The 72,089-nt window shown below is 39.7% G+C and overlaps 1 protein-coding gene across 3 annotated transcripts; it reads left to right on the top strand.

Annotated features, from left to right (window-relative positions):
• The first annotated feature begins 2,860 nt into the window (after positions 1-2,860).
• On the top strand, positions 2,861-19,779 carry MACIR (macrophage immunometabolism regulator). 3 transcript variants are annotated; one of them, XM_060091833.1, is made up of 4 exons: positions 2,861-3,047; positions 10,261-10,350; positions 16,604-16,653; positions 18,676-19,779. In XM_060091833.1, the coding sequence occupies exon 4, from the start codon at positions 18,699-18,701 to the stop codon at positions 19,320-19,322; it is 624 nt and encodes a 207-aa protein (XP_059947816.1). In that variant the 5' UTR covers positions 2,861-3,047; positions 10,261-10,350; positions 16,604-16,653; positions 18,676-18,698; the 3' UTR covers positions 19,323-19,779. The 3 variants fall into 3 exon arrangements, with proteins under 3 accessions (XP_059947816.1, XP_059947817.1, XP_059947818.1); XM_060091835.1 differs by lacking the exon at positions 2,861-3,047 and adding an exon at positions 3,629-4,465; XM_060091834.1 differs by lacking the exon at positions 16,604-16,653.
• The last annotated feature ends 52,310 nt before the right edge of the window (positions 19,780-72,089 follow it).

Raw genomic sequence — 72,089 nt, forward strand, 5'->3', positions numbered from 1 at the left:
GTTCTCTTCCTGGCTATGCTTCTAAATATGTTCTAGATATGTTCTAAATATGCAGATGTGTTGCTTTTAAACTCCTTCAGTTTTTAAGAACATGTTATTGTATGTTCACATGCTGTTATAGGAAGTAGTACAGAGAGATCCATATACCCTTTACCCAGATTTCCCCATTGGTAATTTACAGTAGAATACTATATAGTATTCTATACTATACAACTATATATAGTTCAATATATTATACTATATTCAATATTATGCTATAGTTCAATAGCACAACTAGGATACAGGGCATTTACATAACCAAGGCTTCCTTGGCAGTAGCTGCCTCTCCCTCTGTGGCTACAGCTTCCATCAGGGTGACCTCTGGGCTCCAGTAACCCTGGCTCTTCCCTTTGTTTCTCCAGTTAGGAGCTGCACTTGCTAATTTCTGGATTACCTCGTCAACCCCTGCTTAGCTTCTGAGTTCTTCCGTGGCCTGTGTTATCAATTCCTTGCATCTTTGTAAATATTTGAAATGATCTCTATTTTCCCTGTTAGCCCCTGCCTGAAACAAGTGGATTTAAAGAAAAGTGGTGATGTGGCATTTCTTGCACACCTGGCTTTGTAGTTTCTGTTTTATACCCACTATGTTGTTATCAAATCTACCTATCCTGTTCTCTCAAACTGACTATTTGCTAGGCGATGCTCTTTTAAATCAATGTATAATCTTTCCCAGACAACCATCATTTTTTTTTTTTTTTTTTTTTTTTTTGGCTGCGTCCTGCGCTTTGTGGGATCTTAGTTCCCCGACTAGGGATCGAATCCGCGGAGTCCTGACCACTGGACCGGTAGGGAATTCCAGACAACCATCATTTTTAAGTGATTTTTCTGGAAAGGAGGCTTGAGGCAAAGATGTAACTTACAAAAGAGGCATTGAGATGGAGTGTCTTGACTCCCCAGGTTCAGAAGGCCTTTCAGATCACAAGGTCTATCTATGGTACATTTGTGCCTAATTCTTTATAAGCATGCCATTTTTCTTTATAGACTGAAAGATCTTCACAGAACATGGAAAAGCTCTGTTCTGGGCTTCTGCATTACCCCCACCCCAATTCCCCTCTTCAGCCACGTCCTTGCAAGCCACAACTGATCTGAATTAAGACAGTACCCAGGCAGAGTCTTTAGGTGGCATAGACACATCAGGAGGGGCCACACATAAAGCTATTATCAGCCATTAACTACCTGGTGAATTGGTGTATTGGGTGTTTGTGACACTCAAGAACTGACTGAAGTTTTGATTGGGTGGTGAGTCAGGGGTAGGATGGGAGAACAAAGCACCACCCAGGGAGGGAGGCAATTTGGACACAATGCCCCTCAAGAGAGCTAGCCTTGAGCCTCATAAATTTAAAAGCAAATCAGAACTTTACTGCTTTTGGCCAAAGAACATTGACAACCTTTCAGAGCAAAGGGCAAGTACAAGGCATTCTTCTGAAAAGGTTACAAGATTTCAGACAGAACAGAATGAAAGTGAGTTTCTGAATATAAAATATACCATGTTTTGGAGGTGGTTTTATGAGAACTGATCATCAGAACAGTATACTACTGTGTCAAACAGATTATAGTCTGAAATAACTTTCAGTGTTCTCCTAAAGTACTGACGAAAAAGAAGTCCATTCATTTATTCATTTAACACATACTACATCGTGCCAGGTTCTATATTTGAGAAGTTACACATATCTGTTAGAAATAATTTATGTTTTCCTAAAATTGTTCTATAATCTTCCCATACATATTTTAGGGCACATAAAGTAGTATAAAATGTCTTCTAGCTGAGGAGTCTCCAGACATCGCTGTTGAAATAAGGGTGTTCAGATTTGTCTTTATAGTTTCAGGGGCATATATAGATTTTGGAACAAGTGTGAATCAATATTTGTTTACATTTGTATTAATTTACACCAAGATTATGCCTTTTCTGTTCAGATAAAGCATTTTCTTAAAAAAAAAAAGCAAGAAGGAAGAATAACGAACTCTCTTGGATTGAGACTGGAACACAAATTATCATCACTTATAAACAACTCTGGGGTTCCAATGCCTGGGTTCAAACCCACCTCAGCCACTAACTCCGTGTGTGTGACCGCGAGGAAATTACTTAAATTTTCTGCATCTTTAAAACGCGAATCATAATTGGTCACTCTCTTACAGAATTGTTGAGGAGTGTAAATTAGAAAATGCATGGAAAAAGGCCTGACACACAGTGAGGGCTAAATAAATGTCCATAATTATTCTTATCTCTGAGTTTGATAACCGGTTTGGCAGAGGAGATGTACATGAATCGAGAATAGGAAAGAATGATCAAAGGAAAGAATTTCTTACAAGAATGGAAAAGATCAAGTCTGAGGATTCAAAAAGGGGCTAATCAAATCAGAATCTGAATTTTACCCTCCTCCCCACATTCACTAGATATTTAGCATTTTTCTAAGATTGACCCTATCATTTGTAATTTCATGGGCTTCTAGTCTTCTCTGCTTCAGCTCAGTGCTGCGTCCTTAAAGCGGAGACTCACCAATGACAAACATCGCCACAACACATAACTGGAGCAACTTGAGGGTTGCCAGGCCTGCGAGTGGGAGCACTTGAATTGTTAGGCGCGGGTTTGGACTGGGCAGGGGGGTTTACGACTCCTCCTCCCCCTCAACCACCGCAGCCGTCAGCTCCACCCTCCTCTCCCCAGCCCCCTTCTTCCAGCTCCCGAGCGCCTTTCTCTCTCGGGTCCGCCCTTTCTCAGGGTGTGTGAGCTGGGCGCAGGAGGCGGGCTCAGCGCTGACGGGCTGCGCCTCTGCAGCCAGAGGGAGGAGGGCGGGAAGGCGTGCGGCGGCGGCGGAGGAGGAGAAGGAGGCGGGGACTACGCCGGGCCGTAGCTGGCGCCGAGCGCGGTGGGAGCGGAGAGGGTACCCGGCTGGCTCGGCTGGCGGCCTCAGCCCGGATCTCGACGCCGCAGCCCTGCGCCTCCCGAGCCCTCGTCTCAGTCTCCGCGGCCCCAAGCACGGCGGAGGCGGCGGAGCTGTGGGCCACTGGTAGGTAGCACGGGGACGGCGGTTCCTTCTGCAACCTTTTGTGCTGCAGAAAAGGTGGTGGTGGTGGTGGTGGTGGTGGTGATGATGATGATGATGGGTGGGTGGGTGCGTGGGTTAGGGGGGTTGCCCCAGTCATCGATCCTCGGTGCCAGCCCCAGTCGTGGCGCCGCCCCTTCCTCCCTGCCTCGTCTCGGGGCCGGGTGCGCGGTGCCCGCGCGGTGCTGAGGAACCCTGACCAGGCGGGCCTTCGGGATGGACGGCGGGCGGCCTCAGCGGCCCTTGGCCTCGGCGGTCTGGTCCCCCCGGCGCCCGAGCAGGGGGGTAGAGTCTGGTGGACTGGGTGGGGCCCTGGCGGGGTGCCGGGAGCCCCCAGTTTCTTGGCCCAGGGTGGGGTCGGAGATGCCGTGAGTGTGCAGCGCGTGTGAGTGAGGGTGTAGGGGCGTGCGCCCCCGTGTGCGCGCGGCGTGCGCTCGCCGGGGAGGTGCGGGACTCGACGACCCATTGCGCGTCTCCCGCGGTGCGGCGGTGCGGAAGTCGGCGCGCGTTGGCGCGCACGCTGGCTCCTCCGCCACCGTGGCCGCAACGCGGGGCAGCGGGCCTGGCGGCCCCATTGAGAAGTAGGTCCTTCCCGGGCCTGCTGCGCCTCTGGCTGCCTGCCCGGGCCGCGCGCCGGGTGCGACTGCCCGGGCCAGATAGCACCTCGGGGCAATCCTGGCAGCCTTATCTCGCCTGCCCTCCTCGTCCGCGCAGCAGTCTGTGGGGGGCGAGGCCGTCCGGGAACCCGCAGCCAGCGCCCGCTGCGCGTCTGCCGGTTTGGCGGGGGCGGGCAGACCGGCGGTGGCCGGGGGCGCGCGTGTGGATTGGGGCCGGGTGCTGGCCAGAAGCGAAAGCGGCAGATGTCCTTGGGCATCGCCGCCCTCGCCCCACCTGTCGCGGGTGAACTTTGGGCCAGGTGGGAAGCGGAGGAAAGGGGTTTCCGGGCGGGCGGCAGTCAGACCTTGAGAAGGCGGCCCCATTGTGAAGCTGCCAAACTCTAGTGGTGGAATCTGCAAATCTCTGCCAGAAAGGAGATGGGAACACGAAGGGAATGATGGCCCTGTCCCTTTCTCCTTGTAAATGTTCCACATCCTTAGGGTGTCTCTGCTTCTCCAGCCACGCCAGTTTGCACTCGGGTTGATTACTGATTTGTGTCGAGCCAAGATGCTGAGTCTGTATGTGTATGACTGTGGCGCACAGGTTAACACTGGGACTGGGAACTTTTTAATCATTCGAGGAAAGAGGAAGAATGGAGGCAATAGCATTTTATAGTGTGCTCGCTACTCCTAGCCAAAAGAACAGCTCTTGCACAACATTTCCGACGTTTCTAGACTCTTCATTTCACATTGTTTTTCTCGGATAAGCCACACTACAGTTCACTTGTAAGTTGCTTTATTTTTTTTAACCCTGTGGAGCAGATTAGACACTAAGGAGATAGAAATGACCTCTTCCCAAAGTTTATTTTCCCAGTCATTTCAAAATACAGTATTGGTTATTATTGTGAAGCTTTTGGTACTTTCTTAATTCAAGACCATGATTTATGCTTACACAATTATACTTAATGAATGTTTCACAGATTTTTCAGTGTTTTTATTATGTAACTGTGTATGCATTATAAACGTAATAAAATGACCAGCATGAAATACAAGGATTAATGAGCCCAGAGACCTCTTGGTTTGATAAGAACTGGTGTTGAGAATATGCTTCTGCCAACATTTTAGGTTATTATTTAATTGTAAATTAGACTGTTTAGTAGTATCTCTTCCAGGGTATAAGACAGAGGGTATTTATTGACCTTACATAATGGTCAGTGACTTTGTTTACTTTCTCTGTATAATTTTGTATAATTTGGAGAGCTAGTGGGCACATTAACCCTTAAAAGTATTTAGTGTGGTGGGAGTAATAAAACCTTATATACAGGATTACTTTTTTTTTTTTTTTTTTTTTTGCTGATTTATATCCTCTGGGGGAAAATCAGCTCGTTTCCTCCAGAGAGAGCTCTGATTTCGTCACCAGCATATCAAAATAAGTTATTGGTTTTAAGCTTTCATCTGGAACGTTAGACGATTCCACTGTGTACACCTGTCCCATTTCAGTTATGTTTCCTAAAGGGCAAATTTCTTGTAAAGACTGCATGTAGATGTGCAGTTCCAGTTACTGTCAGTCATATTTGTAGTGAAACTGAATTTTTTTCTAAAAGTAGAAGGATGATTTCACATAATGATAAGTCATTGGTAATTTATTTAATTTCTACTAGTAGAAGTAGAAAGAAAATGAATGCTACCCTTTAAGGAATTTACTATTAAAAGAACTGATATTAGAAAGAGAAACACATTTTTTTCTTCTGAACCAATTATGGGTTGTCTTTCCAGGTTGGTGTGGTTAATGATTTGTTTGTAAGGTCAAGGATGGTTTCAGAAAAGTCACACCCTACTTAACTCTTCTTAAAAATTATTGATGATTTAGTTTTTATGAGTTGCAAGTGGAAAAGTAAGATGATTTTAAAGTAACCTTTAATACGAGCACATAAGTATAGCTAAGCATTTTACTTTCATTGTGAATGTTGTACTTTGGCAGTTAAACCATTTTATTTCTGCTCAGTGTTCTCTTACTTGAGAGATGTTTTAGTCCTCTTTTTATTATTAGAGTAATCTCTGAAACTATTGGTAGCAAAATATTTTCATTAGTCTGAATGGAACTTTTAAAAATTGCTGTTTTTTGCCAAGTCTTTTTTCACTATGTGTCTCTCCTCAAATACCCACTCGGAGGAAACTACCTGCTTCCATTTTTTTTTTTTCCCTTCCTGTTTTGGGAACTAGAATTAGAACCTGTAACTTCTCTACCAATTTTCTTTGCCTGAAGTTTATCTTGCTTTTTGTAATATAACCTTTAATGATTTGTGAGATTTATTTACCAAAATTCTTGAGGGCTATATGCTCGCCTTCATATTTATAACCTTACGATTTTTGGAAGTGATATTTTGTTAATTTTTTTCATATTGCTATTTTGTTAATGGATCTGTGATGAAGCCAGAGATTTGTGGCTTTTTTGTGTGTAGGGATTTTGTGTGGGCTTGAAAATTTCTATATGGAGCTTCTATATTTTGGGGAAAATCACTCCCGTTAGGTTCCCAATGCCATTCAAGTTTACTGTTATATGTGTTAGATTTATGTTATTTCCATGTCTGTCTGTCTTCCCCTCTTGTCTGGTCTCAGGCTTCACTTTTTATATTTGCACCAGTACCTGTACAATGCTGGGACACAGTAAGACCCAAGAAATATTGTTGAATGAGTAAATGAATAATTAAATGGCTGAGTGGATACACCCAAAGAAATACTACTCAGAACTGTAAAGAAAGCCACTATGCAAGCAGAAGGGTCTTTCTTCCTTTCTTTTTAAATTCATTGCCTTTCCACTGTTATTTATTACTTTTGAGTAGGATGATAATACAATTAGCAAACTGGGACAGGTTTGAGAGATAAAGGGGGTGCTGTAAATAATTATGCCAGGGCACTCCCTGGCTATAAACTGAGACATATGGTCACTGACTTTTGAAGGACATTCTTCTTTATTTTCCTGTGATGGTATCTATCACCTTGCCTGAGAAAATTTGACACACTTGCTAGTTAATGTTTGCAGACTTTTCTGTTTGTAGAAGCTTCATTTACAGTCAGATGTTGGGTGTCTTTTGCTTAGTCACCCATGGCTTCCCTGTCCACAGGCCTATGGGTAGCTCTTGACAGGCTTAATTTTTCCTATTTTCATTGCTTTCAGAATTATGTCACAGGACTTTCTGCTTGTTTCAGCTGCTTATAGCTGGGAGCGTTATGTACTCTAGCCTTTGCTCTGTTTACTTCCCTTTGGATTTTTTGCTTTTTGTTTTTAATTAATTTTTATTGGAGTATAGTTGCTTTACATTGTTGTGTTAGTTTTACTTCCTTTTGTTTTTTATGCAGTATTTAGTCCATCTTGTAAGAATTTCACATGAGCTCTTTTCCCTTTGGCTGTTTTTGAGAGAAGATCCATTGATACTTTGCCAAAGCTTCATGTTCAAAACATTGGCCAAAATGAATTGCAAGTGCTAGAGATTTATAGATTTTAAAGTATCCTAAAGGTGTTATGTGGAGGGTATATATTTTGGGGACTTCTGAATTACAGTCTTTTAGTTCTTTCTAATGGGAGATGAGAATAAAATCCTTATTATAATTTTTACTAGGTTCCTTTATAGGAAGTCTTTTAAGCTATATTCTTATACTAGTTTCTGACCTCGTTCTTTTTATTTAAATTTTTTTTGTCTTTTTCACCGTCTTTATCTTCATCATCCTCTTAGCACCTGTGCATGGATAACGTGCAATTACACACCAAACAGTAAGCTGAGTCAGAAATGAGTAAGAAATGGAACAGAGTTCCTACACCTTGGTTTCGCCCTGTGTTACTCCCTTGGACTCTGTTTGTATTTCTGTTTTTGGCTTGGCACTGGCATAGGGATAATTAGTTACTACACTTTGTTTACTATGAAATTACAACCATTTCCTAGACTTCCACATCAGCTCTAGTGCAAGAGTTGGATAATTACTTTAAAGCTCCTCTGCTTTCAAATCCAGAGTGAAGTTTTAGGTTGATTTTCCTTTTAGTTTTGAAAAAGTATTGGAAAAGGTATTTGTCCAATGCATTTAAAAGCTTGAAAAGAAGAACGTATCACCAGAAACATGGTGCAAATTATATGAAAGTTTGAGATTTTAGACTGCTTTATAAAACTATTATTTATTTAAAATCAAACAGTTTTTAATTTTTCTAATGTTCCTATTTCTGGGTTTTCAGTCTAGATTTCTAAAAGTCTAAATGAAATCTATCTCACTTTGTGATAGATGTAGCCCTGAAAAATCAAGTGGAGATACCTTTCTGTATCTGGCATCCAACCATATAACCAGCAAATATTGGCTGATACATTTTTTCCTGGCTTAGAATTTTTGATTAAAAAAATCTTATAAGGTCTGAGGAGAAAGGGTCTATGATTTAGAATGATTTTGTATAAGACTCTCCTGTATGTGCCTTAGAATTCTGACATTTTTCATGCTGGAAATAGCCCTAGAGTTAGTAATTAAAACTACCTTCCTCCAGCCGTTTCACTCATGAGGCAATAGAGCTTTTAAATAAAATAACCCTCCACACATTTAAGATAGGATCCCACTTACAGAAATGAATATACATTTTTCAGGAACATGATTATTGTGTAAAAAGCTACAAACCTGGGCTTATCACTAAACAGAACCATGTGTGTATAAAGTGATGTCAGTGGGCTTTGGAACCAGACAAATTGGGGTTTGGATTTTTGCTCTGACTTTCAAATAGTATTACTTGATTAAATACTTTAAAACGGGGGTAATATTTTCCTGGTGGGACTATATAGTTGTTAAGATTAAATGATATAAACTGCATATAGCTTTTGGCTTGTAAAAGGTGCTAAAAATAAAAAAAAATGGTTTTAAAAATTTCCCTTCCCCATTAAAAATCCATTTACTTGAATAAGAAATCAATTTGAACTTTTATAACATTATGATTGGGGAGATTCTTTGGGAGTAATTATGTTAAATAAAAATTATTGTTAGGTAACAATTTTTGTTACACTGTAATTCATTTTATGTTAAAACCAGAGGCTTCATTGGTGGAACAGACTTAATTATCTTGGTTTCTTGGTTACCCAATTTGAAAATAGTTTGTGATAAAAAATGAAAGGAAAGGTGTCTAAACTAAATCTAAAGAAGTTTCAAAGGTCGATAATCATGTTGGAATATAATCATTTCTCGGAATGATAGCTCTGGGTGTGTTAGCTCCTTCCAGGGTCCCAAGCGGAGGAAGCACATACCTTTAGTAATTCAGTAATAATCCATTTCCTTTGGATAAAACTCTTATATGCTGGTTAGAAAAATAATGAATAACAAACCTTTTGGGGAATGAGTTGAACTGTTGCCACTTCAGGCTTTGTGCACTTACATAGGTAAAATGAATCTATTCAACTCATTTGAGCCACCATCTGCCCCCAACAAGTTAAGCACAACAGAAAACCTACCAACCAAAGAAACCTTCACAGGTGGAAGAAACTTTGAGTTTTCTTGGTCTCAAGAAATTAACCCAGTTAATTGGGGAGGTACAAGATAAAGATAGATTTTCTTATACATTTCTCCCCAAGTAAGAGGTGAAAGGCACAGAAGAGATGTTAGAAACCATAGTAATGTAATAACTATAAAGAAGTGTTTTTGAGTTGTTCTCTTTTATTTTTATTTTTATTTTTTTTCCGGTACGCGGGCCTCTCACTGTTGTGGCCTCTCCCGTTGCGGAGCACAGGCTCCGGACGCGCAGGCTCAGCGGCCATGGCTCACGGGCCCAGCCACTCCGCGGCATGTGGGATCCTCCCGGATCGGGGCACGAACCCGTGTCCCCTGCATCGGCAGGCGGACTCTCAACCACTGCGCCACCAGGGAAGCCCTGAGTTGTTCTCTTTTAAAAAAATGTTTTTCCATGAGCCTTTCAGTCATTTGCCTCAGAGCAATCTTAGGGAGGATTGTTGCTATTTTATGGCTAAAAAGAGTAGACATCAAAAATTAATTGCATAATAATAACATCACACATTCATAAAGGGGTTTGCAGCATGCAAAGCACGTTCACCTACTTCTCATTTGATCCACATAACAACTTTATGAGGGAGGAAGGATGGAATTGTCCTCATTTTAAAAATTGCTACTTATGCCAGGTCAAGAGGCAGAGTTCTTAGCAAGGCAAGGTCTAGGACCTTTTCTTTTGACCCCAGTCTCAGCATTATATTTTCCATAGGATACTGCAAATCTGTGGAACACATGAAGAGGATTTGGATGGTGGAACCAACCTTTAAACGCCTAAGTTTTCTTGGCTCTTCATTTAGCCCTGGTAGCTACTCTTAGTCTCCAGGTAGAGTTTAAGCAACAGAACAGAGAGAAACAAGCATGATAAAATGCTTGAGGTTGCATTTAGCTGAACAAACTCAAAATTACTTTAATTAATTAATATTGTATCCTATGTAACCTGTACCTGTTGTTAGTATCTCCTGCTTCATCACGCTTTGCAGTTAGAATTGATATAACTACTTTATAAGTTGTGTTACTTGTTAAATTAAAGGTTTATTTTTATATTTCATGTTTAGTGTCTGGAGCAGAGCAGAAACATTATTATGCCTGTGTTCCCTTGGGACTCATTGGAAACTGTACAGTGACGTCTTCTGGGATTTAGGCTGGTGAGTTATATTTTGCTTTTTCTGTTTGTTAACCAGTTGTATGAACATAATACTATAATGTGTTTTAAGTACTGTATAAATCAGATGAATATGAAATGTCAGTATATTATTATAAATATATATAGTATAATTACGAAATTTTTCATAGTGAGAACTGAAATTATTATTACAGAATGCTAACATTATAATTGAAGTGTTTGACTTTTTGAGTAGATTTTCCTTTTTTTATTCTTGTAAGATAAAGGAGGCCTTATGGAATAATATTTTAAATATAGTAAAGAGGTAGTTGCTCTAATTTCAGGGAAATTTTAGTAACAATGTTAATCTCCAAAGATTGGTGAAGTAATTTGCAGAAGGTTTGGTCGTGTATTATACATATAGAAAGGCAAACAGGTAACTGAAAGGAATATCCTTTTCACTTAGTCGTTTCTCAGTTTACTGCAAGTGTGACATTCCTTTGATCACACCATGAATTTGAACTGTTAAAAATGGGCAATGCTGCTGTTGTCTTTTTCCAGTGTGTCTGGGTACCTGGGCTGACACAGTTGTCCATGTGGCTCCAAGTCTTTGAAGGGGAAAAAATTTCATAGTGACCTTTTTTAGCATTTAAAAAATTATATTAGTGTGAGTTCATGCTTTGGTATGTTATTCTGCTTGCTCAATATCTTTGTAGGTCCTGGCTTTGAACCACGTAGCGTGGTTATAATCTTTTGAAAAAGCAGTTTCATAGTAAGTGATCTCCAAATTAGCAGTCAGCAGTAGAATGATTCAAAAGAATGATGGGGGGAAAAACAGACAATGTTGTTTCATTTAATAGATATAACCTGTCAAATTTATGGAATGTAATTTAAGACATTGAAAAATGGAAGCATAACTAAAGTTTTCAGTTTTGAGGAAAAGAGCAAGAAGTTTGAGAACTATAGTTAGAAAGTACTTTTAGAGGCTATTAAATAAGAAATGATGTGGCTGGGTCATTAACTCATTCAATTGAAATAAAGCACAAAACAAGGAACAATGAGTAGAAGCTACAGAAATGTGTGTGTATGTATCTCTCTCTCCATACAGTATACATATATGTGTACATATGTATGTATGCATAGTTATAGATGTACTTATATGTGTAAATAAAAAGACATTCTAGCAAAGCTGCAAAAGGGGAAATGAACCAACTTGAGAGGTGGTGAGTTACCTGTCATTGAAGGTGTTCAAACATAGATTGGACAATCATTAAGATTCCTTTGGATTCTGGGATTAAACAATATCAGAAGGATTTTTTTTTTTTTTTTGGCCACACTGTACGGTACGTGGGATCGTAGTTCCCTGACCAGGGATTGAACTCGTGCCCCCCTGCCTTGGAAGCATGGAGTCTTAACCACTGGACTGCCAAGGAAGTCCACGGAAGTATTTTAAAGAATTTTAAAATTTGGAGGACCATCAAAAACTTGGTGTGACAGGCTTATTTTTAAAGTCAGGTTTATTGAAGTATAATTTATATACAATAAAATTCACCCTTCTAAGATGTATAGTTTGATGACTTTTGACAAATGTAGCCATTTGTGTAGTGTCAATGTATAGAATATTTTCATGCCCCCCCCAAAACTCCCTTGTGCCCCTTTGTAGTATGCCCTCTCCTCCCAGCCTCAGCCCTTGGCAGCCATCGATTGATTTCTGTCCCAGCAGTTTTACCTTTTCCAGAATGTCATATAAATGGAATCACAGAGTATATAACATTTTCTGTCTTCTTCTTTCACTTAGTGTAATCCTGGTTTGTTCCTTTTCATTGCTGAGTGGTATTCCATTTTATACATGAGCCACAGTCTCTTTGTCCGTTACCCTGTTGGTGGATGTTTGGATTGTTTCCAGTTTTTTTTGTGGTTGTGAATGAAACTGTCATAAACATTCATGTTCAGGTCTTTGTATGAACATATATTTTCATGTTTCTTAGGTAAATACCTACAGGTAAGGTGGGTGGGTTGTTTAATAAGCATTTATTTAACTTTATAAGAAATTGCCCAACTGTGATCCAAAGCGGCTGTACCTGACAGAGGCTTCTAAGCAGCTAAAATAACTGTAACTATACCAAAGTATGTGCAGATGAAGAAGCCCAATTCTAACTCAGTGCATAAATTTATTTATATTTTATATCCAGTTTTAACAAGTTTGATTAGCAGATGTTTTTAAAGCACAGCAGTGGATTAGAAACAGTAAATTAGAAGGCCTTAGGAATAGGTTGTTAGCAGTTGGAAGCAGCCAAAAAATGATATTCACTAATGTGACTATAACTACTGATTAAGGAAAAGAAGGCAGGAACTTACAGGAGTGAAATTCTTCTGTTAAGTTCTATGTCTATAAGACAAGTTCCCAAACATGTCTGCATATTAGAATCACCTGCGGTATCTTTTAAAAATGTCAGAGCCCAGGCTACGCCCCAGATGATTTAAATCACAGATCTGGGATAGAGCACAGACATCAGTATTCATTTATTTTTATTTTTATTTTTATTTTTTTTGCGGTACGCGGGCCTCTCACTGCTGTGGCCTCTCCCGTTGCGGAGCACAGGCTCAGGATGCGCAGGCTCAGCGGCCATGGCTCACGGGCCCAGCCGCTCCGCGGCATGTGGGATCCTCCCAGACCGGGGCACGAACCCGTGTCCCCTGCATCGGCAGGCGGACTCTCAACCACTGCGCCACCAGGAAAGCCCAGACATCAGTATTTATTGAAGCTCCTCGGATGTGTCAGTGTGTAGACAGCTTTGGGAACCATGTGCTAGAGGCACAGCATGATGACATTGAAGGAGAACTGGACTTGAAGCCAGGAGACCTGGAACTGCACACCTGGCTCTGGGTAGGCCCTTGCCTTCATGGCTTACATGTCCTCTTCTCTGTAATCGGAGGTTCCGGGAAAGTGAACTCCTAGATGACTCTGGCACTAAAACTAGATGGTTCTAGATATCACTGGACTGATAATGGTCATGCTTAGGAAGGACTCCATTTCCCAAGGAATGACTCTGTTCTGAATGGTTCGTTTCGGGTACCTCTTGAAAAGCATTTTGTTCACATGATATTTTCGTTCTGTATATTTAGACAGTTACGTTACATCTGTTTTGTCTTAAATTTTGTTGCTATGTGTTGCTAAAAACAGTTCAAGCATACTGAAGCAGTTTTTTGATTACTGAGGGTGACTTTTTTTGATAAGCCTGAGTAAAAAAAAACACTCCCAGAATGCAGTACTTCTCAAAAGAATTCTTTGTATAGTAGTTGTGAAACTTATCAGCTATTTTCAGAGCTGGTCTAAGGAGCTGAGGCATCTAGGTTATATTTTCAAAATGTTGCTGCTGGTGCCAAATGTATAGGAAGTTTGGCTTCTTGGAGGGTGTTCAGAGCTGAGTAGATTCCACGGTCACAGTCTTTTGAATGTGCTGGTCTTGATGCATCAGGTTCCCCTACATGTGTGTTGTGGTTTGGACTTTTTGCTTTAGTTTCAGCTAAACTTCACAATTGCATGCTGTACCCAATGTTTTTAAAATGTACACTGTGTACATTTTCCTGGTAAATATTAAAGTGTTTCCTTGTTTAGCATTGTCTAGTTTTGAGTCCTCATATATTTCAAAGAAACAGGGTGGTGCCTGTGAACATTGCCAGGTCTTCCGTATGCTGTATAAATATACTTGAGTGCCACTGTTGCTGATTGCACTGTGAGGGAATTTGATATTGAAGACCCTTAGGTGTCATTTAAAAAAATTACTGTTGTTTCTGGTACTTGTTTATGAAAGTCAGTTATAAAAGCAGTGTTCAACTACAAGTTGACTTCTTTATGCTTGTTGCGTTTTCTGTTCTAGACTCTATTCCACAGAATATTGCTGCTTCTGGTATCATATTTTCTGTTTCCAGTTTTTATTTTTGCTTTAAACTGCATATGAAAGGCATTAATGGAAACAGTAAGGGTCTCTGTTGTTGGTCTCCAATTTGTACTGCTCTGCAGTGCGGAAGTTAGCAGTGGGCCTGATTTCTCGGTTCACATTTATTCTTAAGGATGCAGTGGGCGTGGTGCCTGTTGCACATATACCTGCAATATTTACAAAGAGTGCTTTGTTTATCTTGGCAGTATGGTTTTTTTTTGTTGTTTTTTGTTTTTCGTTTTGCGGTACGCGGGCTTCTCACTGTTGTAGCCTCTCCCGTTGCGGAGCACAGGCTCCGGACGCGCAGGCCCAGCAGCCATGGCTCGCAGGCCCAGCAGCCATGGCTCACGGGCCCAGCCGCTCCGCGGCATGTGGGATCCTCCCGGGCCGGGGCACGAACCCGTGTCCCCTGCATTGGCAGGCGGACTCTCAACCACTGCGCCACCAGGGAAGCCCGGCAGTATGTTTTTTTGATACAAATTTTATTTTAGAATATAAAACAAAATGCTTAGTCATGAATATTGTTAAAAATAACAAACCCATAAGCAGAGTTTTCATGGTAAAATACAAAGAATATACTGCTAACACAGGCTACATCCGATGTAGTCACGGTAGCCGAGTTCCCTGATGAATGCCTTTAATAAGAAATTTTGCAGTGAAAATTATTGGACATTCATATATGCTGACTTTGAGACCTTTCAGTCTTTATTGTCTTTCACGTCACCCCATTGTTTTAGAGGGTACTTCCCCCTCTTCAGATGGGACAGTACCTACACTACTTCTGCCCATTAAAAAGATAAGTAAACGTTAATTGTGTAACTGCTCTCAGGATCTTGCTCCAATATTTAAATCTACTCAGGAAATTTTCGGCAATTTAATAGCATAAAAAGTTTTGTTTTCGGTCACATTGAGGAATGGAAGGTTATGCTGCTTAGTCAGCACTCTACCCGGCTAAAAATGAAATATTTACTTGCCAATCAGCTAGCCTCCACATAGCTTTCTTAGTGCCACACAGTAGATGTTCTTTAGAAAGGCAAAATATAAGTAAAAAGGATCATTGTTTTAAATCTGTGCAATTTGCTGAGTCCTGGTTGCACCATTCATATTCCTACATGAGTGTCAGGATCTGAAGATGTTCTTGTATATAGGACAGTATGCTACAGAGACCATGAAAGCACCTCAAAGAGCTGTTAGTTTTGAGAATATGCAATCGTTTGGAGCAGGAGTACTGATGTTTTATAACTAAAAACTGCAGTTTTCCAGCCCTTAGAATTACTCATCAGAGGTTCAGCAGGTAGCAGCTGTTATGTATGTAATATCTAAAATGAGCTTTTTCATGTTCCAGTACAGCAGGACTCTCCTTCAGAAGTGTTACATAGAGTATTGATCCTTAGTTCCTTGGTTAAGAATTTTTGTTAGAGGATATTAGAAATGCTTATTTCTTTAACTTTCTGGTTAAGTAGTGTTTTCTACAGGGAGTGTATTGTTTACATTAGTAAAGTGTAGTATGTTTCTTACATATGGTAAGTTTTCTTAAAGTATGGTAGGCTGCTTGGTTGAAATTTCCAGAGTTCTTAAACTACATTTTCTGCTGAAGAACCTAGGTTAAATCATTGTCTATCAGGTTAGATATCTGAAGATCCTGTTGGATAGTTTTGCCCAAGCCAGGTGATATTTTTTATGGTGTTTTGGCTGCTGGAAACTTAACCAGTCATAGTTACTCATCTTACAGAAGTGTCTTTTTCTTGTCACATCAAATCTTGACCTTTATACATTGTCTCACTCACTTTCTTCACTTTTCTAATTTTCTAAGTACTTATTTTTAAGCTGGTATATAATTTCTTTTTCTCTCAAACCTTTGTATCCTGCCATTCATTATCCTCAGCCCCTAGAGATTCTAAGTATTCCTCTTGGTCTGCCTTGATGCAGCAGGATTGACTTAGTGAGCGAGCAAACTTTTGATGATTGCATTGACCAGAGAAGCCTGTGCCCACTCTTCTTTACTGTGACTTTGCACACTGGTAGCTTGCTTAGCAATTTTTATACTAAGGGGCAAATAAGATGACGTCCAGCTTAGCCTCTTTTTGAATTATCACCCAATTCAGAATGGGTGCAGTGTGAATTCATGAGTTTTAGGAAGTTTATAATACACCAGAGAATGCAGTCAGGTGACTGGTGGAAATCCATGGACTGTCACGGACTGCCAGATTTGGAAGAAACCTAGACTGGTTTGTCACTTAATGTGGACTGATTGCTTGAGTGTCACCGCCTAGGTAACTCTCCTTGGGTGGTCTCCATCTCCTCCACAGCCCTGATTATTTAGGTTTCACTGACCCTCCTCTCCTTCTCTTTCAGAATGAAGTATCAGAGAAACACTTCCCGCCTGTAGCTGCCTGTCAGGTTAGGTATGTTGGAGGCCTTGGATCTGTCCTCTTGTGCGCTTTCTGGACTGCAGAATTAGTGGGAAAGGAAGGATTAATTTGTCATTTGGCTTAGAGTAGACATTTGTTTGTTCAGCATAAAATCTGATGAGGTTTCATATGGCCCTCTAAAGTTTATTAGATGAGAAATCTTCAGGTTTTTGCATGCATATCAAAGTATGCATGGTAGTCACCTCCTATTCCCATCCTCTCAACAGAGAAATAAATTATACAATTAAATATAAATTTATTTTTACATTAATAAAATAGAATAAAGCCAATTAATTTAAATCTAGAAGTGTTGAGGGACTAAGGTATTTTGGTTAAATTAAAATTGGAAATAGTCTAAGATTTAGAGTAAAAAGTAAGTAATAAGCAAAACTATATGGATCCCTTTGACATTTACTTTATCTCAGGAATCATTCTTGATATTAGTTTTCAGTTGTACTAGAGATGTGTGGACCATAGTGAGGACAGGATGGCATCTGCTAACTTCTTCATAGTCTTGGTTTATTTATTTTCTAATGAAGGAAGAGAAAATACAGCATGCAAATGAAGGAATAAGGTTGGAACTTTTTTTTTTTAGCTTTCTGATTGCTTAGATTTTGAATGAATACCCAAATTTTAGAAAATGATTCAATTAGGAAAAGGTTATTTGTTTTACAAAGGGATTCGTGAGAGTTATTTAAAATCACATTATTTTTTGACATGTTATTAGTTGACATCATTTTAATTAGTGATCTGAGACATTTAAAACTGTGCTACCTACTTCTAATTGAAGATCAAGTAGAAGTAAAGTTTATCAGAAGTGACATTGTCACTCAGTTTTCCTTGGATTTTATTTTCCAAAATTCCATCTGCAAGTTTCTAGGAACCTGGCCATTGTTTGTGGTACTTCTGGTTGCTGGGGTTTTTCAAATTATATAATGTGATCATTGTGATGAATAATATTAGTATTCATTGTGAATTGTTCTGCCATTTACCAAACTATTCAAAAGTGCACTGTCTTAGGTGTTACAGAATAAAATAACTGTCAAATCTGTGGTATATTTTAGGATTAAATAGTCAAATAACATTTGATTTTTATATATGTTTAATATTAAAAATGGCCTGATTTACTGGATTTAGGATTAACTTAAACTACAAAAGGTTTTCTTTAAATAATTGATTGGAGATACAGAATAAGGAACATTTACAAGGTTTGTGCGAACTTTCCCTTAAGACTCCTCCATACCTTGAAATTTTTTTTAGGTCTAAATTGGATTCTTTGGAGAAATTAATCAGCTTTTACCTTTTATTGTATGCCCCTTAAACACAGTTGAAGAGTTAATTTTAAAGTTAATTTTTTGGGCTTCCCTGGTGGTGCAGTGGTTGAGAGTCCGCCTGCCGATGCAGAGGACATGGGTTCGTGCCCCAGTCCAGGAAGATCCCACATGCCGTGGAGCGACTGGGCCCGTGAGCCACGGCCGCTGAGCCTGCGCGTCCGGAGCCTGTGCTCCGCAACGGGAGAGGCCACAACAGTGAGGGGCCCGCGTACAGCAAAAAAAAAAAAAAAAAAAAAAAAAAAAAAAGTTCATTTGTATGTTGGAAATATTTTGTGGATTCTTACGAAATTGTCTATGATTATTTTTATTTGCTTCATTATGTTGAGCTCTGTATTGGATTTGCTTAATAATCGCATCAAGGAATAAACTTTATGTGATTGAATGGAGTGCTGCATTTAGAGAAGTACTGCTGTTGTTTTCTGTTAACGCTTCTCCATATAAGCCTTTCAGTAGTCCTTCAGACTTTAATTTAACCTGCCTTAGTTCTTGAAGGCAGAGAAGTAGTAGTCATTTCATGCTTGCTGTGGAACATTTAATAGACATAGATGAAAATCTGTCAGATGTACACTGGCTGTTTTTCAGGCCGGTGTTACTTCATGCTCCCTGAGCCTTCTCAAACCACCCAGCTTGGCCCGAGGTTCTGAGCGTTATACTCTTCTAATCTGAGTCTGTCTGCTTTTAGGAGTGTGCAGACTGGTGCCTAAAATGGAAGTAGATGTTAATGGAGAGTCCAGAAGTACCCTGACCACCCTGCCCTTGCCCGTGGCCGAGGTGAGCTCCCCGGGAAAGGCAGAGGTGGAGAAGCCCCGCTGTTCCAGCACTCCGTGCTCGCCGATGCGCCGGACTGTGTCAGGCTACCAGATCCTCCACATGGACTCTAACTATTTGGTTGGCTTCACGACTGGTGAGGAACTCCTGAAGTTAGCCCAGAAGTGCACAGGAGGTGAAGAGAGTAAGGGAGAAGCCGTGCCTTCCTTGCGCTCCAAACAGCTGGATGCAGGACTTGCTCGTTCCTCTCGTTTGTATAAAACCAGAAGTAGGTACTACCAGCCGTACGAGATTCCAGCTGTCAATGGCAGGAGGCGAAGGCGGATGCCCAGCTCAGGAGACAAGTGCACTAAATCTTTACCTTATGAACCTTATAAGGCCCTCCATGGGCCTCTGCCTCTCTGTCTTCTTAAAGGTAAGAGGGCTCACTCCAAATCTCTGGACTACCTCAATCTAGATAAAATGAACATCAAGGAGCCAGCTGACACAGAAGTGCTACAGTACCAGCTTCAACACCTGACCCTCAGAGGGGACCGTGTGTTTGCTAGGAATAATACATGAGTGACTTGCAGAGAATGTAAACCAGTTTAGGTCAGCCTACACTTGGCTAGAAAATTCCACTGTTGTACTCTGTACAGGACTCTTTACATTATAGATGGTTAAATCAGCTAAGTGTTCCTGGAACATAAAAATTGGATCAAATTTTGAATACAGGAATGAAATCACAGGTACTTGAGGTGAAATCGTTCTAGAACACGCAACTGCAAGGAAAACAGAATGTTGACCATTAGTTTGTATCGCTTTTTAGCTGGGAAAAAAAGGCTTTGGTACAGTAATATCGTCTTTAAAATTCTGATACTCAAATTGGAAATGTTATCTGCTTGGTTGTTGCTGACTTGGTATGATTCATTAGAAATTTATATCTTAAGTACTCAAGTACTTCTTTAATCTCTGTACTTTACTATAAAATATATGTAATGATTTGTTTTATGAAATTTAGAACTTGAAGATTGCTAAATTGGACCACGTTTTATTTTTAAATATTGAGTTTAAATATTTTATAACTGGTTTTGCACTGAAAAAAATTAACATTTCAAATTGACAAGAGAATAATCTTTCTTCACTTGCTTCAGTAATATTATTGAGCAGTGAATTTTTTATTTCCGCATGGAAAGTTATTGATCTCTATGGCTGTAAAATATTTCTTTATAGCGTTATTAAAGTGTGTCTTAATAAAATTAAATTTGGGATACAAAGTATTTATTTTACAATGGGTGGGGGGAAACTTTACAGGAAAGTTTCCAATATGAAGTTTTCATAAGTTGAAAAAGTTTCCTTAGTGCTTATTTTCTAATTTAAAATTCATCTGGAATTTTAAAATGGAAAGGATTCTTTAAATTGTGGATTATAGGCATAATACTGATTGCATCTGAATGTTCTGTAAGTGAATGGAACTCTAATAGAGGAACTCATGATTTCTACTCTCAAATGCTTAAATTAAGTATGAAGTGATACCATTCAGCATGGCATCGGGTCATTTCAGTTTTAGTTCTGTGCAGTACAGGCACTCATTGAAATTCCACTTTCTAGGATTAGTGCAGGAGCCTAAAGTGCTTCTACAGTTTTAATGGGTTAATCCTGGATTACTTAACAATTTATGTCAATTGCACTGGTTTAATTTGTTGCTAAAGAAATAATGCCCTGGCTTTAGTAACAAATACAGCTCAACTATTCTTGAACATATTTTGAAAAAAAAAAAATGTATGTAATGTACCTTTTGTAAAAGTTTCTATTTCTTTTTTTCTTTTTTGACTCTTGAAGGTGCAATTTATTACTGAATTGGCATTTCTGGCAGCATAGACCTCCTTATTTTAAATTTTATTTTGGGGGCTGTGAGTTTCTAAGGTGTTAGCAATCTTGCTTATAAAATAAGAACACCTTTTAATTAAATGAGTGGGTCATTCCTGGTGCAGTTGTGACTTTTCTTTGGCCAGAATGAATGACAAACTATTTAGAGCAGAATAAGTATTAGAAAACCCTAGGAACTCTTAATCAACGTTTATTATACTTCCACTGAGGCAAATCATGTGAAAGAGCCTCAGGGAAGTTGGCCCATATCTTACTGAGTTGATCAGGTTTCTTGGTGGGCTGGAAATTTTCAGCTATTTTACATTTTAAAGTAAATTGCACCTTTGTAACATATTGTATTGACGAATGATCACTAAGATTAACTATATCTATACAGTCATTAGTTTGACAAATAGAATCCTGTCAGATGCCAAAGAGTTGGGATTTTTACGTTTAATGATTAAACACCATTATTTATTGATGACTTACCCTGTGGAACTGTATTATTTCTAACTATGAAATAAAAGGGTGATGTAAACACACATTGTTGTGTTGTGCTTTAACGAGGTCCGTCATCAACAGGCCAGTTACTGTTCAAGGATTCACCGAAGCAGTTATTTTTAGATTCCATTTTTGTTAAAATAAAATAATAATTTTGCATTTGGTGCTCATTCACATTTCAAGGTGAAGGATGTATTCATGGCAGTGGTATGTGTTGAGTCACACAACTGTGTGACTGTGAGATCTGTCTCTGCCCATGCGCCTACATAATTTCTTAAGCTAAATAAAAATATGTAGCTGTTTCATTTTGTTTTTAAAGACAGGTGTGAAACTCTGCAGCAAAAATGAGGGGGGGTTAAAAGTTTGAGATATATTTTCTATTATGTGATTAGTAAATATATATAATTTAAAGTTTGGTTTCCTAGAAAGAAAGTTTCAAAACTCAGGGTCAGTGGTTTTCAGAATGTGTTTGCAGAGCCCCTTCACTAGCTCAGTCTTGCTTTCCCTACACTTTGTGCTTATGCTCCAGTAGTAGGTAGTGATATCCTATCAAGAAAAAAGGTTAGGGAGGATCTCTAAGCTGGGGGGGAAAAAAATCGCATTTTCTTTAGCCTTTTAATATGGTTTCTATTTTAAAATTCTTTTTCCCTCCATTTTCATTCAATTTGATATTCTGTACTAAACAGGACATACTTTTGGCCATCATATACCTGCTGATATTATCTTAAAATACATTGCAGTATCACATAACTTTAATTTTTTTTTTTTTTTTTGGCAAAAATACCATGTTTTGGAGGCTCAGCTGTTGCATTAAAGTAGCAATAGAGTTCAGTCCTTGCCTCAGTCTCAGGTGAGCTTCTTTTTCTCCTCGACTTTTGCTGCATTTGTACTTCTGGTTCCAGGGCTCCCAGCGTCGGCAGTCAGGGAGGAAAAGACTCTATGGGGTGGATTAAAATGTAAACCTGTTCAGATCCCCATGTCTTCCTGCCTCTGGCTCAGCTAGGCTACTGTTGAGACCCATTGAGTCCTCTCCATCTCTCCTTGTGCCCTTTAATGCCCAAGTGTGGCTCGCTGTGTCTTTTCCTTCCCTGAGATGTTTATTTAAATGATTTCAATATTTGAGGTGTGGGAGCTTTTAGAAGATTCTAAGTGAACTTTTAAAGGCAAATCGGCCTTTCACTGAAGAAAATATTACTTGAGCTCTTGGGAAAAGCAACCTATGTTTACTAATTTTCTCATTCTTACATACTTTTGTCTTGGAAGGGCTTTTATTCCATTATAGCCGTCAAAATATTTTTAAGGGAACTTTCAAATGACTGTGGCCTAAGTGGTTTGTTCTCAGTCATGGAAGGGAGGAGACAAGACTGTCAAGCATAAATGGCGTAAATGCTCTAGAAGAGCTGGAGTGGAGAGAGAGCAAGGATGTACGTCACTGTAATGCAGAGAGGACAGCAAGTATTAAGTAGAATTGCCTTTTTAAACAATGGAATTGGATTAGGGTAATGGAAATTGATGAGGAAGATTGCCTTGGAAATATAATAAATATGATTATAAAGGTAGAAGTGGAGGTTGTCAGCCCTTAAGGATGCACCTTCTACTTTGTAGTGTGCTTTAGAATTATGAAATGGTTGTTGTGATACATTACATTAGAAAAAAATTCAGGATTTTTCTGGCTGACGAGAACACTACTAGAAACAAATAAAAATAAGAATGGGTTTGATTTGTTATTTTGAGTTTGCTGGGCTCACAGGTCTCTTCTTTAGTTGGGGGGAAAATGTTGAATTTTTATTCTCGCCATGGTAAAATGACTTTGTGTCAGGTTTTGTTAAATTATTTCAGAGGGAAGATCTGAAATCAAATCTCCTAAATGTTGTCACCCCGATCTTGGGGTTGTCTTTGATGTACACATTTATCGGAGAGCACAGGATGAGAAAAGGGAACTCTTTAAACAGAAGAACGCAACATCTACTGGAATGAAAGAGTTGCTGCACAGACAGTGGAATCCTTAAGTGATCCTGGCTGGGGTTGCTTCTGGAATAAAGAGCTTCGATGCTTTTGCTTTTGTGGAAAAGTTTAGCGGCACTTTAAAAGTTGCTACACGAATGCTCTCGAGAAAGGGTTCTTACTGTGTGCCGGTGCAAAGAGGGAGGGGAACACTGGGTCCATGATGTTGACCTTTAAGTCTAATTCACCGGGAAGAGTATTCTTCAGCAAACTTTTACGTAAAAGGATTATACGTGGAAATATATATTTGGAAGACCTTGAACCCTCTGTGCCTGGTCTAATGCTTCAGTTAGGGAAAGGAACTTAGGCAGTAAGAAGTTCTTGAACTTAATGAAATTCAGGTTTTGGCTCAGGGTTTAGAGTTGAGGTGGCAAATACTGAGCATACATACCACCATGCTCCCCACCTATGCATGTGGCAGACATCACTAATCCATTATTAGTATCAGTGTACATTCTCTCTCTGAGTCCATATGTGACCTTATTATCTTTCTTAACCCAGCCCTTTAGGCAGCTGCTAGTGAGTTGATCAACATTACAGTGAAGATAAAACCTGTTTGCCCACCACACCCTCTGCAATGGGTTATAGTGTGAATTTTAAAATGGTCTGAACGTTTTTGAGGAGACCATTCTGGGCCCAGTCTTCTAACCAGAGAACAGAGGAGAATTCAGAAGGTGCCTACTGAGAATATGTAGGCATTCTGGGGACAAAAGAGATTAAGATGGATTTCACCTTCAAGGACATGCCTGTTATTGGGAGAGGTAGGGCAAGGTAGCATAAGATGTATGCCAAGTGAGTGTTTTGTAGAATAAATATTACTTTAAGAGAGGAGCTTAAATCCTGCGGGACTGAAATCTGAGAAAGAACTATCTTATTCATTTTTCTGTCAGTAGCTTGGCCTATATACTGAATGTGCTCACTTAACATTGCTGTCTGTGTAGAAAGTGAAAAAAAGTGACTTGATGGGGAAGTTTGGGGAGATGAAAAATATGGGAAAGGCAAAATCTTAAAATAATTGAATCTGAGAAGGGTCAGGGCATGCCAGTAATGTTCAGTGGTTACCTCCACCTTTCTTCTAGGTGGCCTGCTAAGATGGACTGACCCACTTTCTAGAAGAGAAGAGTTAAGGTGGTGGGGTAGTTAAAGAACTGAAATATTGGAGTTGGGGACAGGGGAGGTGAGACCTATGAGAGAATAAATGGATATTTTAGTGGTTTGTTTTCTCTTGCATTGCCCTTTATCCTGGAGTTGGGGGGGGGCAGTGACTGAGAGGTTTGCTTTAATTATTTAGGGTCTGAAGTACATTTAAAAATGTGTATTCTTGATGTAGTTTGTGTAAGAAATGGAACTATTATATGGTAAGTGTTTTGCTCAAGAAGTTTCCTAATACAGATTGTTTTTGAAATGACCACCTAGAACCCTGCATTTGTTGGTAGATTTCTGTATTTTACTTTCTAATATTTATAAAGTTTGAGTTTTGTTATTCTTATGTTTCACATATATGTTTAGTGACATGCTCATCTAATGAGAAATTGATGCAGTTATGGGGGAATTGTTTAAGGGATTAGGTATTTATAGGAGTGAATACTGTTTTCTGGCAGGCCACATAAGGTAATCCACTCATAGTTCAGAAAGATATTCTCTAAACGTGACAGACTGACTTTTTTTTGAAGGGCAAGAGCACACATTACATTTGGTATAACATTGCCTAACTACTTTTTTTTCACCAGAAATTCATTTCTTAAATGCTTGCTAGATCAAGCCTTCAAAGTAAATAGGTGGGATTGTGTATTTTTCCTTCAGATTTTCTTTAAAATTTTCCTTTTTTTTTTTTTTTGAGGAACATTTGACTAGAATAGAGATACCATAGAAAAACTATTGAAAGCATGACTTTCCCCACTGGGCCGGGTTACTCTGTTTAGAAATTATAGGAAATGCTGCAGATGATAATGGTTCCTAATTTGTGAATAGAAAAGTTGTAAGAGCTATCTCATTTGTGTTAGGCTAGACTTGTGGTGTGACTAGTGATGAGAGAGGGTTCCTTTGTATATTGACAACCAGATATAGTGATCTTATAAGGCTACAAAGAGAATGTTCAAAGAACTATGATGGATTTTATATAAGGTGTATAAAAGCAAACAAATCCTTGTTCAAAATAGAACCATTGAGACGAATCTATTATAATTTATCTGTAGGAATTAGTGCTCCTTCAGATTCATGATTCAACCTTTATTTCTTCATCCACCAAATATTTGTTGTGATGTATTATGTGCCAGGCACAGTAATAAGTGATGGGAATACAAGGTGAGTAAACACAGAAGCCATAGTCAAGAACAAATAGTTGCATTTTAAAATGAGTGGTTCTAATTAAATACAGATTTAAGATTTTTTTTGAGCACACAGATGAGAAAGTTCCTAATTCTAGCTTACGTGTGGGGAAAGCTTCACTAGGGAAGCCATGCTTGGGTATGGAGAGTGAAGAGAAATCTGCCAGGTGGGTAGGAGAGGTGAGGACTTCCCAGGCAGAAGAGAATGCCTGAATGGACATCAGTCATATATCTTTAAAAAAATCTCCAGCAAAGGAAATCATGCTGAATCACAACTGTAGTTTAACCCATGTTTTCTGGTGAAGAACTTAGCAGTGAAATTTCAAATCATGGTTCTTAAACTGGCAAACATTTTACAGTTAGCATTTCTCCTAATTCAACCAATTTTTTACTGTAAAGTATCTTCTCCAGGCTCATGGACCCTCTCATCTTTTGTGGGACTTTGGCAGCCCGGAGGCTTCATAGATATTAGCTGCATCTGTGCCTGGACGAGGAATAAGCATTTTGGTACCAAGTAGCCAGTTTCAGGCCCCGTTTGGGAACATAGCTGGAAACTCTGTGTCCTGAGTGGAAGTCCAAGATGCTCCTACTGCACAATCAGCCTGATAAGAAGAGTGGGTAGGGAATCTAGCTGGCTTTCTCTCTCCTGCTCTTATTCTTCAGTGCAGAACAGAAAGAATGCCCTGCTCTGCAAGCTCCAAAACTTATCCTTAATAAATTCTCTTTTAAGGGAATTCCCTGTCAGCCTAGTGGTTAGGACTCTGCACTTTCATTGTTGAGGGCGCGGGTTCAATCCCTGATCGAGGTACTAAGATCCCACAAGCTGCGTGGCCAAATATAAATAAATAAAAACAAATTTTAAAAAATTGTCTTTTAAGATTAAAGGATGTTGTTTTGGGAAACAATACTCACAGCTCTAAGGTTTTGGGCAACTGCATCAGTAGAAACGTACCTGCTGTAACCACTCCCAGAAATCTCTCCTGCAGGTGTCTTTCTAGGACTTAAAAGTACTGTTTGCTGAAGGAGAGGGGAAAAGAAGCAGGTGGAAATGTCTGGGAGTGGTTATTTTTTTAACCTAAAGAATTTTCAATAGTTAACAGCTTATTTCTCAGTTCCCCTCTCTTTGCTTTAAGGAGCCAGCTGTAAACAAAGAAAATACTAAACAGTTAAAATGCTTGGCCCTTCACATAATGTCCTGTAATTGTGATCATCTTGATTTTGTGGTTTTAAAGATACCCACCCTGGCTCTACCACTTACTTGCAGGATGTGGTTGATCATGAACCTTAATTTCATTTTTTTAAATAAAATTGGAAGAATAATTTTTACTTTATAGTTCTTGTGAGAATTAGATATAATATATGTAATATAAAATGCCTGTCACATAGTAGTTGCTGAGTAAAGTGCAGCCGTCGGCAGTAATAAGTCTTTGAAACCCTGATTTGCTGTATCTTCATTCACCCCACAACTGCTTTAAAAAGGTTCTATATAGTAATATAAAAGCACTACATTTAAATTCAAGTTTTTTGGATAAAATATTGCAAAATCTCAAACGTGTGTGTGAGTGTAAGTTATGGGTGAATATATGTTGCCCCTCACATCCAATTAATAAACTAAATTTGTGTTTTCTGAAGTGTGAACATCCCAAGTGGTGCAAAGATGATCCACCTGGGTGAGGGAAGAAAATATTAGACTGCTTTTAAAATATTTTTAATTTTATCCTTAAAACCTTTTTATTTGTTGTATACATCATGAATGTAGTTTGCCAGTATAATAGTAAATGCATGAAATAGATGAATAAGTATACATTATACTGGAAATATCAACTCATTTTTTTTAAAACTTTTTTTTTTTAACTCATGACCATGAGTTTGAAAATCGCTGAAGTAAATAGCCACATCCATTATATCCTGAAAATTCTTCTTGTTGAGGTCAAAATATTTTCTTAGAATTTTATCTTATTAAATATTTGAACATAGCCTTGAGATTTAGGAAGATTAAAAAATAAGGACCATTTAAAAATATTTGTGGACAGTTTTATTTTGATTCTTATTCTACTTTTTTTTACTAGTAATTTTCTATCCAGTGCAGTAAGTTCCTCAATTTCTTGGATTTGCTTTCTAGTTCCTAATTTGAGATCTTGATACAATTTGGGAAAGAAAAGATAGTAGAAGAGAACCCACCTGTCTTGATAGGTTTCTGAAGTTTGTGAACCTTTTCTTGTGCACATGTTATATTTTTGGTTAGGGACTTCTGAACCATGTGGTGAAATGTTCGCTGAACATCCTACTTTCAGAATCCATTATTAGCGCCTCGAGTGAGGTCATGTTCTTGGTGATGGTTGTTTAGTCGTGTCTTTTAAGAGCATGATACTGCTTTGCCCTGCAGAACTTTCTACTTCTCATCCCACAGTTCTTTCAGGCAGCCATCTCTGATAATTTGAAGATCTTTTTTAAAGAAGATTGGCAGAATTCCTAATCTCATTCTTTGGCGTGTGACACCCTTACAGAATATGTCTCCCCAGTGGTCGATTTCTCTTGTGCTGACAGCTAAATTATTCATATGATTAGTGTCCTATCCTATCCCGAAAAAAAAAAAAAAGGTAGAGTCAGAGACTGTGTTCTGATACACTTTGTTGTCAGGAACTTTGGCAACAATGACAGAAAGTGTCTAGAAGGTGACTTCTTCCACTCGTCTCCCTCTCCAACTCCTTGCCCTCTTTTCCCTGTTGCTGCTGCAGCTTCTAAGAGCCAGAGTTGACCCCCACCCTCTCTACACCCAGGCTGCTCCAGCTCAAGGCACGGAGTTAGGTGTGGGTCCATAGCGCTTCCTCCAGGTAACGTACACTATTTTCTCCATCTTTACCACCGTCCTGCTCTCATCAAACTGTACAGTGTAACGTACCCCAGAAACAAGTACAGTCGTTGCCCCCTCATCCACGGTTTCCCTTCCCACATTTTCAGTTACCCAAGATCAACTGAGGTCCGAAAATACTATTTTTATTATTTTTTTTATTGGAGTAAAATTGCTTTACGATGTTGTGTTAGTTTCTGCTGTACAATGAAGTGAATCAGCTATACGTATACATATATCCCCATATCCCCTCCCTCTTGCGTCTCCCTCCCCCCTCCCTATCCCACCCATCTAGGTCGTCACAGAGCACTGAGCTGAGCTCCCTGTGCTATACAGCAGTTTCCCACTAGCTATCTGTTTTACACATGGTAGTGTATTTATCTCAAACCTAGTCTCCCAGTTCATCCCACCCTCCCCTCCACCCCCGTGTCCTCATGTCCATTCTTTATGTCTACGCCTCTGTTCCTGCCTTACAAATAGGTTCATCTGTACCATTTTTCTAGATTCCACATATATGCGTTAATATATGATATTTGTTTTTCTCTTTCTGGCTTACTTCACTCTGTATGACAGACTCTAGGTCCATCCACATCTCTACCAATGACCCAGTTTCGTTCTTTTATGGCCAAGTAATATTCCATTGTTTATATGTACTACATCTTCTTTATCCATTCATCTGTCAGTGGACACTTAGGTTTCTTCCATGTCCTGGCTATTGTAAATAGTGCTGCAATGAACATTGTGGTACATGACTCTTTTTGAATTACGGTTTTCTCAGGGTATATGCCCAGTAGTGGGATTGCTGCATCATATGGTTGTTCTGTTTTTAGTTTTTTAAGGAACCTCCATACTGTTCTCCATAGTGGCTGTAACAATTTACATTCCCACCAACAGTGCAAGAGGGTTCCCTTTTCTCCACACCCTCTCCAGCATTAATTATTTGTAGATTTTTTTTTTTTTTTTTGCGGTACGCGGGCCTCTCACTGCTGTGGCCTCTCCCGCCGCGGAGCACAGGCTCCGGACGCGCAGGCCCAGCGGCCACGGCCCACGGACCCAGCCACTCCGTGGCATGCGGGATTCTCCCAGACCGGGGCACGAACCTGCGTCCCCGCATTGGCAGGCGGACTCAACCACTGCACCACCAGGGAAGCCCATTTGTAAATTTTTTGATGATGGCCATTCTGACTGGTGTGAGGTGATATGAGATACAAAAATATTAAATGGAAAATTCCATAAATAATTCATATGTTAAAGATTGCACAGCTATTCTGAGTAGCGTGAGGAAATCTCGTGCTGTCTAGATCTGACGTACCTGTTAGTCGCTCAGCCGCCATCTTGGTTACTGGATCGACTGTGGACGTATCACTGTGTTCAGGTAATTTATTTTACTTCATAATGGTCCCAAAGTGGAAAAGTAGCAGTGCTGGCAATTCAGATATGTCCAAGAGAGGCCATAAAGTGCTTCCTTTAAGTGAAAAGGTGAAAGTTCTCAACTTACTAAAGAAAAAAAATCATATGCTCAGGTTGCTAAGATCTACGGCAAGAATGAATCTTCTATCCGTGAAATTGTAAGGAGAAAGAAACTTGCTGGTTTTGCTGTCACACCTCACACTTCAAAAGTTGTGGTCACAGTTGCGTGATAAGTGCTTAGTTAAGATGGAAAGGCATTAAATTTGTACAGTAAGATATTTTGAGAGAGAGACCCCATTCACATAACTTTTGTTACGTATACTGTTATAATTGTTCTGTTTTATTATTAGTTGTTATTGTTAATCTCTTTATGTCTAGTTTGTAAATTAAACTTTATCATAGGTATGTATGTATAGGAAAAAATATAGTACATACAGGGTCTGGTACTATCGAAGTTTTCAGGCATCCACTGATGATCTTGAAAACTATGCTGTGGATAAGCGGGACTACTGTATTTGCTACAGTTAACTTTGCTACAGTTAGCTACAGCCCAGTTAACTTCCTGTAAAGCATACATGTTACTTTTACTTAATAAGAAAGGAGATCCATTTTCATTGTTTCTTTACTCTCCTTATAATGAAGAAAATATTTGCGTGTACCATAACCTGCATATTTACATCTCTCCATTAGACTAGTTTGGCTGTCATCCCAATGCCTGTTCCTGTTTCTAGTGTGTATTTCTGTTTTTAGGGTTGTTTTAGTTTGCCTACGGTAAGCTGAGAGCCCAGAGGGAAATTTTCAGTTATTTCTGCTGGAGTTTTCCCGAGTTGCTAACAATGCCCTTATTTGTCATCTAGCCACTGTGCAAACTGACTTTGACGAGGACTGTTGAGACTTCAGCTTGTCTTCATTTTTCGTATAGAAGTATATTAGCCATCTTTTGATCTTTTTTCCAAAAATCTCTTATGACTGGTGCAGCTTACTTTTTCATACTTTCTGACGTAAAAGCAAATTTGTCTTTTTTATGCACAACTGTAGAATTGTTCATTCTGTGACAAAGACTCAAAATGATATCAATTCTTACCTTTGAGGCTTGGTGATATATCTGAAAAATGGACAAACTGGCAAAAAATTAAAAAATAAAATTTTATTTGGTTGCAAATGGAAAAGGCAAAATAGCCTGTTTACCTTAAATCTGCATTCACTATTCCTCTGTAGCTGCTAGTTTTAATAAAAAACAGCTGAAGCAATGGAAAATTGGGGTGGAGGAGGGCTGTGTTGAGTGTGTGATTGGACCTTTTAGAAATTACAGAAATTCTCAAAACATTTTGTACCTAAAGGCTTTTAGTATTCCATTCATACAAATTTAGACACACAATCAGAGTTTATAACAACCCTCTGTGCAGTTGGTTCTTCCATCAAAACGTTGTGCTAAGACGCCTCTTATGCGGGCTGTTTACTGAATAACTTCCCATTCACAGTCTGCATTCAGTGTACCTGGGAAGTCTTGTTGCCCCTTCTCAATATTTGCCTCATACTTGCCATGCCTCATACTCATTCTATCAGTGTTTTGTTTTGAAGTCAGTCACTGTTACAGGGTTAGTATATTTATTTCCTCTGACCATTTCCTAGATTGAGTGTTTAGGTTTATGTAAGTTATATATTGAGAGTCTACTGTGTGCACACAATGCCTTGACTTTGAACCAAATTAGGTAGTAGGTGGCTCTTAAGGATAACAGTTAATGTTCAGAATATGAATTTTCTTTTAGTTAAATATTCCATTCTCTTTGCTTTGTGTACATATAACTAAAGGTATCATGGAGTTAGGTTGTCATGATAGTTTTATCATCGGTTTGACAACTTGATAATGGTCATATGCTATTATTGATGTACTAATCAAGAAACCTTGAAATTATTTTTCTAAAAAGAGATAAAGAATCTTTGCAAGTAAATAATTTCACTCAATGTTTGAAGAAGTATGTGAATATAAGGCCTCAGGATGTTCAAGTCAGCCTATATGTGAGGGTTTCCAAATAATTGCTCTAGATTTGTTCAAACCCTTATGACATTGATAGTGTCAGAAATGAAAGGAGCAATGCAAACAGTATGGAAACTGAGAAAAAATCTAAGTTGGTTCAGTTACACTCACCTCCCCCCCCCTTTTTAATTATCACCTGGTTTATATTTAAAAATAACTTTTCAATTGCAGACTTCCAAGTTTATCCCAATGTTCTCAGTGCCCTGGGCTATATGTGGATGCACAGTGTATGTTAACAGTACTTTGTAACCATCTTGGGAGTTTTAAAATGTCTTGTTATTTCTGTGAAGTCACAAAAAACATGACTGCTGAAATATGCAAGAATTAGAGCAAGGTGATAGAATCTGGAACGCCTTATAAAAGCCTGACCTTACACTTCAATTTATTTAACTCCCACACAAGCTTTTCTTCTCTTAAGTTTGATTGAGCTGTAGTTGGTTTTTGTTGATTAGGATAATTATACTGGAATGACTTTAAAATCTCTTTGCAGGCACTGTTTAGCTTGGGCACTTCTTGTAGTCGCTTAGAGAGGGACCAGAGTGTCCTACCCAGAATTCCCAGGGTAGGGCGGTCCGAGGAAACCTCCCGGGAAAGAGCAAGGTGAATTTGGGGAAGCAGTTATTTTTGTTCTGCATGCAGTTCATCTACACAGTGCTGCTAAGGTTGGTCATCGCACTGAAAGCTGTACAACTGTAAGGAGCCAGGTCAATCTGAAACCAAACAGCAGAATATTCAATGGAAAGAACATGGGCCTTGAAATCAGACAGAACTTGGATTTGTATTCTGGGCTTGAGCCCTGGCTGTCACACTTGAAGCTCTATGACCTTGAGCTATCTTTGGGACTCAGCTTTTAAAAATTTATTGTGGGGCCTCCCTGGTGGCGCAAGTGGTTGAGAGTCCGCCTGCCGATGCAGGGGACACGGGTTCGTGCCCCGGTCTGGGAGGATCCCACATGCCGCGGAGCGGCTGGGCCCGTGAGCCATGGCCGCTGAGCCTGCGCGTCCGGAGCCTGTGCTCCGCAACAGGAGAGGCCACAGCAGTGAGAGGCCCGCATACCGCAAAAAAAAAAAAAAAAAAAAAAAAAAAAAATTTATTGTGCAGGATGTAAGCCAGGTAATCACTTAGCACAGTGTATGGTGCAAGTTACTCATTTTTTTCCCAACTTACTTATGATAAACAGACATCTATTCGCCTTTGGAATGTAATTAAGGATGTTTGCGTCATTCATTTTTATTGACTTTTATTAATTTTCTTTTTTTTATAATTAAAGTAATGCCATGGCATGTCACAGACCATGAAAACTCAGTTTAAAAACAGTTTGGGGTGGCTTCCCTGGTGGCGCAGTGGTTAAGAATCCGCCTGCCAATGCAGGGGACCCGGGTTCGAGCCCTTGTCTGGGAAGATATCTCACATGCCTCTGAGCAGCTAAGCCCATGTACCACAGCTTGTGCTCTAGAGCCCACGAGCCACCACTACTGAAGCCTGTGCGCCTAGAGCCCATGCTTTGCAACAAGAGAAGCCACCGCAATGAGAAGTCCTCGCACTGCAACAAAGAGTAGTCCCCAATCGCCACAACTAGAGAAAGCCCGTGCGCAGCAACGAAGACCCAATACAGCCAAAAATAAATAAATAAATTAAATTTAAAAAGAACAGTTTGGGGCATTTTCTTCTGTTATGAAGAAGTTATCCTATCAAGATGTCTTTTATATTTGATATTGCGCAATAGAAGTGATATGGCTGATGTCAAATCTGAATCAATTTCCCAGGAAGAGTGTCAAGCAGTTGTGCATTTGCTCCTAGCTGATTGCTGAAATGATTTTCCTCTTTATCATTTGTGTGCTTCATTTTAATGGAGAAGGCAATTCATAAAAACAATGCATAAACAAACCTGTTTATTAAGATGAAACAGTCTTTAGCCTACTAATTTAAATTTCTTTAAGAACAAACAAGAAAAAAAAAAAGGACAAACAAGAAAACCCTGCCCTTCCATGACTAAACCACAAAGCATCTTTTATACAGATTGCAAAATTAATGGAATTACATAATTTATAGATAAACTTTTTTTTTTTTTTTTTTGCGGTGTGCAGGCCTCTCACTGTTGTGGCCTCTCCCGTTGCGGAGCACAGGCTCCGGACGCGCAGGCTCAGTGGCCATGGCTCACGGGCCTAGCCGCTCCGTGGCATGCGGGATCCTCCCGGACCGGGGCACGAACCCATGTCCCCTCCATCGGCAGGCGGACTCTCAACCACTGCGCCACCAGGGAAGCCCTAGATAAACTTTTAAAAGGCATTTCTAAATTGCTTCCAAGCTTAGACTTATGGGTTAGTTATGATGGGTTATACTTCTTAAATATTTTCTTAATGTTTTCTGATATGTAGTGATAATTAAATGCATGTTCTCTTGGAATCAGTTATAATAGTGTAGCTAAACAGATTAAATTGAAAATTTATTTAGAGGCTAAGTGTTGAGGTAGAAATAAATGTAGGCTTACCTTGGTTTCAAACAACATTACTTTTAAATAAGGTATAATAAAGCTTTAGTCCTGAGTCCTTTTTTTGGTTATTAAATTGGCTTCATTTTTAGTATAATTCTAGGGTAAGACTTTTTAACCTCTTCTCTTAGTCCTAAATCATTAAGTGAATGTTGTATAGGATCCTAAGAGATTACAGTGTTTTGTAATTATATAAATCTATGAATTCACTTTTGGAAATATGAAAACAATTGCAAATTTAAAACTGGAGATCATGGTAACTAGCTTTCCTAAGTTACTTTTTATTGACTCTGTTGGGGTCGGGGATGTGTTTTCTGTGTGATTCCCTAAACAAGTTTTACTTAAAAACTTGATGTCACTGCAGTTTTATGAGTTTGCGCCCTGAAATTGCTTATTTTGAGAGTAGCAGATTTCTCCAGGGAATGTTTACTTGGGACTTTTTTCTTTTTTCCCTTGGTGACACAAGGCAGGAACTTTCTAGACCAAAACAGAATTATTCTAATAAATATAACCTCATTTACAAACTTTAAAAAAAAGTCCTGTTAGGTCTAGTTTGTCACAAGGAAAATAATTTTTCCTTTAACATACAAATGAGAGAGCAAAGTTAAATGTAGTAGATAATCTTACTGCAGTGAACATGCTGAGGGCCTATAAGTATGGCTCTTTTCCAATTTGAGTTCCCTAAATGGGGGCAGTAGGTGTAGAAGCCTGTGGTCAGCTGGAATGAATGAGAAAAAAACAGCAGTGACCTTTGCATCAGGGGAAAGACATCATCCTGCTTCTGGCTTTTCACAGCTTATGTTTGTGTTTTTAATGTATGACTGAACCTGAAAGTTCATCTCTAATCTTGATCCACAGGGAGGTGGCAGAAATCCTAACCAGCCAAATGATGCAAATTTAAATTTCCTGTGGAGGAAAGGTCAGTAACATTGTGTTCGCTGGGGACAATCTCAGCACAGCAAGCAATCCTTCTGATTAAAATTCCTGTTGAGAGCTAGTGATTTGTCTGATTGAAAAACTAAATAGGTCCTTAATCACCTAGATAAGATGACATCACCGGGGCATCATAAACTGTTCAGCAGATGAATAACCACTCTCAAATATCAACTTCATTTTAAAACTGAAAAACAAAAACATGAGGCTGCATTTAACAGCAACTATTTATAGTTCTGTGATGTAAGGCCTCCAGTTTCCTTTAATTCCCATTGTTCTCTAAAAATAAAGACCCATTTAACCGAGGAGGAATGACAAGTGATCTTGTGATGGATTTGAGTTATTGTTCAATGTGTAAGACTAGGGAGAGTACCGCAACAGCGTGTCAGCACTGCTGGAAATCTCTGGTGTGCTGTGGCGCCCGCTGCCTTTCCCGCTATAGATACCTGTTTGTACACTGATACTGTCGGGAAAATGACACTCTTGTGGTTGGTTGCTGCGTTTCCAGTGGAAACATAGCCCTTTTTTAAGATGAGCACACAACCTGCATATCTAGTTGGTAACAAGTGACCGACCTAATGAATTAGGTCATCATGGAGAAGATTCAGTTCCCCTCCCCCATCCTTAAAGTTCCTGTTTTAAATTTTTTAAATTAATTATTTATTTATTTAAACACATTTATTTATTTATTTTTTATTTTTGGCTGCGTTGGGTCTTTGTTGCTGCGCACAGGCTTCCTCTAGTTGCGGCGAGTCGGCAACTCTTCATTGTGGTGCGTGGGCTTCTCATTGCGATGACTTCTCTTGTTGCGGAGCACAGGCTCTAGGCGCGTGGACTTCAGTAGTTGTGGCACACGGGCTCAGTATTTGTGGCTCATGGGCTCTAGAGCGCAGACTCAGGAGTTGTGGTACATGGGCTTAGTTGCGCCGTGGCATGTAGGATCTTAGCTCCCCAACCAGGAATTGAACCCATGCCCCCTGCATTGGCAGGCGGATTCTTAACCACCGCACCACCAGGGAAGTTCCAAAGTTCCTGGTTTTTTTTTTGTTGTTGTTTGTTTGTTTGTTTGTTTTTGCGGTACGCGGGCCTCTCACTGTTGTGGCCTCTCCCACTGCAGAGCACAGGCTCCGGACGCGCAGGCTCAGCGGCCATGGCTCACGGGCCCAGCCGCTCCGCGGCATGTGTGATCTTCCCGGACCAGGGCATGAACCCGCATCCCCTGCATCCGCAGGTGGACTCTCAACCACTGTGCCACCAGGGAAGCCCAAAGTTCCTGTTTTTTAAATATAGGAGTTTTGTATCTGAATTACCTACATCTAACTAGCACCTTCCTATGAAGTCTCAAGGTAGCCATTATCCTGAATTTAAAATAACCTGGGGGGCTTCCTTGGTGGCGCAGTGGTTGAGAGTCCGCCTGCCGATGCAGGGGATGCGGTTTCGTGCCCCGGTCTGGGAAGATCCCATATGCCGCGGAGCAGCTGGGCCCGTGAGCCATGGCCGCTGAGCCTGCGCGTCCGGAGCCTGTGCTCTGCAACGGGAGAGGCCACAACAGTGAGAGGCCCACATACCGCAAAAATAATAATAATAATAATAATAATAATAATAATAACCTGGGATGTGCCATTTTACCTAGAGGCCAACAAAAGATGTTACATCCTTGTTAATGTTTCCAATATAGGTTTTTTTGACAGTGCCTACTTATAGTTTACTTCTTTCTTTTCTTTTCTCTTTTCTTTTTTATTGGAGTATAGTTGATTTATAATATTGTGTTAGTTTCAGGTACGTAGCGTAGTTATTCATTGTTTTTTGCAGAATATATTCCATTATAGGTTATTACAAGATATTGGGTATAATTCCCTGTGCTATACAGTAAATCCTTGTTACTTATCTATTTATGTATCTATATACAAAACAAAAACAGACTCACAGACATAGAAAACAAACGTATGGTTTCCAAAGAGGAGAGGGAATAGGGGAAGGACAAATCAGGAATATAGGAATAAGCGATACACACTACTTTATTTCCTTAAATAAAGAATTTCTCAATTTTTGTGTGTACTGTGGTGTCTGTTGTTTTTCCTTCTTGTAAAACAGAAGAAAGTAATAAAAAATAAAAGTTAAGAAAAGACACACATGCAGATTAGGTGCATTTCCAGACTCAGTTTGAAATCACATAAGGTGGTCATGTCTTCCCTTGCTCCGAGGTATACAAGGAGCTCCTGAGGACAGCTAGAGACTGTCTGCTTTCAGAAAGGCCCTGGGAGTCCTTGTTTGAGGCTTCTCATCTTGTCAGTGCTGAAGGGCTGAAGGCTGAAGGAGAATTCAGGGATTTCCTCACAATTGGAATACCCTGACATTTTGTCTTTAATCTCTTTTTCAATGTGAACTCTGTCAGATGATCTGAGAAGACACTCAATTACAGTCTGAATTGCTATCCAGTGTCTAAAACTGCTCAAGAAAAGGGCTTTCTTTTTAGGAATAAGATAGTATATGTGTGTTCTGAGCTTTTAGCTTTTCATATGAAATTATAGTAAATTGTGCATGAAGGTGAAACACTGAGGATGATGCAGCCTTATTAAGTTGAATTTAGTGAGTGATTAATTCTGATGACTCTGAAATATCACTCATTCTAAAGTAGGCACACTGGTGCCAGGAAAGTCCTTGATGTGTTTGGCATGGAACTGTGACATTTAGCTATTAGAAACTGGAGTGAAATATCTTGAGTAGAGCTGAAGTGGTGAGGGCTAAGTACTTGAATGGTCTCACTTCTAATGCATTTGGGTAGTTCTCCATGTGTCTAATAATAAATTGAGACTTTTTTAGGTTGCCTAAATGGTAAATATACAATCTTTATTCAAATGGATTTAGAAGCCTTACTGGTCAGATAATTAAGTTTGGGATATATTTTTAAATATCTAAATTGCACATTTCAGTTATTAGAATGTAACCATATATTGTGTGTGAAAATGAACTTAAAATCAGAAAGATAACTGAAATGTATGACAAAGGGAGAAACCATTAATGCTTAGTAGGTTTTAAAAAACAAAATAATTTCAAATATTTATTTTGAAGTGGACACATATTGTAGGAAGCAATGAACAAATGAAGACAAATTCACAGACTGAAAGCTTGATAAAAGTTTCTCTGGACAAATAAAATGATAATAAAAATGGAAAAAGAAAACCCCTTTAAACATGTTTGCCAAGCCCAATGGGCAGTTTCACAGTACTAAGTACTGATAAGGCTGGTGAACCCTGAGAAAGTGCATAGGGCTTTTTCTCATCATTCATATAGAATTAGCTACAGATGGTTTTGTCTTGAGTGATAATCACAGCCTCAGTTTTAACCCCAAGTTCCATAAAATCGACTTTCAAAGGCCTTGATATTGTGAAATTATTTCAATTTAATACTAGATGTTTTTTCATTAGTGAGTCTTCACATTTGAGAGAGAGAGAGATGAAAAAAATCAAAACTGCTTTATCTGCTTGGTGGTCATAAGCACTTTGCATCATGATTTGCTTTGCTGACACTAGGGAGGGTTATGTGTGGGTTACAGACCATGTCACACAGTCTCTCCCTCATATGCTACTCAGACTACATAGGGGTCACACAAGGACAACAGGGATATGCAAGAGTGGATTATTTTCAAGAAGGCTCCAGATGGCATTTTACTTATTTATTTAGAGTTGATTTGGAGATACATCCAGTTTTGATGCATCAGACATAGATATAAATAAGCAAAACATAATGATCTGGACCTGTCTTTAGTGATTTGCAAGTTATCCTGTTTTTCTATCATGCTTTATAATTTTCTATAATTTATTCTGGAAGAGTCTAGAAAAATCACATCTTTTATACATAACATAAAAAATACCCAACATTATTAATCGAATATGTTATTAGGCTGAATTTACCACACACATAGGGGATCTAAAAATTTAAATGTTTAATAGTAAGCTTAAAAATATTTACCAAGGTCAGTATTTTAAAAGCACTGACTCTTAGTCTCCCAAGGCAATAGAAATAAAAGCAAAAGTAAACAAATGGGACCTAATCAAACTTACAAGCTTTTGCACAGCAAAGGAAACCATAAACAAAACGAAAAGACAACCTATGGACTGGGAGAAAATATTTGCAAATTATGCTACAGACAAGGGATTAATTTCCAAAACATACAGCTCATACAACTCAATAACAATAACAAAAAAAAAAAAACCCAGTTAAAAATGGGTAGAAGACCTAAATAGACATTTCTCCAAAGAAGACATACAGGTGGCCAAGAGGCCCATGAAAAGATACTCAACATCACTAATTATTAGAGAAATGCAAGTCAAAACTACCATAAGGTATCACCTAACACCGGTCAGAATGACCATCATCAAAAAATCTACAAACAGGGCTTCCCTGGTGGCGCAGTGGTTGAGAGTCCGCCTGCCGATGCAGGGGACACGGGTTCGTGCCCTGGTCCAGGAAGATCCCACATGCCATGGAGCGGCTGGGCCCGTGAGCCATGGCCAGTGAGCCTGCGCGTCTGGAGCCAGTGCTCCGCAACAGGAGAGGCCACAACAGTGAGAGGCCCGCGTACCGCAAAAAAAAAAAAAAAAAAAAAAAAAAAAAATCTACAAACGATTAATGCTGGAGAGGGTGTGGAGAAAAGGGAGCCCTCTTGCACTGTTGGTGGGAATGTAATTGTTACAGCCACTATGGAGAACAGTATGGAGTTTCCTTAAAAAACTACAAATAGAACTACCATACGACCCAGCAGTCTCACTACTGGGCATATACCCTGAGAAAACCGTAATTCAAAAAGAGTCATGCACCACAATGTTCACTGCAGCTCTATTTACAATAGCCAGGACATGGAAGAAACCTAAGTGTCCATCGACAGATGAATGGATAAAGAAGATGTGGCACATATATACAATGGAATATTACTCAGCCATAAAAAGAAACAAAATTGAGTTATTTGTAGTGAGGTGGATGGACCTAGAGTCTGTCATACAGAGTGAAGTGAGTCAGAAAGAGAAAAACAAATACCGTATGCTATCACATATATATGGAATCTAAAAAAACAAACACAAAAATGGTCATGAAGAATCTACGGGCAGGACAGGAATAAAGATGCAGATGTAGAGAATGGACTTGAGGAAACGGGGGTGGGAAGGGTAAGCTGGGACGAAGTGAGAGAGTGGCATGGACATATATACACTACCAAATGTAAAATACACAGTGGGAAGCAGCTGCATAGTACAGGGAGATCATCTTGGTGCTTTGTGACCACCTAGAGGGGTGGAATAGGGAGGATGAGAGGGAGACGCAAGAGGGAGGGGATATGGGGATATATGTATAGGTATAGCTGATTCACTTTGTTATGCAGCAGAAACTAACACACCATCATAAAGCAATTATACACCAATAAAGGTGTTAAAAGTAAATAAATAAATAATTAAAGTTTGCCTCAACAACAACAACAACAAATGTCTACAAATAACACGTGCTAGAGAGGGCGTGAAGAAAAAGGAACCCTTGGGCCTCCCTGGTGGCGCAGTGGTTGAGAGTCCGCCTGCCGATGCAGGGGATGCGGGTTCGTGCCCCGGTCTGGGAGGATCCCATATGCCGCGGAGCGGCTGGGCCCGTGAGCCATGGCCGCTGGGCCTGCGCATCCGGAGCCTGTGCTCCGCAACGGGAGAGGCCACAACAGTGAGAGGCCCGCATACCGCAAAAAGAAAAAAAAAAAAAAAAAGAAAAAGGAACCCTTCCACACTGTTGGTGGGAATGTAAATTGGTGCAGCCATTATGGAAAAAAGTATGGACATTCCTTAAAAAACTAAAAATAGAGTTATTGTATTATCCAGCAATCCCACTCCTGGGCATATATCTGGAAAAAACACTAATTTGAAAGCGTACATGCACCCCGATGATCATAGCAACATTATTTACAATATCCAGTATATGGAAGCAACCTAAATGTCCACTGACAGATGAATGGATAAAGAAGATGTGGTGTATATATATATAAATTTATATACAATGGAATACTACTCAGCTGTAAAAAAGAATTAATTAATGCTATTTGCAGTAACGTGGATGGACCTAGAGATTATCATACCAAGTGAAGTAAGTCAGAAAGAGAAAGACAAATACCATATGATAATACTTATATGTAGAATCTTAAATATGATACAAATGAACTTTTTTACAAAACAGAAACAGACTCACAGACATAGAAAAGAGACTTATGGCTACCAAAGGGGAAAGGGGGTGGGGGAGGGGTAAATTAGGAGTTTGGGATTAGCAGATACAAACTATTAAATACTATATATAAAATAAACAACAAAGTCCTACTGTATAGCACAGGGAACTATATTCAATATCCCCTAGTAAACCATAATGGAAAAGAATATGAAAAAGAATATGTATATATTTCTGAATCACTTCACTGTACACCAGAAACTAACACAACATTGTAAATCAACTATAATTCAATTAAAAAATAAAAATAAATAAAAGCACTGACCTTTTATATCAGGGATACCCTCCCTTTTAGATATCAGGGATATCTAAAACTGCAAAACCACTTCCAACTGTCCCAGTACACTTTCTTTGCTTTATTTTTTTCTCTCAGTTTTTTTTGTATATCTAACATATTAAATATCTAACTTATTCTGTTTATTTTCTATTTCTATCAGAATGTAAACTCCATGAAGGTAGGGATTCATCTGTTTTGCTCAGCGCTGTATCTCCATTGCCTAGAACAGAGCCTGGTGCACCACATAAACATTTGTTGAATAAATAAATTAATTAATTTTAAAAGATACGATATTCATTCATCAGACATTTATTAAGCAGACACTGTGTGATTCTGCCTCATATAAGTAAGTACCTATCTTGGTTTGTGAGTGTATCCATTTACTTAACAATTTATTAAATGTGCAATTCCAACACCCTCTTGGAATCATGATGTACCTGGCCAAATCAGACCATGCTTTCTGTCACTTGACAATTTTGAGAGGCTGTTAAGGTGCTGGGAGCACATGCCTGAGCTTAAAGGCTGGATCCACCACTTACTAACTGTGTCATTTTGAGCATGTTCTTTAGCCTTTTTGTACCTCAGAGTGTGCATCTGAAAAGTTGGGCTGTGGTGAGGATGAATGAGATAATACAAGTAAAGTGCCTAGAATGGTGCCTAGCACATAGTATGTGCTCGTTGGTGTTTGTGTTGGTGTGTGATCTACCTAGATCAAAACAATTTCTATACTTAGCTTGTTTTTGCATTTGTATGTATTCAGAAATAATGTCTAATGTTTTTCTCACACTGGAAGCAAGTGGCAGATTGAATAGAAAATATATTCAATGCACTAGCACGTTTTTTCAGATGTTCAACATTTGTTTGGTTTTTAAAATTAAGTACTGTGTCATTCACACTCTCCAATATTTTTGCCTCATTGGGGTAGGAAAAATAATGATTATTAAACATTATCTAATTATCTTAGCCCAGTGTTGCTTTCACTCTCTGAGTGAGCCAGGGATTATGTACACTATGTTCCAGAAACATAAAGCATAGAAGGATAACTGAAAACTAAAGGATAGAAGTTTGTGAATTCAAGAAAAATTCAAGGGGACAGTTTTCAAGTGCATCATCCCCTGGGGATAGGTAGCCTAGCATGGTGCTACTGGGGGATAGAAAGTAGGACAAGAAGCCAGAGGCTCTGAGGACTCCAAGTTGTGATGGAATCTCCATTGTACTCTTGCTTTCTGGTAATGGGATCTTGAACCAGTCCCCTGACTTTTTAGAGAAGAAGAAAAGTGTGATGAGTGAGTGCTGTGTAGACAGAGACCCCAGTTTGAATCCCACTGATCTCAGAGAGATGGCAGTGAGTGGTCCTGAAGAGAGATCTTAGTTCCTTGCCCAGGAATTGAACCTGGGTAGCCTGGATGAAAACCAGGAATCCTAGTCACTAGACCGCCAGGGGCTGGAGACTAGAAGCAAAGTGGCCCTGGCTCTTTCCCCCTTTTGAAAGCAAGAATGTTTCAAGGAGGCAAAAACTGTCAAAACAGGTACAAAGTTTATTATTAAAGACACAGCACAATGTATGGGAGAGCACACAGAGAAACAGTTTAAGACTGAAGCTAGGCAGAGATACACACCCAGAGAGAAAGGGAGTGGGCGTCTCTCTCCTGAGGAGGAGCTCAGTAAGTCCGAAACTAGGCAGAGATACACACCCGGAGAGGAGCGTGGGCGTCCGGAAGGAGGAGCGCAGTAAAGAGGTGATTTAAATCAGTTACATAGCACAGTCCTTCCGGGTCTTTGTTTACTTTCGCCAATTGTTTGTTTCTTTTTTCCCACATGTGACCTGCCCGAGGATCCTCCCCAACATGCGTGCGCAAGTTTTTGCTGGGGTATGTCCACACTTATTATGGGGTGGCGCCCCCTCCCTTTTTGACCCCCAAGGAGCCTTGCTGCGCATGTGCAGACAGGCAAGTTTTCCTTGACCTCAGGAGTGGTCATCTTATCTCTTTACTTGAGCAGAGCTCAGCTTCTGCCCCTAGCTTTGTCTTGGAGTGTCTGGGTGAGAACACAGCTTCAGTTTTACTCCACCTGACAGACACCAGCTGTCAAGCCCAGGGGCCCATCTATCTCCTACCTCAACACTGCTAATTAATTACTTGAGGATTTGGGGCCGAATTGCTGCATCTCTCTTGTCTTATTTTTCTCATCTGTATATTGACCATAAAAGAATCTCTCTCACAGCGCTGGTGAGACAAGACATAAATTAAGTCACTTTGTACTGTGCTTGGTACATGAAAAACGCACAGTACATTGTCGTCGCTGTAATGATGGGTAATACCAGCATCCATCTTAAAAGATTTAGGGGCTAAATGAGATATCAGAAGCACCGAGCACATAGTACATGTTTTTAAAATGTTCTTACCTACTTCCTTTTTTGGCTTTCCTCGAAATGGGTGTAATTCTCATCCTTCCCTGGAGAGTAACTCCACCTTCTGCTCCCTTTTCTCCTCTCCAGCAGCTTCTCCTCACAGTCTCCGCTGAGTGATGCTCACACAGTGCATCTGCCCACGTGTCTTGCTTCATGTTCACGAAATGCGAAATTCAGAGGAGGATGGCAAAATGGGCCACTTAGCGAATGCTAATCTTTTTGAGCTTTTCCACTGAAAATATACCCAGCTACATCCCTCTCTTCTTCTCAAAGATGATCATATCTCCTCAGTACTTAAAATCACAGAATCCTAATGCTAAATAGAATGGCAGGAAACTGAGGGCCTGAGGGCCAGTGTAGTCCAGAGATATTTTGCTTCACTGTCCAGGGTTGGCTTACATGGTGTTTTTCAAATTTTGAATTAGTCAATAATATTTTAAAAAGTCAGACATTTCAAATTAAAACGCACACATACAGACTCACACATATTTCTGGCTACTCTGGGAAAGTGGGATGATCTGACAACCCTAAGCCCAGATTCTCCTAGGAGACAATGGTCTGGAGTAGAACAGCAGCTGCCCTTTACTTTAGTGTCTTATGGTTAGAGCGAGTCCCCCACCACTGTCTTCCTTTATTCCTTTATTTATCTACATAACTGCTGCTCACCTAATAGTCCAGTTATCTCCATGCACAGATATGGGACCTGAAGCCAGTCTAGGCTTAGGGCTACTTACGGATTGAAAAGTGAGTCAGTAACTGAATGAAGATGAGAATTCTAGCTTTTGGATTCTTGGATCCCTGTTCTTCTTAATCATCTTAGTTAAATTCATGGAAGATCATTACTCAGCTGAGGACAGGTTTTTAATTTTTTTTATGACTACTTTTCAAACATCTTGACCCATTCTCTCCCTTGGTTAGAATATGACCAAGTCTCAGTGAATTCACTTCAGTCCCATTTCCTTCATTCTGTCTTACAGCTCCCAGCCATTACCCCCTGCACTTGTTTCCAAGTTGTAAGGCACTGGCCTTGCTTGTAGATAATGTTCAGTGAATGTTAGGTGACTCTACTCGATACCATTCATCCAGAGATGGCAAACTCAGATGCTCATCAGAGCCAGGCACTTAACTGTGTGTGACAGGCTGGGGTGTCCTGGAGACAATCAACCCTGAAGAAAGAGCACAGCCATTCCTCAGCTCTGGTTGTCAGTTGCCATGAGGGATTCCTGATGCTGTCATATTTTTGATGCTTTTATTTTTAAGGAGAAGCCCCAAATCTTTCTATGAAATCTTCTTGCTTTAAATTTGGCTGTTAATTCACATTTCTAAATAAAACTGTTTTGTCTGAAGAGAACAAAACCTCAACAATCTGTGACCCCTGCCGAGGAGAACTCCAAGTGAAAAAATGAACAGCTGACCAATACAACTCCTCCTACTGGAGGGGCAGAAAGAGCACAAGCTTTGGTTTTAGGCAAACTTGGATTTGAATCTCAGTTCTCCTATTACTCATATGTGATAGTGCCCAAATTACTTCACCTCTGAGTTTCAAAACCCTCATCTGAAGCATGCCTTTAATAATACCTGGGCTTCACTGGTGGCGCAGTGGTTAAGGGCCCGCCTGCCAATGCAGGGGACACAGGTTCGTGCCCCGGTCCGGGAAGATCCCACATGCCGTGGAGCGGCTGGGCCCGTAAGCCATGGCCGCTGAGCCTGCGTGTCCGGAGCCTGTGCTCCGCAACGGGAGAAGCCACAACAGTGAGAGGACAGCGTACCACAAAACAAAACAAAACAAAACAAAACAACCCCCCCCCCAAAAAAAACCTTAGGGTGTTGATGTGAGGACCAAAGTGAGAATGTAGGTACAACGCTTGGCACAGAATAGGTACTGCGAAGATCTCAACTCCATTTTTTTCCTCTGTTGCTACCCTCTTGGTTTTTGTAGGATGGTGCATTTGAATTTACATCTATGTACTTGTTTCTTTGTTTCTTTGTTTCTATCTCAGAGTACCGTGAAAGTGGTGAGTTGAAAACTGCTCCTACTCTTTTGGCTCCCTCATATCCAGGACTGAAAATGATTCTTTAGAAAGAGATAAGCTGTATTAACAGTTACTTGGTACGATTAAAAGACATTTCACACAAGCTGTTGTTAATGGTGTTAAAACAGGTATCAGCAATTAAATACATTCAAATATGGTGTTACAAGGGAACAATTCACCGAGAGAAAATAAATATGCTATGTTCCCAAGTAATATTTCAGTTAAAACAGCACATACATATCAGAACAACCCAGAAATGCTGACAAATTTAGATGTTCCACTTTATTTTTAGACATAGTTCAATACTCATGGCAAAAAGACTTATAGTTTTTTTTTTCTGGAAAAATTAAGATATTCCCTATTGGATTTTTATGAACTTTGAGAGAATTCTAAATGCCTTTTTGAGTAATGAACGCTTTAACTGGAGGAATGACAAAAGAGATGCCCACCTCCTGTGTTGATGTCACCTCTGGCAGCTGTGGGTAAGGCTGGGGGAGGGAGTGAAATGAAGTAACTATAAACAGAATTATGGGATTCAAGCCTCTACCTATCAACTCTGTTATCATCCAATTAGAAATTCTTTGATTGTAACAATCCTTTGGCTAATGACACAGAAAAGAATGGAGTCAGAGGTCACCAAACCAAACTTACCCCATACTGAGATGGTGCCATTGGTAGTGAATCTTCTCCCTATCCATTTCCCTGTTCTTACTTTTCTCTCTCTCTCTCTCTCTCTCTCTCTCTCTCTCTCTCTTATCTGATGATATAGAATGGCTTTCCTTCTCTTTGCCCTTAGATTTGCCCTTAACAAAGGAGGGGTGGTTTTAGATACGTCTTTTTTTTTTTTTTTTTTTTTAATGCATGGCAAGTTTTAAGTTCCCTAGGTATTTCTAAATTTAGGGGAAATGTTCCCATGGAAAAGATAAAATATATTTGATAAAAATCTTTTTATATGTTTTCCTATAATGTCTCTCATAGCTTAGAAGTGGTCTAAGAGTTTTGTGATGTACCCGTTGCTAGGGAAACTTGCTTTTTAGTGAGCAGCAATTTTCCAAAGCAGATGCATTTCCTCTCTTACTAATGAGTGTGTAAATGGTACCTCTATTGCTTTTTGCCTCCGTATTTTGGAAACAACTTGAACTGTTTGCTTAGGACAGCAGACATCTGCTTTATAAAATTGAAGCAGATAGACTCCTAGAATGTCTTATTTATATGCAACTTGTGCTGCATATTTCCTAAGCACATTTGCTGTTTTGCACTTTCTTGTTAGAAGACATTTTACACCTGTTAATAGCAGAAATAATTGCTTGGATTAAAAAAAATGTCCTCTCTAAAAGGTCTAACTATGTTTGGTCACATTGTGTATTTCATTCCCACCAATCTAACGGTAGAGAGGGGGAACTTTTCCTGGTTTGGGCTGGGAAGCAGGCTGGAAGTCGTGCTGCATAATAGCAAACCGAATATTGTTATGCAAAGTTGAGTGGGAGCAAGGCTATTTCAGAGGCAATAACGTTTCCTTCCAGTTCACTGATCCACTAATTTCTATTCACTTTAAACTGCTCTTGTATTTTTCAGAGGAAAAAAAGCTATTTTCTACCATTTGTGCTGTTCTAATCTTTTTGGCTTTGAACAGAATCTGCCTGGATAACAAGGAGGAATGGTCACTCTGCTGCTTTTATGGACAGCTGGTAATGGGTCCAAACACATGCAAATAAGGAGTATAGATATTTCCATAAAAGGTGGAGCCACATGCCCTCTAATTATGCTCTCTGATCTTAGATGGAGGAGAAAGATAGATTTAAGGAATTAAAAAAGGAAAAGGCCAGAAAAAGAGGGCAGCAGCTTGAATAATGTAAAGGATTATCTGAGCAAAAGACAATGTACTTGCATTTTTTTTTAGTAGCTCCCTCCCTGAAAGAGTCCTTGAAAAGTTTCTAAATTTGGTGGCTTTTTATAGTACCACTGAAATGAAAGAGTATTATTCTGCTGATTTGTTTAAGTTTATAAGAATTTCTCTTCAGATATGCTTATACAAGATTATACATGACGTTTTCTTTTTGTTAAATCATTAACTAATTTTTTTCTTGGAAGTTTTGTACCTCTTGACAATCTTCCTTAAAGGGGTTTAAAGCTGTATTAACATTGGGCACATTATGTGAATAGCTTTAGATTTCCATGAATTCAACTTGAAGGTTTTTTTTGAGTAAATAATATACCTCTTAACATAGTTTAAAGCTGAATTGGCTTTCTGGTTGTGGCATGTGTAAGGGAGAATGGAAAGGAATTTGTTATTTTTCTAATATATCTTTACAAGAATTATCAAGAGGATTCTAATGTACACAGAACGAGAGGCAAATTTTCCAAGTTCTCTTTTTTAATAGCCCTTTTTTAATGAAAATGCAAAAACCCAAGGATTCCTTATTTAGATACCATCTGAAATGTGCCCTCCAAAATGTGATTTGAATTCACATCAGAGAAAGCTCTTAACAGGCCAACTTTTGACAGCTAACTTCTTCTTTGTACCAAGTGTATAGCAATTATGGAAGCAGATCAATTCTATGCCAGAATACTGTGTTGTAATTTGGGTCAGTGCCACAGAGTACAAAGAGCACCAACTGAGGGATCATAGGACCCCAGCTATGCCAACATGCAGCTGTGTGACCTCAGGCAAAGCCCTTCACTCAACAGAGAGGCTGTTTCCTCATCTATCAGATGCAGATAGCAATGCTTTCCTTACTTATCTCAAGGAATTACAGGAGGGTTCTAATAAGATAACAAATTTAGTAGCATCCCCATCTTTTCTATTTAGAATTATTTATTAGAATATTATGTATTTAGCCTACTTATATGTTTATCTTCCCCACTACATTGTACATTCTTCTAATGCCATTTTTCCTTTATATCTCAGTTACTGTAGGATCACATTACATGTTTATGGAATGAACTATTGCTTTTAAAAAGTAAAGCATCACATAAATACAAGGTGTTGGGTGTGATTTTGCATTAGTATTGACAACAAGAGTCAGTTTAAAGATGAAAATCCCTCTGTGAGGTAGTCATTTAACTCCAAGGGCATTGTGTCCTGAGTTGATGGGATCCACCTTTTTCTCTGAGTTCAGTGCTATGACCAAGGCCATCATCTACTAAGCTCTGGCTTCCTCATGAACAAATTCCATAAAACAACTGGTCTCTTTAGTTTCTATTTCCTGTCTCATATTGAACGAAGTGCATTCCATGTTGGAATTACGTGTTACAAGGAATGCAGATAATCCAAATAAAAAATGATTATCAAGCTGTAGACCTTCTAAATAAGGTCCCCAAATACATCCACAAAATCACTGTATTTAAAGGACACTTTGCACAAACATGGGCCCCAACAAGTTACTTTGAATTGTAATAGAGACTTCCTCTGTGGATTTGATGAGGTTATTGCCCCATTTGCCATTCCTGTATTGAGAATATGAATTACCTGCTTCTAGGGAGTTGTGAGAATTTTTTCCCCTAAGTTAGATATCAGAATATAGTTTCTCTTCTTCACAGGCTTTTTAAATTTTTCCTTTAAAACTAAACTCTAGAATTTATTTGGATTTTACCAGTTTTCCCATTGATGTCATCTTTCTGTGTCAGGATCCAGTACAGGGAACCACATTGTATTTCATCATCCTCTCACCCTAGTCTCTCCTGGTCTTGGACTGTTTCTCAATCTTTACTTTTTCCCCCCACAAGACCTTGACAGTCTTGAGGAATACGGGACAGATATCCTATAGAATATCTCAAATCTAGATTTGTCTGGTTTTCTTTTTTTCATGGCTATACTACGGTTACGGGTTTCTGGAAAGAATATCTTAGAGGCAAAGTGCCCTTTTCGTTATATCATCTCAGGGGAACGCGATATTCACATGCCACTGCTGGGGGTGTTAACCTTCATCACGTGGTCAAGGTGATGATATCTGCCAGGCTCATCCACTATAAAGGTACTATTTTTCCTTTCCCTGGTCTATTCTTCAGAAAGGAGTCTCGAAGTCCAGACAACACTCAAGGGGACGAGGTGGGAATTAAATTTCACTTCTTGAAGGGGGTGTGTATCTGCATGTACTACTTGGAATTCTGTAAGGAAGATTTGTCTTTTCTACCTATTTATTTATTTATTCAATAATTTATTTATATCCATGTGAATTCATGTATATTTATGTTGTACAATGGGTTATAATCCAATACTGCTTTATTTTGTTGCTCAAAATGTTCCAACTTTAGCAGTTGGGAACTCTTTCAGGTGGCTTTTTGTGTCCTTTTGACATAACCTCAACTTTTGTTGTTGTGTGTGTTATTTTTTTGTTTGTTTGCTTTTTGTTTTTTTAGCACTTTCTTATTTTCTGGGAGCACAAGATGCTCTTTCTCAGATTCAGCTAATAGGCACTTTTAAAATTTTTTATCAAGACAGTTTTTTAAGAGCAGTTTTAGGTTCACAGCAAAAATGAAGGGAAGGTAGATTTCCCATATATTCCTTGCTCCAACACATGCATAGCCTCCCTCATTAACATTTCCCCATCAGAGTGGTACATTTGCTAGAAATGATGAGCATACATTGGCAATCATAATCACCCAAAGTCCTTAGTTTACATTAGGGTTCATTCTTGGTGGTGTACATTCTATGGGTTTGGACAAATGTGTAGGTACATGTATCTATCATTATGGATTCAGAGTATTTCACTGTCTTAAAAATCCTCTGTGCCCTGCCTATTCATTCCTGCCCCCTCAAACCCTGGCAACCACTGATCTTTTTACTGTCTTCCTTGTCTTGGCTTTTCCAGAATGTCAAATAGTTGGATGCATACAGTATGTAATGTAGCCTTTTCAGATTGACTTCTTTCACTTGGTAATATGAATTTAAAGTTTTTTCATGTCTTTTCACGGCTTGATAGCTCATTTCTTTTTAGTGTTGAATAATATTCCATTATACAGATATACCACAGTTTATTTACACGTTCTACTACTGAAGAATATCTTTGTTGCTTCCAAGTTTTGGAAATCATGAATAAAGCTGCTATAAACATCTTTTTGCACATTTTTGTGTGGACATAAGTTTTCAACTCCTTTGGGTTAAATACTAAGGACCAGGATTGCTGGATCATATGGAGTTTTGTAAGAAACTGCCAAACTACCTTTCAAAGTGGCTGCATCATTTTTCATTTCCATCAGGAACGAGAGTTCCTCTTGCTCTACGTCCTCACCAGCATTTGGTTTGTCAGTGTTCTGGATTTGGACCATTCTAATAGGTGTGTAGTGGGATCTTATTGTTTTAATTTGCCTTTCCTTGATGACATTTGCTATGGAGCATCTTTTCATATGCTTATTTGCCATCTGTTTATCTTCTTTGTTGAGGTATCTGTTCATGTCTTTGGCCCATTTTTTAATTGGGTTGTTTGTTTTCTTGTTGTTGAGTTTTGAGAGTTCTTATCTATTTTGGATAACAATCCTTTATCAGATGTATGTTTTGCAAATATTTCCTCCTGGTCTGTGGCTTGACTTATAGTCTTGACATTGTTTTTTGCAGAACATAAGTTTTTAATTTTAATAAAGCCCAGCTTATTGATTATTTCCTTCATGAATTGTTCCTTTGGTGTTGTATCTAAGAAGTTATTGCTATACCCAAGTTCATCTAGGTTTTCTCCTATGTTATTTTCTAGGTGTTTTATAGTTTTGAGTTTTACAAAATGTGATTAATTTTGAGTTAATTTTTGTGAAGGGCTGATAGCCACTCTTAAGAGAGCTATATTTTTACTTATTTATGTTAAAAAGTCTGTTATAACCAGTATGAACGTGTAATAGCATACAATGACATTCCTGAGTATCACAGATCCTAGCAATCATGGCGTCAGTTTATTATTATTATTATTTTCGTTTTCACATCTTTATTGGAGTATAATTGCTTAACAATGGTGTGTTAGTTTCTGCTTTATAACAAACTGAATCAGTTATACATATACATATGTTCCCATATCCCCTCCCTCTTGCGTCTCCCTCCCACCCTCCCTATCCCACTCCTCCAGGCGGTCACAAAACACCGACCTGATCTCCCTGTGCTATGTGGCTGCTTCCCACTAGCTATCTACCTTACGTTTGGTAGTGTATATATGTCCATGCCTCTCTCTCGCTTTGTCACAGCTTACCCTTCCCCCTCCGCATATCCTCAAGTCCATTCTCTAGTAGGTCTTTATTCCTGTCTTACCCCTAGATTCTTCATGACATTTTTTTTCTTGTTAAATTCCATATATATGTGTTAGCATACGGTATTTGTCTTTCTCTTTCTGACTTACTTCACTCTGTATGACAGACTCTAGGTCTATCCACCTCATTACAGATAGCTCAATTTCGTTTCCTTTTATGGCTGAGTAATATTCCATTGTATATATGTGCCACATCTTCTTTATCCATTCATCCGATGATGGACACTTAGGTTGTTTCCATCTCCGGTCTATTGTAAATAGAGCTGCTATGAACATTTTGGTACATGACTCTTTGAATTATGGTTTTCTCAGGGTATATGCCCAGTAGTGGGATTGGTGTGTCATATGATGGTTCTATTTGTAGTTTTTTAAGGAAACTCCATACTGTTCTCCATAGTGGCTGTACCAATTCACATTCCCACCAGCAGTGCAAGAGTGTACCCTTTTTTCCACATCCTCTCCAGCATTTATTGTTTCTAGATTTTTTGATGATGGCCATTCTGACGGGAGTGAGATGATACCTCATTGTAGTTTTGATTTGCATTTCTCTAATGATTAAAGATGTTGAGCATTCTTTCATGTGTTTGTTGGCAGTCTGTATATCTTCTGTGGAGAAATGTCTATTTAGGTCTGATGCGCATTTTTGGATTGGGTTGTTTGTTTTTTTGTTATTGAGCTGCATGAGCTGCTTATAAATTTTGGAGATTAATCCTTTGTTAGTTGCTTCCTTTGCAAATATTTTCTCCCATTCTGAGGGTTGTCTTTTGGTCTTGTTTATGGTTTCCTTTGCTGTGCAAAAGGTTTTAAGTTTCATTAGGTCCCATGTGTTTATTTTTGTCTTTATTTCCATTTCTCTAGGAGGTGGGTCAGAAAGGATCTTGCTGTGATTTGTCATAGAGTGTTCTGCCTATGTTTTCCTCTAAGAGTTTGATAGTTTCTGGCCTTACATTTAGGTGTTTAATCCATTTTGAGCTTATTTTTGTGTATGATGTTAGGGAGTGATCTAATCTCATACTTTAACATGTCACTGTCCAGTTTTCCCAGCACCACTTATTGAAGAGGCTGTCCTTTCTCCACTGTACATTCCTGGCTCCTTTATCAAAGACAAGGTGACCATATGTGCATGGGTTTATCTCTGGGCTTTCTATCCTATTCCATTGATCTATCTTTCTGTTTTTGTGCCAGTACCATACTGTCTTGATTACTGTAGCTTTGTAGTATAGTCTGAAGTCAGGGAGCCTGATTCCTCCAGCTCCGTGTTTCGTTCTCAAGATTGCTTTGGCTATTCAGGGTCTTTTGTGTTTCCATACAAATTGTGAAATTTTTGGTTCTAGTTCTGTGAAAAATGCCAGTGGTAGTTTGATAGGGATTGCATTGAATCTGTAGATTGCTTTGGGTAGTAGAGTCATTTTCACACTGTTGATTCTTCCAATCCAAGAACATGGTATATCTCTCCATCTATTTGTATCATCTTTAATTTCTTTCATCAGTGTTTTATAATTTTCTGCATACAGGTCTTTTGTCTCCTTAGGTAGGTTTATTCCTAGATATTTTATTCTTTTTGTTGCAATGGTAAATGAGAATGTTTTCTTGATTTCACTTTCAGGTTTTTCATCATTAGTGTATAGGAATGCCAGAGATTTCTGTGCATTAATTTTGTGTCCTGCTACTTTACCAAATTCATTGATTAGCTCTAGTAGGTCTCTGGTAACATCTTTAGGATTCTCTATGTATAATATCATGTCATCTGCAAACAGTGACAGCTTTACTTCTTCTTTTCCAATTTGGATTCCTTTTATTTCCTTTTCTTCTCTGATTGCTGTGGCTAAAACTTCCAAAACTAAGTTGAATAAGAGTGGTGAGAGTGGGCAACCTTGTCTTGTTCCTGATCTTAGTGGAAATGGTTTCAGTTTTTCACCATTGAGGACGATGTTTTCTGTGGGTTTGTCATATATGGCCTTTATTATGTTGAGGAAAGTTCCCTCTATGCCTACTTTCTGCAGGGTTTTGATCATAAATGGGTGTTGAATTTTGTCGAAAGCTTTCTCTGCATCTATTGAGATGATCATCTGGTTTTTCTCCTTCAATTTGTTAATATGGTGTATCACATTGATTGATTTACGTATATTGAAGAATCCTTGCATTGCTGGAATAAACCCCACTTGATCATGGTGTATGATCCTTTTAATGTGCTGTTGGATTCTGTTTGCTAGTATTTTGTGGAGGATTTTTGCATCTGTGTTCATCAGTGATATTGGCCTGTAGTTTTCTTTCTTTGTGACCTCCTTGTCTGGTTTTGGTATCAAGGTGATGGTGGCCTCGTAGAATGAGTTTGGGAGTGTTCCTTCCTCTGCTATATTTTGGAAGAGTTTGAGAAGGATAGGTGTTAGCTCTTCTCTAAATGTTTGATAGAATTTGCCTGTGAAGCCATCTGGTCCTGGGCTTTTGTCTGTTGGAAGATTTTTTATCACAGTTTCAATTTCAGTGCTTGTGATTGGTCTGTTCATATTTTCTATTTCTTCCTGATTCAGTCTTGGCATGTTGTGCATTTCTAAGAATTTGTCCATTTCTTCCAGGTTGTCCATTTTATTGGCATAGAGTTGCTTGTAGTAATCTCTCATGATCTTTTGTATTTCTGAAGTGTCAGTTGTTACTTCTCCTTTTTCATTTCTAATTCTATTGATTTGAGTCTTCTCCCTTTTTTTCTTGATGAGTCTGGCTAATGGTTTATCAATTTTGTTTATCTTCTCAAAGAACCAGCTTTTAGTTTTATTGATCTTTGCTATCATTTCCTTCATTTCTTTTTCATTTATTTCTGATCTGATTTTTATGATTTCTTTCCTTCTGCTAACTTTGAGGTGTTTTTGTTCTTCTTTCTCTAATTGCTTTAGGTGCCAGGTTAGGTTGTTTATTCAACATGTTTCCTGTTTCTTAAGGTAGGATTGTATTGCTATAAACTTCCCTCTTAGAACTGGTTTTGCTCCATCCCATAGGTTTTGGATCATCGTGTCTCCATTGTCATTTGTTTGTAGGTATTTTTTTATTTCCTCTTTGATTTCTTCAGTGATCACTTCGTTATTAAGTAGTGTATTGTTTAGCCTCCATGTGTTTGTATTTTTTACAGGTCTTTTCCTGTAATTGATATCTAGTCTCATAGTGTTGTGGTCGGAAAAGATACTTGATACAATTTCAATTGTCTTAAATTTACCAAGGCTTGATTTGTGACCCAAGATATGATCTATCCTGGAGAATGTTCCATGAGCACTTGAGAACAATGTGTATTCTGTTGTTTTTGGAAGGAATGTCCTATAAATATCAATTAAGTCCATCTTGTTTAATGTATCATTTCAAGCTTGTGTTTCCTTATTTATTTTCATTTTGGATGATCTGTCCATTGGTGAAAGTGGGGTGTTCAAGTCCCCTACTATGAATGTGTTACTGTCGATTTCCCCTTTTATGGCTGTTAGTATTTGCCTTATGTATTGAGGTGCTCCTATGTTGGGTGCATAAATATTTACAATTGTTATATCATCTTCTTGGATCGATCCCTTGATCATTATGTAGTGTCCTTCTTTGTCTCTTCTAATAGTCTTTGTTTTAAAGTCTATTTTGTCTGATATGAGAATTGCCACTCCAGCTTTCTTTTGGTTTCCATTTGCATGGAGTATCTTTTTCCATCCCCTTACTTTCAGTCTGTATGTGTCTCTAGGTCTGAAGTGGGTCTCTTGTAGACAGCATTTATGTGGGTCTTGTTTTTGTATCCATTCAGCCAATCTGTGTCTTTTGGTGGGAGCATTTAGTCCATTTACATTTAAGGTAATTATCGATATGTATGTTCCTATTCCCATTTTCTTAATTGTTTTGGGTTCGTTTTTGTAGGTCTTTTCCTTCTGTTGTGTTTCTTGCCTAGAGAAGTTCCTTTAGCATTTGTTGTAAAGCTGGTTTGGTGGTGCTGAACTCTCTCAGCTTTTGCTTGTTTGTAAACGTTTTAATTTCTCCATCAAATCTGAATGAGATCTTTGCTGGGTAGAGTAATCTTGGTTGCAGGTTTTTCTCCTTCATCACTTTAAATATGTCCTGCCAGTCCCTTCTGGCTTGCAGAGTTTCTGCTGAAAGATCAGCTGTTAACCTTATGGGGATTCCCTTGTTTGTTATTTTTCCCTTGCTGCTTTTAATATGTATTCTTTGTATTTAATTTTTGACAGTTTGATTAATATGATTCTTGGTGTATTTCTCCTTGGATTTATCCTGTATGGGACTCTCTGTGCCTCCTGGACTTGATTAACTATTTCCTTTCCCATATTAGGGAAGTTTTCAACTATAATCTCTTCAAATATTTTCTCAGTCCCTTTCTTTTTCTCTTCTTCTTCTGGAACCCCTATAATTCGAATGTTGATGTGTTTCATGTTGTCCCAGAGGTCTCTGAGACTGTCCTCAGTTCTTTTCATTCTTTTTTCTTTCTTCTGCTCTGCAGTAGTTATTTCCACTATTTTATCTTCCAGGTCACTTATCCGTTCTGCTGCCTCAGTTATTCTGCTATTGATCCCATCTAGAGTATTTTTAATTTCATTTGTTGAGTTTCTAATTGTTGCTTGATTCATCTTTAGTTCTTCTCGGTCCTTGTTAACTCTTTCTTGCATTTTGTCTGGTTTTTTTCCAAGATTTTGGATCATCTTTACCCTCATTCTGAATTCTTTTTTACGTAGACTGCCTATTTCCTCTTCATTTGTTAGGTCTGGTGGGTTTTTATCTTGCTTCTTCTCCTGCTGTGTGTTTTTCTGTCTTCTCATTTTGCTTATCTTACTGTGTTTGGGGTCTCCTTTTTGCAGGCTGCAGGTTCGTAGTTCCCATTGTTTTTGGTGTCTGTCCCCAGTGGCTAAGGTTGTTTCAATAGGTTGTGTAGGCTTCCTGGTGGAGGGGACTAGTGCCTGTGTTCTGCTGGATGAGGCTGGATCTTGTTTTTCTGGTGGACAGGTCCACGTCTGGTGGTGTGTTTTGGGGTGTCTGTGGACTTACTATGATTTTAGGCAGCCTCTCTGCTAATGGGTGGCGTTGTGTTCCTGTCTTGCTAGTTGTTTGGCATAGGGTGTGCAGCACCGTAGCTTGCTGGTCGTTGAGGAAGCTGGGTGCTGGTGTTGAGATGGAGATCTCTGGGAGATTTTCGCCGTTTGATATTATGTGGAGCTGGGAGGTCTCTTGTGGACCAGTGTCCTGAAGTTGGCTCTCCCACCTCAGAGGCACAGTACTGACTCCTGGCTCCTCAATTTGGGCTGATTCGTTGTCTATTCATGTATTCCACAGATGCAGGGTACATCGAGTTGACTGTGGAGCTTTAGTCTGCTGCTTCTGAGGCTGCTGGGAGAGATTTCCCTTTCTCTTCTTTGTTCTCACAGCTCCCGGGGCTCAGCTTTGGATTTGGCCCCGCCTCTGCGTGTAGGTCGCCGGAGGACGTACGTTTTCGCTCAGACAGGACAGGGTTAAAGGAGCAGCCGCTTCGGGGACTCTGGCTCACTTAGGCCGGGGCTGGAGGGGCGGGGCGGTGGGGGGAGGGAGGGAGGGAGGGGCACGGAGTGCGGGGCCAGCCTGCGGCGGCAGAGGCCGGCGTAACGTTACACCAGCCCGAGGTGCGCCATGCGCTCTCCCGGGGAAGCCGCCCCTGGATCCCGGGACCCCAGCAGTGACCGGTTGCACAGGCCCCCCGGAAGGGGGGCGTGGACAGTGACCTGCGCTGGCACACAGGCCTCTTGGAGGCGGCAGCAGCAGCCTTAGCATCTCATTCCCATCTCTGGGGTCCGCGCTGATAGCCGCGGCTCGTGTGTGTCTCTGGAGCTCCTTTAAGCAGCGCTCTTAATCCCCTCTCCTCGCGCACCAGGAAACAAAGAGGGAAGAAAAAGTCTCTTGCCTCTTCGGCAGGTCCAGACTTTTTCCCGGACTCCCTCCCGGCTAGCTGTGGCGCATTAGCCCCTTCAGGCTGTGTTCCATGCCGCCAGCCCCAGTCCTCTCCCTGCGCTCTGACCGAAGCCCAAGCCTCAGCTCCCAGCTCTGCCTGCCCCGGCGGGTGAGCAGACAAGTCTCTTGGGCTGGAGAGTGCCGGTCTGCACCGATCCTCTGTGCGGGAATCTCTCCGCTTTGCCCTACCCAGGTACGTGGGGAGTTTCTTGCCTTTTGGGTGGTCTGAGGTCTTCTGCCAGCCTTCAGTAGGTGTTCTGTAGGAGTTGTTCCACATGTAGCTGTATTTCTGGTGTATCTGTGGGGAGGAAGGTGATCTCCGCGTCTTAATCTTCTGCCATCTTCCCCGGAAGTCTCAGTTTATTATTTTTTAGCTAATTATTTTTTTAGTTGGAATAGGTATTTAATGATATTATGGGCTGAATTGTGTTCTCCTCCAAGTTCATATGTTGAAATCCTAACTCCCAGTACCTAGCATGTGACTGTGATAGGACTTTTAAAGAAGTAATTAAGGTTAAGTGACAGCATTAGAGTGGGCCCTTTTTTAGTCAGCTTGGGCTGCTATAATGAAATACCATGGGCTGGCTGTTTTAAACAATAGACATTTATTTCCCTTATTTCTGGGAAGTGAAAATCAAGGTGCCAGTAGATCTGGTTCCTGGTGAGAGCTCTCTTCCTGGCCTGTAGACAGCCATCTTCTCAGTATATCCTCATATGGTCATAAAAGAAAGAAAGAGCTTTGGTCTCTTCTTCTTCTTAAAAGGACGTGAATCCGATCATGAGCCGGGCTCTGGCTCTGGGAATCTGACTTATCTCAACCTGAACATCAACCTGAAAAGACTCAGCCTTTTTTTTTTTTTTTTTTTTTTTTTCTTTTTGCGGTATGTGGGCCTCTCACTGTTGTGGCCTCTCCCGTTGCGGAGCACAGGCTCCGGATGCGCAGGCCCAGCGGCCATGGCTCACGGGCCCAGCCGCTCCGCGGCATATGGGATCCTCCCAGACCGGGGCACAAACCCGTATCCCCTGCATCGGCAGGCGGACTCTTAACCACTTGCGCCACCAGGGAGGCCCTTTTTTTTTTAATTGGGGTATAGTTGCTTTACAATGTTGTGTTAGTTTCTGCTGTCAGCTTTTATTGTACAAGCTTCTTTTAAATTTTTTACTTAAACAAGAGGTTCTACCTAGAAATAATTTGAAAACCATTGTTTGACAACATGATTTTTATGTTATGCAACATGATACATTTTCATCCTTTATATGGATACTTTGCACATACAACTGACTCCATTCCTAGGAGTGAAATAGTTGGGTTAAAGGGTATCTTAGTTTTAATGATGCATAACAAATCACCCCAAAACTTAAGAGACATAGAATGAAAGTAACCTTTTATTCTTAGATCAGGGATTCTGGAGTGGCTAGGCAGGGTCTTTTCTGAGGCTGCATTCAGATGTTGGCTGGGCTGCAGTCATCTAAAAGCTTGACCAAGGCTGGAGAATCCACTGCATGTGGCTCATGCACATAGCTGGTAAACTGGTGCTTGCTGTGGGTGGGAAGGCTTTGTTCTCCACGTGAGCCTCTCGACAGCGCTGCCTGAGTGTCCTCATATGTGGCAGCTGACTTCCACAGAACAAAACATTCCAGAAAGCAAGACAGACGTTGCAATGCCTTTCATGACCTCATAAAGGAAATCACATACTGTTAGTTCTGCCATTTTCTATTGGTCACTGTAGTAAGCAGAAAAATGGCCCCTCAAAGATGTCCTAAAACAATGGAACTTGTGAATATATTATCTTTTATCACCAAAGGGAATTTGCACATGTTACTAAATTAGGATTTTTGAGACAGGTAGATTATCCTGGATTATCCAGGTGGGTCCAATGTAACCACAAGGGTCCCTATAAGTAAAACAGGGAGTCAGGAGAATGATACGCAGAGGAGGAGATGTGACTACAGAAGCAGATGTTGGAGTGATAATGATTGCTATCTGGAAGGAGGCCATGAGCCAAGAAATGCAGACAGCCTCTAGAAGATGAAAAAAGCAAGGAAACAGATTCTCCTTTGGAGCCTCCATAGACATGCACCCCTGTCAGCACCTTGATATTAGCCCATTGTGACCCATTTTGAACTTCTGACCCCCAGAAGTCTAAGATAATAACTTTGTGTTGTTTTAAGCCACTCATTTTTGTAATAATTTATTACAGCAGCCATAGGATGCTAATGCAGGCTCATACCCACACTTCCTGGCGGCAGGGAACTACACGAAGGGTTGAATACAGGCAGCAAGGACTATTTGGAGTCATTTAGATGCCACAAAGGGTATGCCTACTTTTAAGGCTTTGATATCTATATTGTCAAGCTGCCCCCTGGAAAGATTGTATGAATCTTTACAACTAGAAATTTGGATAACTACAGACTCAGCGAGATCAAGGGAGGTGTCTTTCAAATGACCAATATTTTCAGCTCAAGTATCTTCTTGTGGAGGAGAATATAAAGGGGAAGTGGGTTCTTTGCTTGTCTAGGTGTCTTTCCTTCTGACACAGTGGGAGAACAGGTAGCAAATAGGAGGCCTGTAGCCAAGGACCTATCTGTGTGCTTCTTGAGGTCATTTTTTTCCACCACACTTTATTCTGACCCCCTTCAATAAAAGTAAATTCCAGATGCAATTCCATAAATGTATTTTCACCTAACAGAATTTAAGAATCATGTCAGACTTTAAAGCCAAGAGAATCCTAAATACAGCTGAATTTTTTTGTTTCCTTTAAGTATTCTGAGATTTGTCTCTCAACCAGGTGAACATTTTCATACTGTTCCAAAAGAGGTGTTTGAAATAAAGACACATGTGTTTAAGGGGAAACAAGTGATTTCCATGGCAGCTAAGGTGAGCTTATTCTTTGCAGAAGGCAAAGTCTCCGCTGGGGAAAATTTTAAAATGCATACCTCTGACTCTCTGTTGATCATGTCTAGTATCTGAATGTTTTCATGATGCTGACCTTACAATCTTGGGCCACAGCGAGCGAGGAAAAACTTATTTTTCCTACAGAGTATGTACTGCCTATCAGAGAAATGCTGAGCAGGGGTCTTTCTCATTTTGGAAGGTTTTTTTTTTTTTCCTGGAAGATATAAAATGCTTTAAAAATTAATTAAACAAAAAAAAATAGATATGCCAGTAAGCAGATGCTATTCCAGCAAGGAAGTCCACATCTCTCATGTGCTTTCCCAGGCTTTCCCCAGTAAACTCACAGAATCTCTCAAAGGGGATTTAAAGACCACTTAGTTCCCCTTATCTTATAAATGAGGGATCTGAGACCTAGAGGCTTGATCTGCCTGAGGACTCAGGATATGTGAGTACTAGACACAGTACTAGACTGAAAAAGATATACTTTATCGTTCAAGCGGCTTTGGGGTTTCTCTTTGCTTTTTATCTTTTCCCTCTTCCCTTGAAATCTGACAGGAACTTTAAGCTGAGTTACAGGAAAATGTAACTGAAGCTTGTTTAAGCCAACAGTGTGTTTATTGAGTAATGAAACTTTAAAAATCCACAGGTAGGTTTGACTCCCATGAGGTCTGACTCAGGTACTTAAGTGCTTTCTCCAGGACCTGATTTTTCCCTCCATCTCTTGTTCTATTTCCTCTGCGTCAGACCCATTTTCAAATACACTCTGTCCTTGCAGTGACATTAGCCTCTCATTCTCCAGGTTCAGGTCCAGTAGGAGAAAGTACTTGCCTCTCTCCTGGCTTCCCAGCAAGTTCCCAGCATTGCATTTGTTTTTGATTGGGTTCTGTGCTCATCACTAAACCAATTTTGTTGACCAGGAGGTTGCATTGTTCTGTTTTGTCAGACCTGATCCATGTGCCATACCCCTGGAGCTGGGGGTGGTAGCCGGTACTTCTTGAATCACAGGAACTGAGAGTTGGGGAAAATTTGGGGTACTGTTACCAAAAGAAGGGGAATAGATGCTGGCTGGCCCCCAAGTTGCAAGTGGTTTTCTGTATTCCCTTTTAAAATTTCTTCTTTGCATTTAATTTATCCAGCACCTACCATGTACCAGGTATATAGTTGGGACAAAATGGACAATATCTCTGACATATGAAGTTTTTAATCCTAGGGAGGGATTGGGTGTGTGTAGAAACAATCATCAAAATAAGTGATCCCACAAATAGGTTAAGTAAAAAAAACTAACAGAGGTTAGTGCTTATCTATTAGAGGTATGTGCTAGAATATTTACAGATAAAATATTTACAGATAAAATGATGTGATGTCTGGCATATTTTCTTCAAAGTTGTCTGGGTTTGTGGGGGAGCTTGGGGTTGTAGATGAAATGAAATTGAGTAGATAATTGATGAAGCTCGTTGTTGGGTGTGTGGGGATCTCTACTTCTGGGTATGTTCTGTAATGAAAAGTTTAAGAAAGCAGTCCTACAGACAAACATGCTATTAAATAAGTTCCATGAAGGAAAAAATATATATATATGTGTGTGTGTATATATATATATATATATATATAGTACAGGAGGTCCCAACCAAGTGTCAATGGTCAGGAAAGCATTTCCAAGGAAGTGAAATGTTTGTTACAATCTGATGTATGACTAGTTGGTATTGAGATATTAGGTGGGCAGTACATAACACCCCCTCCTGCTTGAGTTTGAAAACAATTGAGAGAAAGACAAAGGAGTCAGACAGATAGAAATCAAAATGTCAACTTATTACTGATACAGTTTAGGATATGGCTTACCTATGTAGTCAGGTAAGCCTGCTGATGCACCTCTGAACTGAGTTTGTGCTTGAAGACTGAAGGCGAGATTGCAGACCAGAATACAGCCTCATGAAACTTGGAATAGGGAGTAAGACAAGGGCAGGACTGGGTGTACTTATTCCCTTCTCACAAACACTGCAGGTTTGTCAGAGGAATGAGTCAGAGCGGGACTAAAGGCCATAAATGTCACGATGGGAGTTCCTCACAAACAGATGTATGAGGAGTGGGGTGATAAATGGTTTCCTCTTAAGAAGTAGTAGTAAACTAGGTTAAAGGGTTAGTGGGTGGGTCAAGAATAGGGAGGTGTTTTCTGGGCAGGTGGAGCAGCCCGTGGGAGGGCCTATGTATGCCTAGCACTGTATGTGCCTAGTGCTGGGTGTGTATATAGGAATGAACAGGGTTTGGTCCCACCACCAAGTCATCTGTGGTTTATATGGGAGATAAATACAGAAAGATACCACCACAATGAACAAGACAAACTTAAATACTGCTAAAGAGGGGTAAGTGCAATATAGGTTGATATTACTGAGGAAGTCAAGCTGAATTATCAGGATGTACTAGCAGAGGAGAGGAGGAAGGAGGGGAAAGAAAGAAGAGGAAGGTTAGGAAAGGCTTCCTGGAGGGGCATTTATCTGGTCCTTAAGGGTGGGTGGAATTCCCATCAGGGTATGGTGAAGACCAGGGCACCCCAGGGAGCAGGAACTCCGTGGTGCTTCTCCTGGCCTATTTTGTTCAGTGTTCTCACCTGTATAATTGTTTCCACATTGTTCCAGCGTTTGAGGGAGGGAAGCCTCCTCCCATCACCTCCCTAAGGTTCTGTGACGCCCTAGAGCACAGACCCTACATTCTGTGTTCTTGCCCTCTGTTCTCTCACTGTCCTACACAAAGTGATCCTACCCTCAGGCTTCCTGATACTGCTGCTTTTATGGCTTGTGTGGGAGGGAGGCTCTAAGCAAGCCAGGATGCAAGTTCACAATTATGATAACTTTATTAGTGGTTGGAGTCCAGATTGCAGAGAATCAATTTTTCTCAGTGGAATGTAATACACTTAGGTGAGTGGCAGAGGAGTGTTCATTGTACACTATGCCTGTCACATGGAATGACATTGTCATCCTTTTTTCTTCCCCCTACTTTCTAAAGCTTTCAAAGAAACAAGCTTGAGAGAGTGCCTCTTTAGAAGTGGGAGGAGTAGGGGGAAAGTTTCCTTCTCAGGAGCACATGTGACAAGTCTTTATCTGATGCCTTATGCATAAATAGTGGGATTCCCACTTAAGACTCTTTTATTCTTAAGTAAAACAATAGCATGTCTATTCTCAAAGATTCATCAAAGAATTATCTATATTTAATACTTTTAGATGTTTTTCTTGCCCTAAAATAATGTATATATAGTGAAAGCACAGGTGAGGTCTTGCCACACTGAATATTTTTGAACCCTTTTAGCATTTACAGCCCCAGTTTACAAGCAGGCAGTTTTAAGGGAATCATATCTACTAGGGAAAAGAAGAGGCAACCTTTTATCAGAATGCCAGAAGGGTTTATCGACAGGCTATTGTCGACCATAGGAGACAATTTGGAACAGCTTTCCAGGTCTCCTGTTACAGCCTTTCAGGTTTTAGCTACTCAGCAAATTTTAAAAAGGCACCTTTCCTCCGGGTGCGGGCAGCCCCAGGCCAGCTTGGTAGGGCTTGGCAGGCTGAGTACCCGCTGAGTTTCAGTGCCTACTTTTTTTTTTTTTTTTTTTTTTTTGTGATACGCGGGCCTCTCACTGCTGTGGCCTCTCCCGTTGTGGAGCGCAGGCTCAGCGGCCATGGCTCACGGGCCCAGCCGCTCTGCAGCATGTGGGATCTTCCCGGACTGGGGCACGAACCCGTGTCCCCTGCATCGGCAGGAGGACTCTCAACCACTGCGCCACCAGGGAAGGGAAGCCCCTCAGTGCCTACATTGTGCCTCGGCCCAGGGCCTTTCTTCAGTGATTCACCTGCGGACTTATGGCTGTGCTCAGCAGCAGGCTAAGGAGCTATTATTAGCTCCTGTGGTTTTGGTTTTTCTGAACTTCCTATTTTTGCCAAAATTACATCCTCTTAAACTTGAGGGTTGTGATGGTTAATTTTATTTGTTAACTTGACTGGATCATGGGGTGCCCAGATATTTGGCTAAGCATTATTTTTAGGTGTGTTTGTGATGGTGTTTCTAGATGAGATTAGCATTTGAATCAGTAGACAGAATAAAGCAGCTTTTCCTCCCCCAGATGCAGCTGGGCATTATCCAATCCCTAGAGGGCCTGATTAGAACAAAAAGATGGAGGAAGGGAGAATTCTCTCAATCTCAATTTCCCTCTCTCTCTCTTTCTCTCTCTCTCCTTCCCTCTCACCCTCCCTCCCTCTTTGCCTCCCTCTCTTCCTAACTACTTGAGCTGGGACATTGACCTTCTCCTGCTCTCAGGCTGGGACTGACACCGTTGGGGCTCCTGGTTCTCAGGCCTTTAGACTCAGACTGGAACTACCCCCCAGGCTCTCCTGTGATTCCAGCTTGCAGATGGCAGATCATGGGACTTCTCAGCCTCCATAATCGCATCAGTCAATTCCTTATTTTTTACACACACACACACACACACACACACACACACACACACACACACGCACTTACTGGTTCTATTTCTCTGGAGAACCCTTACTAATACAAGAGTCAATAACGAATAAAATTGTTTGATTTCTCACAAATACATTAAGAAGTTTTCGTGACCAAAAGATGTTCATTCTCATTAGAATCACTTTTTTTTTCCGTCTGATTTTCCACATCACTTCTCCTTTTTAGACCACAACGTTGCAATCATCCCATCCCTTTTGTTTCAGGCTACATTTCCACAGTGTACCTCAGTGCTTTTAAGGCTCTTCTGGAAATTCCAGTTTATTCATATCTATCCTCGTAGAGATGTTCTCTAGAGAAGGGTCAAGGAGTAGAATTTTTTATTTAGTCGCTTTAAAAATGGGTCATGTCTTTAAAACTCTTCACTCAAGAGTTCCTGCACATTTTAAATTAAGTGATTTTGAGACTATTAAAGAAAGAATACAGATTTCATAAAAACTTTATATATTTAATATATTCACCCATTTATTGAGTGCCAGGTACTACCTAGGTGCTTTGGAGAAAACAAGATTAAATTGTTGTCCATGTAATCACAGATCTTACAGTTTAATGACAATAGATAAAAATAAACATTTTGAAATAAGATACAGTGGGTCTAATAAGCAAGTTCCAAGCGCTACAGCAGTTCAGATAAAAGAGAGCTGTTTTCTGGTTAGTAGGACTTGGGAAAGCTTAATGGAAGTGACTTTTGAACTAAGGTTGAATAATGAATTGGATGACAGTGGGCTGGGGAGAGAATTATAGACCAGTGGTGTGGCAAAGCACAGACAATAGGGTGGGGGGGGATGGTATGTGGTCTGATTTAACTGAAACATAGGGTATTAAGAGAAATTATTTACAGAGTACCTACTATATGCATGCATTGTTTCTAATCTACAAATGCTCTAAGACAGGAATCGTTATTCCCTTAGCAGATGAAAAGATCTTCATCTCAGGGAAGTTAAGTAATGTCCGTAGTTATTTAGCTGTAAGTGGTGATGTTGGGAGTCAAGTGCAGATCTACCTGACTCAAAAGCCTGTGTTCTTTCTGCTCTACTGTCCTTAACTTGTGTATGTGGAGGAGAAAATATGGAATGATACATCATTCATGAAGTAGGTTGTTTAGGGTAAGAGAGAGGAAGCATAGGCAAGGAAAAGAATATGCTATGATTGAAAAGGACTTGTTGATAGGATATTTTTCTGGTGAAGGCATGCTCATATCTAGATGACACGATAGAAATGATGATGATGACAATATGTAGCTGTCATTTACTGAATGCCAAAAACAGGCCAAAAATGACATCATCAGTGATGCTCACAACTACAGGTAGCACAGTCGTGTGATTTGTTACTTGATGTAGTAGAAAGAGCAGAGGTGTAGAGCCCAAAAGAACTTGGTTCAAATCCTGCTTTTATTCTTTTCTAGTTATTGAACTCTAGGCAGATTATTTAACATTTATGAACTTCAATATCCTCATCTGTAAAATGGGTATATATGCATATGTCATGGAGTTGTGAATGTTAGAAAAAAAATTTTAAAACCTATAATGCATTTTATAACAACAAAAGCAGAAGAATTAGGTAATAAAAATAAAATTCTGCTATAAAAGCAAGGGTATCTCTGAGCATGTCTAAAGGAAAAACATGGTAATAGTATGACAAAAATATGAATACTCATGGTATCAAAATGTAACCTATCTTAATAAAGGCTGTTCTTTCCTTTACAAAAAGAATTGTGTACCAGAATAGGCAACTGAGGATATGACTATGAATTTAAATCTATTCTGAGAACTGAGAGGATTTATATTAGTGTATATAACAGCAAAATACACCTAGTTATTGTTGTACAACCTCATGAAAAATACAACTCATTCTTACTATGGTGAAATATGCTTTTATATCCATAGTATTAATACAGTTCTGGCTAGGTTTTTTTAATGACAGTTTTTAATTCTTTTTGAGAAGAAATTCAGTACATCAAAAGTAGGTCATGCTGTGCATAGATTTCTTTTCCTAGCTTGATGTGTGCTTACCTAGTAGACTGAGAATTGAATCTTCTCAGAATGAAAAATGGCTGATTCTGACTTTTATAGCAAGCATCGGAAGTATTATAAACATATTATTGAAAGTGTTGTTGCAATTGTTTTGAATGTAATAGTCTTGCAAAAAACACTTGTCTAGAAGGCTTTGTTTTTGTTAATAGACTCTTCTAATTGAGACTCTTGTGTGGAAACCTCCCAAAGAGAAATCCTATAATTCGAGAAGGCAAGGAGAGAGTATACAGCATTCCAAATAATTTCACCTTCCTGAAGCCTTAGCCCTTAATGTTTTATTTAATCTCTTACCCTATCCCAGGACACTGGACCTCGATTAATTTATCCAGAGAAATGTTTGGAGCAACTTTTAAGCATATACAATTAGCAGAGTCTTTAGGATATATTTATGTTCATTTTGTAAAGTGTCAAATTTTCCTGGAACATATTGTGAAGAACCCTATTGAATTACCAGTAGTGTTACCAGATTTGTAAAGCAGAAAAATAATCCCCAAACTGGGAAAGTATTTTCTCAAATACTGAAAAGTGTTCTTTTCAGGACACTAGGGCACAGAGCTGAAAAATAAGTCCATCCTGAAAAATATTTTGTCAATCCTGCCCTGGAGTAAACTATGCACAAGGTATAGTTTTAAAAGTTTGAGTAAATGCTTGCAATGAACTGATCAGTCTAGCCCTGCCTTGCGATCTAAATCTGAGTAATTTGTTTCAACACAGAAATATGTAAATGCTGCAATACAGTTCATTGTTCTTACATTCTTAGTACCCAGGTATTCCCAAGGCTTAACAAAATTTATACATAACTCCGGAATTTACCCTATTTTAGGAATTTGTCCTGTGTAAGTAGCCATAAATTTAAATGCATAAAATGTACAACAGTCGTTGCTGTAACATTATTTATAACAATAAAGCTATCGGAAAAATCCTAATAATAACAGAGTGCTTAAATACATTAGGGTAGACTCATAAGTTGGAATAATATGTAGCCATTAAAGTGGAGTTTTTGGGGCTTCCCTGGTGGCGCAGTGGTTGACAGCCCGCCTGCCGATGCAGGGGACACGGGTTCGTGCCCCGGTCTGGGAAGATCCCACATGCTGCGGAGCGGCTGGGCCCGTGAGCCATGGCCGCTGGGCCTGCGCATCCGGAGCCTGTGCTCCGCAGTGGGCGAGGCCGCAGCGGTGAGAGGCCCGCGTACCGCAAAAAAAATAAAAATAAAAAAAATAAAATCATGCTTGATCTAATTCAATCAGGAAAGTGTTTTTCCCGCATGCAGTAACTGGTTCACAGGTGACCTGATCTTGTCCAATCAGAATGAATTTAGGACTTTTCCTGGGGATGCTGGGAAAAATGGTCTTGTCTGGTGTGCGGGGGAACAGCCTCAAACTGCTGCAGCCATTTTTGTTTACACAAGGGAGTCGTCCTGAGGACTGGTAAATAGAACTGAGGAACTGGGAGCATTGTTGAGAATTGCACCTAATCTCAATGCCATCATGAACTATCATGCCGGAAGCTTGGTCAGGCTCTGGGCCTTTGAGGCCTGTGAATCAGTAAGTTCCCTTTATCTGTTCATCCATTTTTTTTTTTTTTTTTTGGCCTCTCACTGCTGTGGCCTCTCCCGCCGCGGAGCACAGGCTCCGGACGCGCAGGCCCAGCGGCCAGAGCCCACGAACCCAGCTGCTCCGCTGCACGCGGAACCCTCCCGGACTGGGACGCGAACCCGCGCCCCCTGCACCGGCAGGCGGACCCCCCAACCACCGCGCCACCAGGGAAGGCCTGTTCATCCATTTTGAAATGGTTTCCTAATGCTTGCAACATGTCTATACTGATGCCATCTTCTTCTGATCCCACTTGCTGGCCCCAGGATTCACATTTCCTTTTGTTCATATGACATCTTGTCTTACTAGTCTGTATTTCATGTATCATCAGGTTTTTTTTAACCTGTACGACTCTAAGCTTCTTATTGCCTTGTCACGCACTCAAAGAATATTAGTTGCATTAAGAGGAAACATGCCACTTTCCAAATTATATTTCATATAAGTGGTACATGCTGCCTGTTTAAGATTTTTAAAGGGTAGAGCAAATAAAATCAAGTTTAGAGGCAGAGGCGCTTGATGTCTACATAATTTTTCTTATTTAGTAGCAATAAATTATCTAGCTGAGTAGCAAAGAAATTCAGTGCCTGTCAATGATGTTTTTACTTGGCGTTATTATTAAAACTCTCACATTGCCATTCAGTTAGCTACTCTGCAAAGCAGACTGTTGAACACTGAAAATGAGCAGTCAAGTGCAAAGAAAAGGTGTGGGTGAGTGTGTGTGTTGTTAATTTCACACTCACAAACAAAATCAATATTGTGATATAGTTAACCAATTTCCAACCAATAAGTGTATTTTGAAATATTCAACAAATTTAGCTCATCAGCCTATGTGCCTCTCAATTAAAGGTGTTAAATATTTTTATTATGAGGAACTCTTTATACTGGTAGAAATTTGAAGATCCCCACTCTCATAGTAATATGGTTTAGTAGCTATTATGCAGGAAGGTAATTTTGAATGATATTGGACTGTATGCAAATCTAATAGAAAATTTAAATAATTTATAACAATCACAAATTTGAGGGTATATGGCACTTAAGGGGTGTATATGTACGTAGGTACAGGTTGGTTAGAAGTTGGGGAAAGTAACTATTGAACTCAAATGTCCAGGGTGAAGAATAGCTGAGCCATAGCTTTCCAATAATCAATTTTGAATGGATTTATGAGAGAAATGACCCTGTAAGAGATTTGAGATTAATGGCAAAGAGTGGCTTAGTGGTTTTGAGAGAGAAGTTTGTTATAGGTCCTTGGTATTTCATTGAAAAAGGTTTAGTGGTGCTATTGAATGATGAATAGATTACAGTGTGTACAGATATGTCTGAGATAAGGTTGAGGTGACATGAGTCATCTGAGTGGGAAAAAAAATGACTATAAACTCCCTGACTCCATTTTCCTTTTCATTTCCTTGGCTGAGACATTATTAGTTAACTTTAATTCCCAAGTTGTTCTGGCTTCTGTGATGTGGTTCTTTTGCACCATGATCCTATGAACTCTCGTATATGCTATTGTTTTCTAATTAACATTGGAAAATAAAGAAATCTCTAGATGTGAGAAGAGTTAGGAAATTCAGAAGATGATTGCATATCATCTGTGCTTTTTGAATGTTAAAGAGTGGAGGAAAAGAAAACTGGTTAATGGCATCATAAGAATTTGTTCTTTTGGAGCTAATCCAAAACAGTTTCAGGCATGGCTATGTAGAGATGTGATTTATAATTCAGTTTAGAGGCTATATAACATACTAGTTTAAAATAGGTGATCTGAAGTAAGAGCAGTTCAGTCACTTCAGTCTCTCACTTCAGAGATACAGTCTCCGCCCCTTAAAAACTGTGTGACCTTGAACTTGCTACTCAACCTTTTTATGCCTCAATTTTGCAACATGGAGTTGTTTGAGGATTCAATGAGATGATTTATATAAAACACTTGGAATAGTGTCTGGAACTTTGAAAGTTTCAACTAATGTTTGTTGTTTTTATGATTCTTTCTCATTAGTGAGGTATTACCAGTGTTATTCTACACTGCAAAATATGTATGTCAGCTTTTTTATTTGCATAAAACTGTTCACTGGTTCATCAGCATTAATTCTCAATAAATCTAACCATTGGCTGTTAATGCACATTTAATCATTATTGTGAGTGGGTAAAAATATGACTTCAGACATTGACCTAGTGCATGAAGTAGATCTATTCATTTAAAGTTGTCAAACTTTCCTGACCAAATTTTTAGCTAGAATCATCAGAATCGGAACATATTCTTAGAAAAAGCACGGAATAACAAGCTACCTTCCACATATCTCTAAACCCTGAACTTTCCAGCCATTATGCATTTTGACTCTGATGATCTCTGAAGACAGAAAAAAAAAAATTAGCTGTTTTTCGCATGCTGTTTAGAATGAAGTCGTTACACCACAAGCAAAAACAATTACTCATAAATGAGTGACAGCGTAGTGGCCTTACAAAATAAGTATCATTGAAGTTAATTGGCAGTCAATACATTTTATGCAGTACAGCCCAATTGATTATGCACCCAACAACAAAATGTCTAATTGCATGAATGCACAGTATCCTTTATTAACATTAATACCCTTTCTGCCTATCTATTTGCACTATGTACAATGTGTAATATTGTATTAATCATTAATAAATTGTACTGATTGCATCAGTCATTAATTAATCATTAATCACTCTCAAACAATAGAATTTTAATATTCTCCTTGAACAGTTTGAAAAGCCCATATGTACAACTCACAATCATGTCA

This window comes from Mesoplodon densirostris, chromosome 3, assembly GCF_025265405.1.
Source record: "Mesoplodon densirostris isolate mMesDen1 chromosome 3, mMesDen1 primary haplotype, whole genome shotgun sequence".
NCBI lineage: Eukaryota > Metazoa > Chordata > Mammalia > Artiodactyla > Ziphiidae > Mesoplodon > Mesoplodon densirostris.

Excerpts from the sequence above, each read along its gene's own strand:
- MACIR (XM_060091833.1), top strand. The coding sequence starts at position 18,699 with ATGGAAGTAGATGTTAATGGAGAGTCCAGAAGTACCCTGACCACCCTG.